Here is a 71,718-nt window from a genome sequence, read left to right as displayed (position 1 = left end):
ATAGACCCAGACATTACTCTTAACAGCGTGTCGATTCCTGTGCACAAGGAACACAAGTTTTTAGGCATTTTATTCGACGAAAAGCTTACATTCATCCCGCATATCAGACAGCTCAAATGCAAATGCTTAAAAACAATGAATATTCTTAAGGTCCTCTCACATCAATCTTATGGGGCCGACAAACAACTCCTGCTGCGCCTTTACACGGCCTTGGTGGGGTCTCGGCTCGACTATGGCAGTGTCGTGTATGGGTCTGCTACAAAAACAGCACTAAAAATGCTCGACCCAGTGCTGCATCTTGGCCTTGGCCTCTCATGTGGCGCATTCCGCACTAGCCCTGTTGAAAGTCTTTATGTCGAGTGCGACAAATGGTGCCTAGGGCATCAGCGGGAGTATGTTGACCTGTTGTATGCATCGAAGATCGTGTCTCTGACCAACCATCCTTTTAATCCCATCATGAACGATACATCAAATTTACAACTCTTTTTAAACAGGCCATCTATTCCCTTACCGTTCTCTCTCAGAGTTAGGGAAGAGGCTTCTGCACTCCATGTCCCCCTTTCAGACACGCACAAGACACCCATTCATAATTTCATCGCACCATGGCATCTTCGTCCTGTAACATGCGACCTGTCATTCATTCGTGTAGAAAAAAATAGGGTACCCAGGAATGCAATTCTGCAGCACTTCCTGTTCCTGCAGGACAAGTACAGGTGCGCAGACTTCTATAGTGACGCGTCCAAAACTAATTCTACTGTCTCTTGTGCAGCGCACGGACCAAATTTTAGAGTTATCAAAACAATGAATTTTCACAGCAGTATTTACACGGCAGAAGCGTATGGCATTTTACTCGTGTCAAATCACATCCTTGAACATCGGATTCCAAAGTCCATCGTCTACACAGATTCTCTAAGCGTTGTGCAGGCATTGTCATCAGGAAGGTCGTCAAAAAACTATGTAATCAATGTTCTTTTAAAGGTCATAATGACTGCATATGCTTCAGATTTAGAAATAACCATATGCTGGGTACCAGGTCACTGTGGGATACCTGGCAATGAGACCGCAGATCAAATGGCTGGTGATGCTGCTCTCATGACCACAGTTGACATAACAACAGTACCTTACACCGACCTAAAGACACACATCAGACGACAGCTTCGTAACACATGGCAACTACACTGGAGTCAACAAACAGACAACAAACTACACGTAATAAAACCACAACTGGGACGCTACATAACTGACTCACACAACAGATACACTGAAGTCGCCCTGGCTAGGCTGCGGATAGGCCACACACATGCGACGCACTCCCACCTGCTCACTGGAACTTCGGGACCCACGTGTAGCAGGTGTGGAAAGGGCCTATCCGTAGTCCGCATACTAATCACATGCAGAGCACTTGACACAACACGACACAGACATTTCCCTGAATTATACAGACGACACATTCCCTTGCACCCATCATATTTTTTAGCCGACGAACCCATGTTTTCTAGTCGGCGTGTTTTTAAGTTTTTAGCTGAGGTGAACTTTCTGCAGCTCTTGTCATATCACGTGTAATCATCCTGGCCCTATACACCAGCCATCTCCATTGTCTTTTGTTTTGCATCACTTTTACTTTTAGTCACATGTTTTAGTATGTACGGTCTCATCACAATTCAGTAACATCTTCTTTGGCGCTCTTTGCCCATAGTCGGCCTTGCGCCAATAAAACCCAACTATCATCATCATCACGCCAAGTGGAACGTGCACATCGCGCGTCACCATAGACGGCACGACGTACCCTGCCGCGTTCGTCATCTTGCCTAACTGCTCCCGCGACGTAATTCTCGGAATGGACTTTTTGACGGACAACGGCGCAATAATTGATCTGCAGACCAAGTCACTTTTTCCTCCGATCACTCCATGACGCCGGAACCGAACCCCGAACACCGTGCAGCTGTAAGGATAGCCGATGATCATGTCACCCTGCCACCCCGCGCAAGTTTGATGATCACCGTCTACTGTGAAGGTGCTGCTCCTGACGTTGACGCTATCGTGGAGAGTGACCAAAGGTTGCTTCTCGACCGCGGTGTGTCTGTCGAAAGAGGCATTGCGCGCTTCAAGGAACACCAATCCCACATTTTGGTTACTAATTTCACCGAGGAGTACCAGCATTTAAACCAGGGCGCGGCAATTGCATTCCTCGAAGAAACGCAAGAAGCAAGTGACGTGATCGCGGTCGCCGACTTTGGACGCACCCCCGTAGAAACCTTCAAGCTCCCGCAGCCCTTCGACGTGAATCCGACGCTACCGCAAGAACAACGGAACAAATTATTGGCTTTGCTGCGTCGCTATAGCGAATGTTTTTCGTCGAGCGCAAAACTACGTCAGACCCCTCTAGCGAAGCACCGAATAATAACCGAAGATGGAGCCCGACCTACCCGACAGTCACCGTATCGCGTCTCTTCACACGAACGGGAAGCCATCCGGACTCAAGTCGACGACATGCTCAGCGACGACATTATACAGCCATCGAAAAGCCCCTGGGCTGCGCCCGTCGTACGCGTAAAGAAAAAAGACGGCACATTAAGGTTTTGTGTTGACTACCGACGACTGAACAAAATCACGAAAAAGGACGTGTACCCCCTCCCCCGAATCGACGACGCCCTGGACCACCTCTGCCACGCGAAGTACTTCTCATCGATGGACCTGAAGACCGGCTACTGGCAAATTGAGGTGGACGAGAGAGACCGAGAGAAGACTGCATTTATAACCCCAGACGGCCTATACGAGTTCAAGGTGATGCCGTTTGGGCTGTGCACAGCACCAGCGACGTTTCAAAGAGTCATGCACACTGTGCTAGCTGGCCTTAAGTGGCACACCTGCCTCGTATACCTCGACGACGTAGTGGTATTCGCCCGGACTTTCGACGAACACCTTGCAAGGTTGGAGTCTGTACTCGAGGCCATTCGTACGTCGGGGTTGACGCTGAAGCCTGAAAAGTGCCGTTTCGCATACGAGGAACTCAAGTTCTTGGGCCACGTCGTCAACGCCGCGGGAGTCCTACCTGACCCGGCAAAAACTTCAGCTATCGCAAACTTCCCTAGGGCGAAAGACAAGAAGGGCGTGCGAAGATTTCTCGGGCTGTGCGCATACTACCGGCGCTTCGCCGCAAACTTCGCACGCATTGCAGAGCCACTCACGCGCTTGACGAAAGACAGCACCCCTTTCAGCTGGGAAAACGACCAAGAAAAAGCATTCGGCGAGCTGCAAAAACGCCTGCAAAGCCCGCCCGTGCTCGCTCATTTCGACGAAAATGCCGAAACGGAAATGCACACGGACGCCAGTGATATAGGCTTGGGTGCCGTCCTTGTCCAAAAGCAAAGCGGCTGCGAAAGGGTAATCGCCTATGCCAGCCGTGGTCTGTCGAAGGAGGACAAAAACTATTCTGCCTCTGAGAAAGAGTGCCTGGCTATTATATGGGCGATTTCAAAATTTCGCCCATACGTGTATGGAAGGCCATTCAAGGTTGTATCAGACCACCATGCGCTGTGTTGGCTCGCCAATTTGAAGGACCCTCTGGCCGTCTTGGGCGGTGGAGCTTGCGCCTGCAGGAGTTCGACGTTACAGTCGTTTATAAATCCGGCAGGAAACACTCCGACGCCGACTGCCTGTCCCGCGCCCCCGTCGACCCACCACCACAAGACTGATGAAGACAGCGCGTTCTTCGGGATCGTGACGGAGAGCGACCTAGCCGCCCAGCAGCGTGCCGACCCCGACTTACGCGTCATAATCGAGTACCTCGAGGGATGCAACGTTGCCGTTCCTAGGACCTTCAAACGCAGCTTACCAGCATTCAGCCTGAGAAACTCCGTCCTCGTGAAGAAGAATTTCAGCCCCGGAACAAGAGCGAATTACCTTCTCGTCATCCCCGCGGACCTTCGTGACGATATTTTGGAAGCGTGCCACGACGACCCGTCTTCCGGACATCTCGGCACAGCCCGCACTATTGGAAAAATCAAGGCGAGGTACTACTGGCCCGGCCTTACCTCTGACGTCACCCACTACGTCCGGAGCTGCCGTGACTGCCAGCGACGAAAAACGCCGCCGACAAGACCCGCCGGACTTCTACAACCGATCGCCGTCCCATCGAGACCATTTCAACAGATTGGAATGGACCTTTTAGGCCCGTTCCCTACGTCACGATCACAGAACAAGTGGACTGTCGTAGCGACAGACTACATGACACGCTACGCAGAGACCGCCGCTCTTCCGAGGGGGACTGCACAAGAAGTGCAAAGTTTTTATAAGCCAAGTTGTGCTGCGACATGGAGCCCCGGAAGTCCTAATCACAGACCACGGAACGGCATCTACTGCGGAGCTGATGCGAGGAGTATTACGCTACAGCAAAACGGATCACCGAAGAACGACGGCGTACCACCCCCAAACGAACGGACTAACAGAACGTCTGAACAAGACAATCGCAGATATGCTGTCAATGTACGTTGACGTTGAACATAAGACTTGGGACGAAGTGCTCCCGTATGTCACGTTTGCGTACAACACGGCTATCCAGGAGACGACGCAGCTGACGCCGTTCGAGCTTGTCTACGGTAGAAGGCCGACTACGATGCTCGACGCCATGCTTCCGCACGTAGAAGACCACGACCTCAACGCCGACGTCCACGGATATCTTCAACGTGCGGAGGAGGCCCGCCAGCTCGCTCGAGTTCGTATAACGGACCAGCAGCTGGTGGATGCGGGCCGCTACAACCTCCGACGCCGAGACGCCGAGTACCAACCAGGGGATCGTGTGTGGGTTTGGACTCCCATCCGACGACGCGGACTCAGTGAGAAGCTCCTGCGACGGTATTTCGGACCCTACCAGATTCTACGACGTGTTGGCCAACTTACCCACGAAGTGATCCCTGATGGTGACTCCGGCACATCACGACAACGCAGGCGGCCTGAAGTCGTCCACGTGATTCGCCTAAAACCTTTCTACGGACGATGACGAACTTTTATTTTCATTTGTTCGGACTGTCGCTTATGTTAGCATCGGGTCGATGCACTCTTAGAGGGGGGGTAATGCCGCGAACCATACATTGGGTTTGTTTATTTGTGTTTTGCTTTTACCGCCCGGCTGCGCCGGTCTGCGTTATCTCTGCGCCAAGGGAAGCGCGTGTTCCATTCTTTCTTTCTGTGCCGCATGTGTTATCTGTTGTGATAGGGAGAGCATTCCGATCTAACGTGAACAGCCCAGAATAATCTTCTTCGATCTACTATGTTCTCGATGCGAATCGACGTTTCGAGAACCACGCGCGCCGAAAGATAAAAAGCCTGCAGTGCGGACGCCGGGGCATTCGATTCGACGACACCCGCCTGTGCAAGTCACCTTGTTGACTGCTGCTTCGCCGCCTCTGTATTCTTTTGAGTTGTTAGGGGAGCACAAGTTCGCTCCAATAAACGTATTTCTTATTCAAGACAACTGCTTCGTCCTTGTCTTCGTGACAATATGATGCGCGCGGCAGGCGTTTTCGCTGGCAGAGCAAATAGTAAGGGACGCTTGTTGAAGGGGCACTGACCTCAGCAGCGAAGCCAAGTGGAGGTTGGTGGGATAGAAGGTGTGGCCTCGGCATTGCCGGTGACGGCGTGGCATTAGGGCGTAGTTACGACGGTCGCCGTCCTGACGACAGGTCAAAGAGGAGGAAGAAAGTTTATTTAAGAGGCGTTTATTGCGAACTCCCCACGGGACGGAGGTGGTTCCCTGTTCACGGGAATCCATATGCTGCTCTCGCCGCCTGGCCCCTCGTGACCAGCCGCAGCTGATCTTCCAGGGCGGGGCTGGTCAGCAAGATCATCCATCTCTCGTTAAAGGGTAGGATGGGGTTGGTGGGGCGAGGCTCATGTAAGAGGGGCGGGTGCTTCGGGCTAAACCTACACACTCCTATCATGTGCTGGAGAGTGCCTAGTTTTTTACAGATTGGGCAAGCTTCTTCGAATTGCTTTGGGAACATCCGGTTGAGTAGACGGAGGTGCGCAAAAGACTGTCTGGATTTGCCGGTATACACTCAAACCCGTTTATAGCGAACTGCAATATGCAGTGCGATTAGTGCATTTAGCGCATTAGCGCAGTGCAATATGCACTGCGATATAGCCAATAGTTCAATATAGCCGAACCCGCTTATAACGAACCTTTTGTTACGAGTTCGCAATCCGCGGGAGCCACCCCCCCCCTCCAAACTCCGCCATACCCGCATGCAGAAACGGACACAGTAAATTAGGCATTACCATACACAAAATAATCCGTTTATTGCAAATAATAAATCTACTTTCCGCCTTAACTGCCTGCTTTGCAAAAAAGCGGTGATTTTTGTTTTCACTTTCGTTTTGGCGGCTTCAACTAGCATAGCATTCTCTACACAAAACATTGTTTGTACCAGTTCGACTTCGCGTCCTCCAAAATCTAAAAAAGCATTGGCAGAGCACATCGACTGCCGAAAGCGCTTCATTGTAAGCGTCAGACGGCTTTCACTCGCGACATCATCGGGAACGCTCTTCCCACAGTTCACCGATGCTGCTGTCTTGGTCTGGACTCGCTGACTGGGCGGGGTCCGTCGTAAGTCCCACGCGTCGGAAATAGTTACGGAAAGTGTCGGCCGTCACGTCGCTCTGTGCAAGGCGCAATGCCCCAGTCGCGGCTCTTGCTCCGTGGTCGCGGCCGATCCACATCTGAATCGCCGCTCCGAGACCATGCATTTCGGCGGCCATTCTAGGCGCGTGGAGTTCGATATATCGGATGTGAACTTCGTTATAAGGAATATGTTTCCCATGTATTTCCGTAACTGATTTTTTTTGTTCGATATATAGCATAATTCGCTCTATCCGGGTTCGTTATAGCCGGGTTTTGCTGTAGTTTGCTGTTCCTTCGTGAGTGCTGCGTGTGGTGCTGGGAGCTTCCTCCTGTCGTGCCTGTAATGAGTGATTTCCCTGTTGGTATGCAATGGTTGTTCTTTTGCCTCTACTGCGGAAGTGGCCCGGTAATTGCTCGGGCCTGCTGGTGGGCAAACTCGTTACCCTCCACCGCAGATTGGGCCGGTACCCACATTAATTCTACTGTTTCCCTCGGAGGTTTTTTCTCCTCAAGCACTCGGAGGGCCAACCGGGACACCCAGCCGTACTGGAAGCTTCTGTAGGCTTGCTGGGAATCCGTGACTACCTTGGTCTTACCTTGGAGTAAGGGCCAGAGCAATCGCCAGCTCCTCTGCCTCTTCAATGCTCTTAACTACAGCGGATGCACACGTCAGCAGCTCTTTCGTAGTTGTAAGAGTTGCTGTTGACCTGTTCGTACCGTCATTAATGGATGCGTCCGTGAAGATAGCCCCTTCTTCTTTTGCCAGAAGCCTGTTGAGAGCACGAGCTCTTGCCTCCCGCCTCCCGCCGTGGTAAACGCTGGGTTCATGTTCTAGGGAATGGGCTTGTCCTTGATGGCTTCCAGCCATTCATCTGGCAGCTGGTCTCTGTCCTCAGATGGCGTCGCCTTCCAGCCGATTTCCTGCAAGATGCGTCTACCCGCTTTTGTTTGGCTCAGCCTTTGTTTCTGATTGGCGAGATGGGCCTCAATGAGCTCGTCAACAGAGTTATGCAAGCCCATTTCCAAGAGTTTGTATGTAGACATGCCCATAGGAACAGTCAAGGGTGTCATTCAGGGAGTTCTTGACTACAGGTCAAGAACGTTGGAGGACTCACCTTAAAACGTGAATTCGCCAGCCAGTCGTCCGCCTTCTAGCATGAATAACCGCCTGCACCATTTTGCCGAGTTACGTCGGCACCGATCCGCCTCACTTAGTTCTATGCCCAAACCCAGAAGGGTGTTAAGCTTTTCGCTGTCAGTATCAAAATAATGGCGAAGCTCCCCAACCACCAAACCTAATTCCTGCTCAGATGTCATTACTTCTTTCTAAACCGGCAATCTTTGAATGTTTATGCAGTGCGAATAGAACCAGCAACGAGGCTCGCATCGGCAGGTGAAAAGGTTTCAACTTTCGCGACGGAAGACGGCGCTGACCCCTCACCGTAGAAATAACAGCGAAACCAACACATCGCGCTGTACGTCAAACTTACATTTATGCATTCAGGAAGCGACAGCACGCAAAGACACGCGAGGGAGGTACGCTGCTGAAAGCAAGTGAGACACGTAAAATACGTGATAACGGACAGGATATATCTTTTTCTAGAAGGTTGTCACGCAGGCGTTTACCCGAATTTGACGCGCCGTCAATACTGCCATTATTGTACGTGACGTGAACAGGGCCGGCGGTTGGTAATGGTGTACCTCGGGTCTACGTTGCGGAGCAACCGTTCACGCTTTGAAGAAGCAGTCTACACCGTGTGCCTAGAAAGGATATTCTAGTCACGATGGCTGCGTTGTGCAAGGCCAACGTCAGGCCTCGTCTGCACAGCGGGCTATTGTGTCGCGGCTCGGGGCTAGACCGGGAGGAACACTTTAGACAAGGCCGTCTTGGGCTTCCAGGAAGAATCCAGACAAAAACTTCAAGAGAGACCGGTCCCGGCTCATGATAGGGTACTGCTCTGGCTATGAGCGCTCTAGAGCCCGGCTGGACCACGCCTGTATTTTCGAAATTCCGAATCTGAACTCGCCCGAGCGTGCCCTTCTCTTGCATCTTAAGACTAGGCACATCTGGCAAGCTTTCCCGCGCCTTCCTGTTTTTTTATCGTTACGCTGGTGTCACGAGTAGGTGAGGAAGTGGTCGACACCACACCGCCACGCAAAGGCCGCAGAATGTCACCACCATAATCCCACCCTCTTTTGAGAAAGTTGCCCCACAACTCTCCAAGTCGAAATCGGATAACAGTCTGGTCCACAAAAGCATGTATAGCGCAGAACCGTAAACTGCGATGTTACGAATAGGCAAATGAAGTAAATGCAGACAGAAATTTGCACTTTAACAACCGGAGGGAGCTTGTACAAGAAAATGGGAACTGTGCCAATATCTTAAGCCATGCTGAGATAGCCGACCCTTATGTTTTTGCTCCAGTTGACACTGAAGTTATATTATTGTAATTACAGTATCTAACAAGAAACTCTAGTATTGGTGGGCTTTGAGGATTGTAAATATTGAAGCGGTTTGGGGTCGCACTGAATGGTTAACTTCCACCTGTAAAGTTAATTATGAAACATTTGCTCGGCCCAGATAAGTGCTGATCAGTCACGCTCCACGGAGGATTAATGAGTCTCGTGGAGAAAGCAACGAGAAGATCAGCGTCCGGCTTCCAAATTGGTGATGGCGCGGGAGGAGGTTCCGGCTTGCGTACGCAACCGCCTACAAAATGTTGTCATCGCCCGCTTGCGGGCGAATTATGCCCAGACAGGTCGGTGCTGGACGCGCCAGAAGTGTAATCGAGTGTCTGGTGTGGTTGGGTGCATGTTGAATCGAAGCCGAAGGTAATTTGCTCTAAAGGGCGCAAAAATCTTCCTCCTGCGTGCCTTTCCAGCTAACAGTGTTCTCACCTTTATGGTTAGATCTGTTAGGGGATGAGCTAATTCGTAGTAGTTCGGCATAAAGCTTTTGAAATATGCACAGAGTCCAAAAATGATAGAACAGAGTTCTTAGCTGTTGTCCTTTTGACCTCTAAGATGTCGCCCCGTGTTTTCAGCATGGGCTTAGGTTAAGATTTCGAATTTGGAGCACTAGGAGCGGCGATTGCCGATTTCAGTCTAGCTTGTTGTACTCTTTGGAGCGCTTGCTGAGAGCCAGCAAGTGTTTTCTGCGTTTAGGTAGCAATTGCGGCATCATCCAAGTAGTGGTACCCGTTGGCCAGGTCCCTGAGAACTGCTCTTAAAAGACGTGCGAACACGGCTTGGGTGGCCTTTATAAAGAAGGGCATACATGAGAGCGGGAACAGGCGCAGATAAAGTTGCAAGAAAGCTTCGGGCCGAAAGAAAGATTTGGTTGCAACATTTTACGTGACGAGAAGCGAATGACAGCGTTACGTTGTGCAACATTGTGGTCGTTCGGTACATTGTAAAATGTGCGCAGTAGTGAATATAATGGTTTTAAATGCGTAGCATTTCTTAGGCTCGCCTTGTCCTGCGTCGTTGATGGCGGCACCGTCCACACGCTCACTGCGCATGCGCAACTTTCCTCCTTCAGGGCCGGATTAAGCAAAATGGGGGCCCTGGGCTACTGCGCTAGTGTCGGCCCTCGACTCCCCCCCCCCGCCCTGCATCCCCTACGCCTTTTTTTACCCGAAATAAAAATATATCTCTTTCTCTCTCTCTCTCTCTCTCTCTCTCTTAAAGCCTCCGTCCCCACCCTCCCCCCACTCCACTACTAAAATGTACCATTTTGTTTTATTTTAGCTAAAAGCAGTTTTTTATTTTAAAAAAGGTATTCCAATTACAAAAGAACAAAGTACGATTAATGGGATTCATGCGATAGTGATGCATCAGATCTGGTTTTGCAACACACAACACAAACGCAGTCACTAACACGACCGTCGGAACTCGCGATACGTGTCCGTTCCGTGGCCGTAAACCACAGAGCGGCCATTGGTACAGTTTGGTCCAGCTCAAGAAAAAAAGAAAAACACCCAGTGAAAACACCAACAGCTATGTTTACTATGTGAATTCGCTTTATCTAGATATGTTTTCTTAAGCGTTTGGTTTTATGTGGGCCCCTAAATCTATAATCTCGTGAGGAGACATGCCGTTGTATCAAGAACAGTGTTTATTGGAATTCAACGGAAGCATCACAGTGCGGAAATTGTTATTCATGTTATGCAATAAGTACATAGTAGATTCGGTATATATTCATTTTAAGAGCTTGCAAGCACAAGAAAATGGACAATATACTTCAGATTAAGTGACAAACTTTAATTATACAGCATTTCTTTGATAATGGCTCAGTTAACAAACGAAGAAAAGAGGACACCAAATACATGTGGTGCGAACGAACGCCATTTGTAATGATTCGAGAGATGAAAACAGACTACTATGGATGATTAAAAGCGGGAGTTACATTGCAAGAACAACAAACAAAGATGAACAAGAAGACGTACCCTTTTTTGGGTTACAGTTCAACGTTTACTCATGCAGGTTGGGAGAAGACACAAGAAAAAATCTCACGGGCACTCATGTATAGCGCTAACAGTGCTCTTTTAAAACGGCATCTTTCGGGCCTTTGCCTTGGCAAAATTCGATATAGTTTGTTCGAAAGATAGGTCTCTTACAAGGTCACGTTCAATGGACATGATAGCAAGCGAGTTCAACTTGTCGTCCAGAAGGTTTGAACGAAGGCGATTTTTTATCAGTGACAACTTGGAAAACGATCGCTCGCTCTCACAGTTCGCCACGGGTATGCTTAGATACATTCTTAATGCAATGGAAAGGTTCGGGAACACGTTAATAAGTTGTATTTCGTGTAGCAACTTTATTATACCCAGGGCACTCGTGTCTTGGCACACAGAGCTTTGCAGAAAGTTCGCAAACTGAACGATTTCAGCCGGAAATACTGGCTTTAAATCGTTTGGGTAGGTCTCCACCAATCTCTCCGCTTGCTGTGCAAGAGAGATCATGCTTCCATTTTCCGTCAGCAATTTTAAGAATCCGAACTTCTCGCAAAGATCAGCGTAGGCAGCCTTTCGCACTCGCAGAGCAGAGCCTAGACAGTCAAGTACTACATTATAGGTCTCTACAAGAAACTTTTTTCTACCACGCAGCGTACTATCGCTTTTCCCGTCCGGGTACTTACTCAAAGCGATGCGTTTGCTTTCATCCTGATAGCACTGACTAGAACTCAGCTTGCGTGCTCTCGCCTCGAAGGTATCAAAAAGAGGTCGCAACGAATCAACAAAGCCTTCCAGGGAGCTCAGAAGGTCTACAGCGGTTGAAATGTCTAAGCCTGGTTTCTGAAGTGCTACGCTCGTCTTGTCAAAACGCTCCAAGATTTCACACCAGAAAATCGCCATGAATGCCGTCTCCAGTTTTGCCATTTTCTTAAGGAGCGAGCACGCTTCACTCCTAGTGTCACCGTTTTCTTCCTCGTTCTTCGCGATGTGTTCAAGGCAACGCAAAATTGCACTGAAATTTTTCATAATAGCCTTGCATGATTCAGCATGTCTTGACCACCTGGTCTGAGAAAGGCTTTTTAGTACAAGGTGTTCCCCAGTGGAATCCATGCTGTCCAGAAGACATTTCCACCGCTTGGGGGAGGCAGCAAAGAACACGTACAGTCTTTGAGTGACACTGAAGAATTTGACGGCCTCAAGGCAACTGTCAACGCTACATGCGCCAACTAAGTTCAGTGAGTGACCAGCGCACGGGACGTATACTGCCAAATTGTTGATCTGTTTGATTTGTGCTTGCAGTCCTTTGTATTTGCCTGACATGTTACTCGCGTTGTCATACGCTTGCCCCCTACAGTTGCCAATTGAGATGCCGTTGGTTGTCAGTAGGGACATCACGGTATCAAAAAGGTACAAGCCAGTGTGGGATTCAATGGGAACAAACCCCAGAAAGCGTTCGTGCACTTTCGCATTTAAACAGTACCGTAAAACCACTGACAGCTGATCAACGTGAGTAAGGTCTGGAGTCGAATCAACAATTAGAGAGAAGTACTTTGCCCTTTTTACTTCGTCAGTGAGCCTGTCCTTGACAGCCTTGGCCATGAGCTCGACGAATTCGTCACAAATTGTTTTTGACAAGTAAGATGGGTGGCCTTTCCCCTTGTTCCCATAGCGTTTGATGTGCTCCTCTAGGAAGGGATCAAACTGGGCAATGGCTTCAAGTACTCCCATATAATTGCCATTTCTCGGGGAGCCAAAAACCTCCTCGCTGCCCCTAAACGCCAGGCCACGCTCAGATAGAAGCTTGATCACTACGACTACGCGCTTCATCACCTCTGTCCAGTAAGCGGTCTGAGTGACCAGGTGTTTAACCAGCTCCTTGTCAATTGTGCTGCTCGAGTTAGAGCGGGTTAGCCATGCTGCCACGCAGTTCCGGTGTTCGACACTGTTTTCATGCGCGGAAACCTTTTCTTCTCCTCTTTTCCAATCAGAAAATCCGTGCGTGGTGAAAGAACTCGGGTTGCTCGAAAAGAGTTTACACATGAAACAGTAAGCACAGCCTTTGGACTTCGAATAAATTAACCAATGTCGCTCGTATGCCTCCCCATTGACATCCTTTCTCGCGAAAAGATGAGGTGACATATAGCGTTTCTGAGTTTTGTATTGTCTTTCGGAAGACGGAAAACTTTCTGCCCGATTTTGAAAATACAACGGCCCCTTCTCAATGCATTCGCCCCGAAAATTATTAGTAATAATGTCCGGCCACTTAGCTGGGTCACTTTGCAGAATCTCGGGGCCTACCTCTTGCTGCTGTGGGTCCTGTAGTTTGTCGCCACAAGACGCCAGCTGATCCGTCCTGTCGAGGCACGCGGGAAGATGATCCGCAGTCGAGCTACCGTGAAAAAAGTCAGCGGGGTCTTTGAGCGTCGTTTGCTGGAGCTCGTCATCAGCGGGCTGATTGGAGAGGTGTGGCGCCAGTTGATCAGAAGCAGTAGAAATCGGGTGGGGCAGAACGCACACGTGGAACTCCATGGCAGGGGTTGCACCGAGTGGCATGGATGTTGCTTGCGTAGGGACAGGACAGGGCTTGCTTGACGTCGGTTGCTCACAGGTAGAAACGGAGGAGGTTGCCGTCCTTTGCGCAGAACCCGGTGAACCAAGGGGAGTGAAGTCTTGCTGCTCACCGGGGAATCGTTGTGATGGAGTCGATAAGTCCTCCACAGAAGCACTCCCGGTACACTCAGGATTTTGAAACGAACTCGTACTGGAGCAATGACACGACCTCACGGAAGCTGCACTCAACAGATATTTCGTCATCTTTGGCAGCTTCTTTTCACGCTCTTCTCTTTCCAACTTTGCCTTTCGTTTGGACGCACCACTTTGATGCTTTCGAGTGGACATCTTCTCTTTTAGCTATTTCCTTTCGTTCACCAAGCTGGTGAAATGAGACTTGGATCGTGCGCCAACGCTAGGCCAAGGAAAACTCGTTGCTTCTATCTGTTGGCATCTTAACGAGACGACAGCGGCGAGGTCATTTATGTTACACCAGAAGTAACGCTATTTCCACTGACTTTACATACTATGTACATGACGTTACAAACACTTTGCAACATAAAAAAGCAATACTGTCCTGTCCAATCGTTATGCGAGGTTTTCCCTCTTCCCTAAAGTCCGATTGGTTGATTTCAAGATGTCCAGCCCCGGTCCAAATGCACCATTCACCTTCTGCGCACCCGTCTCTCCCATAGTGTCCGTTGGTCTGCTTTAACCACGCCTTTCACTACGTGCCTTCTCTCACGTAAGTCCCAGGGTTCGCGATGCCTGGCGCCAACCTGTCGGGGGAATGCGACGCAGGGTCTAAGCTCGCGCCGTCAAAGGGATCCGGCCTTGAAACGAATGGCTTGCCAATAAATAACGCAGCCGTCGCTGCCTTTAAATTGTTTCTCGGTATGAGCAGGGTGTCTATTCATGCCATGTTACTGGTGCCCCAGAGCCGGGGCTCGGGCAGTCCACTGGCGATGTCTATCGTACGTATCGTTCCTGCTTTGTTCCTCTTGCAGGCCGCCTTTTTCGGGATTTCGGGCACAACTGACGCGCCGCCTCGACTCTGGGCTTCTCGAATTTCGAGCAGCGGCGCAGCCGGCGCAAACAACCGTCAGATTTACACAGTCAACGCATCGGAAGCGCACCACTCACAGTGGCTGGCCGCCCGATGGATTCGGTAACGCTGGTCGGCCACCCGCTGCGACTTTAACGGCTTCGCGGCGCCGCGTTATCTTCAGCGCGTCTAGGTTTGTCCAGCCTGGTGAACGGTGTTCCTTCCCTACGACGGACGTTTCAAGTCAAGGCGAATGCGGCTTGCCGATGGCAGCTCAACGCATTGCAGCTGGCGGTGAAACAGAAAACAGACGCCGAGAAAGCAAGCATCCTCTGGAACGATGTACACAGGGTGGGCCGACCCAGCTCGCTGCTTTGGCACTGATAGAGCCCATCCCTTCAGAGGAGCGCTGCGTAATTGGAAGCTACAACAGGAACGTGTGTGCCTCCTATGCTCCGACTCTCGCACGGCGTGATGACAACTGACGAAAGACACGCAGAAGCTGAATTCTGCGAACACTGAGAAGCAGCAGCCGAACACTGCTGCAAATCTTGCTTGCTTAGTTCGGCCCATTGAATTGTCAACTCGGCTGGCTGCGAGTTCGGACTCCACTTCCTGGGAGGCTGAGCCGTTCCCTTCCGCCGTCTACGAAGAAGAGACACACGAAACGGGAGACCCAAGCCCGCGCGCAGCGGCTAACCCATGTTTTTTTTCTTTTTTAATAGCGGACGCCCCGAGACCGAACGATCCCCGCAGGGTTCGAAACAAACTAACAACACGAGACACATGGCGCTTTTGGCAACCTGAACCCCCTCGCTCGGAAACAAGGGGCCGCGTCGAAACTTCGGCGGACAAGCCGCCGCGACCGCCCGCTGCTTTCTTGGGGTTGGCCGAGCGAAGTGGGGCCCCCTTTCCTCGTTCTGCTTTTCTCCCTGTGACGCGTGTCGCTCGAAGTTTCATTATCTGAGGTTCCGTACATTAGGCCAGTTAATGTGGCCCCCTTCCCCTGCCCTTGGAGACGAGGCCCTGGGCTGCAGCCTCCTTAGCCCCCCCCCCCCTTAATCCAGCACTGTCCTCCTTACACCCACAGCTCCGCGATACTACACTATATAAAAAAGAAATAGTTAGCGGCACCCGGTTTCGATCCCACGACTCTCTGGCCGCAACGGGAGGTACGCGGTGCTCTTCCCACTACGCTACCAATCCGGGATAGGAGCAAGTGCTACGAACGCGCCTTATGTCCTTGACTCACTTGCGCCTTATGTCCTTGACTTATTAACCAGTTAGGACCAAAGAGCAAGGGAAAGCTACTGCAAGCCATCAGAACAAGGATAGAAGAAAAGGCAATACCAGCCGCGTGGCAAATGAGCAGGATGAACTTAGTGTACAAGGGCAAAGGAGTCAGGACAAACCCAAGCTCGTATAGGCCAGTAACCGTCACGTCAGTGCTGTACAGGTTAGCAATGCAGGCAGTGAAGTTCGAACTAGAGCAGTGGGTGGAAGAAAATAGGATATTAGGGGAGCTTCAAAATGGGTTTCGAAAGGAGAGAAGACTAGACGACAACTTATTCGTGGTAAGCCAATCATAGAGGTGGCGAAAATGCAAAACCGACCTTTGTGGTTAGCCTTTCTGGACATTAAAGCGGCTTATGATAATGTAGACAGGGAGCGGCTTTGGAGTATCCTGGAGGACGAGGGAGTTGGGGCAGAATTCATTAGCTTACTCAGGGAGCTATACCGGGAGAACCAAGTGCAAATAGTGTGGGAGGGGGTAACATACAATAGGCCTGTATACACCTACAAGGGTCTGAAACAAGGATGTCCTCTCTCTCCGCTGCTGTTCATGATCTACATGACGGGGTTAGAAAGGAAGCTAGAAGTCAGCACGATGGGGTTCGACTTATCCTACATGAAAAACGGGCAGGTGGTGGAACAACGGGTTCCGGGACTAATGTATGCAGACGACATATTGTTGATGGCGGACAACCGGATAAGTATGCAGGGCTTGATGGATATATGCGGTGAAGAAGCGACGCACCTAGGGCTATCCTTTAGCAGAGAAAAATCGGGGATCATGGTCTTTAATGACGGCGAGGAGCACAAAACAGTACCAGTGCAGCAAGTAGAAATACCATTGGTGAAAGAGTATAAATATTTAGGAGTATGGCTGAACAACAGCGAAGATTACACGCAGGCGCATGAGGCCCACCTTAAGACGAAAGGAAGACGGAACGCGGCTATAATGAAGCATAGAGCCCTCTGGGGATACAGCAAATACGAGGTGGTAAGGGGAGTCGGGAAAGGGGTCATGGTACCAGGATTAACTTTCGCTAATTCGGTTCTGTGCATGAAATCAGAGACCCAAGCGGGCCTGGAAGTAAATCAGAGGGCGGTAGGCAGATTGGCCCTAGGGGCCCACAGTAAAACTACAAATGAAGCGGTACAAGGGGATATGGGCTGGTCGTCTTTCGAGGCGAGGGAGGCGCAGATCAAGATAAAGTTTGAGGAGCGACTTCGTGACATGGAGGACGAAAAATGGGCCGCGAGGGTGTTTAAGTACCTGTATTTGAGGAGCGTGGACACCCGGTGGAGACGGAGGACCAGACAGCTGACCAAGCGGTACGGAAAGTCGGTAGGGGAAAGCGGGGTTTACACAACAGTTAAAAAGCAGGTAAAGGCAGCAGAGACGACGAAGTGGGCAGAGAGAATGGAAGCGAAAAAAACCCTGGAGACTTATAGGACAGAGAAGCGGGAAATTAAGAAGGAGGGATTCTATGGCAATACGAGAGGCAGTGCGTTGCTGTTCGAGGCACGGGCAGGGTGCCTGAGAACCCGGGCATACACGGGTAGCTACAGGCAGCAGGATGAAACGTGTACATGTTGCGGCAGTGATCGGGAAACTATAGAACATATTGTCAGGAGCTGCACAGAGATACGGCCACCGTGGGGTGAGGGGGAAACGACGCTGGCAGAGGCTTTGGGATTTGGGGCGAGGGGGAACCTCAACTTCAAGGCCATAGAGGTGACGAAGAGGCGACTGGAGTGGTGGTGGAGGAAAAGCAGGGAAGGGATGGGTACGCAGGTTGAGTAATCATGCGGACCAGAATTTAGAACAGCGAGGGGAGAAAAAAGGGGGGTGGGGGCGAGGAGTTTAAAACAGAAAAGAGGGAGAAATGGGAGGGAGGAAGCAAATCTATAGGTTAACCTGGGAGTAGGGCATGTAAACGTAATAAAACAGGCAAGTCGTTTGCTGACAACCGACGCCCCGATTCAAAGGGAAAGCCAGTAATCATCATCATCATCATCATCATCATCATCATCATTCAAACTACGTCAAGAAGCTACTGATACAACGAAGGCACGCGAAGCTGAACGTCAACGGAAACGACGAACTGAAAACTTTAGAGGGAGATGCTGAATTTCCCGTGGGAAAGCTGTGGCGGGAAGCGCCACGCGCCTTGCAGCTCAACCAGCCCCGTCCGCAGCGCCTCTGATGCTGATTGTGGCAGGATGCCCCTAGGGATTGGCAAACCAAAGAATCCATCACGAGATAGGTTTGCGTTCAACCACCGTCGTCATCTTCCCGTAGGGGAACCGCCGAAGAAGAAGAAGAAGAACGAGAAGACAAAGCTGCGAAGAGGAGGGCATGTACATTGCTCTCAGCCGGTGCACCAATGTCAACAACCTTTACCTCACCAAAGCTGACGGGGACTACCGATTCTACCACAGAGACAACATCGACAAGAACATGATGGACGAGCTTCGGCGCCTCGAGCACCACCGCCTACTCACCGTAACACAACAGCACTTGCTTGCCTTTGCAACCGGTGTGGACCCGGACGCGGAATTCCCTCTGGCGCTAGTAAAAACCAGATCACTCAACATAACGGCAACACAATGGAACCACACGGAACCGCCACGATGCTACGCATCCTCATCAGGGTTCCCCGCAGGAAGATGGTGTAATTTTTTTAAATACTAATAATTTACCCACATTCCTACAAGTCGTAATATGACGTCGTAATCTCGAAGCAGCAGGAAGTTGAACTCTCATTAACCTCCCGACACCCTTGACCGCGCTATTCGTTTAAGATACTGTGAGCGACGCTTGTTTGCGCCCCACGGGGGCGCTCAAGGCTTTACTAGCCCTCCTACCGGGGCCCAGACGTCTTCCCAAAGTTGAGACATCTCGACTTCTTCGGTCACCCCGGCTTGTGCTCCGTGACTTCCGTGATTGAATGAAGAGTTCCTGTCGAGAAATAAGACCGAGAAAGGAGCTTTTTTTTTCTGGCCTGCACATGACTCCTATATCTCCCCCTTCATTCATATCGACGTATAGTGAAACTTCGTTAATTCGAACTCGAAGGAGACTATACAATGCTTGGAATTTAAGCGGAGTTCGAATTATGGGGCAGGCGCTAGAATGATTGGACATCGCGCCACACTGCGCGGGCAGAACCCAAAGAAGCCACCCTCTGGGCTCATTGTCGCGAATTATGCGCTACCATACGCTTGTTGGGCACGCCACGTGATCGCAAACCATGGAGGAAAGAATACTCAGGAGAGGCCCCTAGCATCTTGACGCATTGCGAAAAGTGTGGAGGAAGTGACGTCATTTTTGTTGAGCCCACAGACAGCGTTGCCTAGTTTTGTACGGCTGCGGGGCGAAATCTGGCCAAATGCCACGGACAATTTTTTACGGCGCTTTGACTCTAGCTGGCTCGCTAGGCTTGTAACACAACGCAGTCGCTACGGCAAACGTTTTAAGATTAGGTCAGTTTGAAAACTTCGTCGTTGGAGGCAGCCCCAATTCGTATCACGGCCGCAGCGGCGCTGGCGTCACCGCAAGATCAGCGTAACGAGCAGCCGCCGCCGCCGGCTGCTGCCAGCAAAACTCTCCCCGCTCAGCGTTGGCGAGAGCCACAGTCGGTGCTTTGCTTGCTGTGCGTTTCTTCATTGTGAAGCGAAGCTAAATTCTTCGCAGCTGAGACGTAGCGCACACCGCCGTGCTGTAGAGGCCCAAACACTGCTCCCATCGTCTGCGTTCACTTTCGCGAGCCGCCCGTACGGCGAAGCTTATCAAACCGGAAACAGCAGAGGAGAATGGAGAAGAGCGCTGGGCTCAGTGGGCTCATCGACATGGCGGGTGCGACTTCACAAATGTGACGTGAGAGCCTCTCCTAACGACCAACCCGGAACAGTGACCGCCGCACAACGAAAACCTGCAACGGCATTCCCCTCAGCACTCAGGCCGGCGGCGCGGCGCTAGCTGCGGAAGCGAAATAAGAGGTCTGTCGCAGCAGCGTAGGGCGCGCGCCATGCTGTTGTTTGTCTGTTTCATTCGTTTGCATCTGAAGTAAATTTGATTTGGTTGGGGTTTGCAACACATTGTAATTACTCTGGGCCGGCTTCTTCGGCGAGGAGCGATGGAAACCTCCTCGGGTGCGTGCGTGCGTGCGTGTGTGTGCGTGTGTGTGCGTGTGTGTGTGTGTGTGTGTGTGTGTGTGTGTGTTTGTGTGTGTGTGTTTGCACGAATCAGAATGGCAAATGAGGGGCTCGTTGAATGAAAACAGAAATAAGGGTATGGCCATTCCCGGCTGTGTTATCTGTGTTCAAAGGGGAGCGTTTGTTACAATCCTTTTTGTATGCCGTGCAAGCTATTTTATTTGATAGAAAGAGTCGGCACTAGCCTAGAATGTTCTTCATTGATCACCAGTATTCTCAACCTAAACAAACAGTTCCAGAATGAATTGAAAGGAAAAATAAATGCTCACATGGCAAATGCCACGGCATTCGGTTCGCCAACAGTTGCCTGTGCACGTCACTTTGTTGACTGCTCCTTCACTGCTTGTAGGTTCTTTGAGTTGTTAGCGGAGCACAAGTTTGCTCCAATAAACTTTGTTTTTTGAAGAAACATGTACTATCTTAGGCTACATGACAATATTCATGCAGCACTGCGTGCAGTACGGCAAGGTGGCTATAATCAAAGTTAAATCTGAAGCAATTGCCATCAGTTTCTGTTGGCACTTCGGGCTTGTGCAAGCTAAGACAATGTCTCAGTGATTGTTCAATCATCCGATAAAGCTCTTGTATGAAAGCTGTTTTGTGGGACCCTGAATTTACTAATATTTCACCGCATATTTCTCTCTTTCTGGACCATCAATGTTGAGATCCAATAATTTTGCTTAGCAGTAATTGCTTTTTGCATGTAGTTTTATGAGCCTGAAATGACAATGGTAGTTTGAATGTTTAGTGATAACAGATATCAATAAACTAGCTTTGAAATAGTGGGGAGTATTCATTGATATGTCGCGTTTAAATTGAAAAGGTTTGTGCTTTGACCTCGGAAAGTTTTATTTCTAACTACGGTTTTAGAAAGCTTGTGTTAAATTAGCTTGGTCGACGCTAGTGAAATAAAAATGCCCCTAAATGTTAGCTACATAGGAGTAGTCTTTCTTCAATGAGTAGTGGCTTTACATACCTTGTATTGAATTATTCATAATACGGTCTTGTATAATGAAAATTTCTGGTCTTGGAGCCACAATTGCGGTCTGCAAGCCACAAGCCCATTTTGGGACAGTACAAAACTTTGTCATTTAGGGTGCACAACGGTATAAGTGACTAAAGCCAGGTAATTGAGTTTGCATAGCAACTTGAGCGTACCTGTTGCAGGTGAAATTTAGAACAGAATTGTTTTGGCTTGGGCGTGAGAGATGTAAACTTGCCTTATATTGTCACAAATCTTAAAATTTATTGCTTCCGCCTGGTGCACTAATAACTACTGAGTCAGCTGCAGTTTTGCTTGTTTACCTGTTGCTTGCAGTAAGGAAGACAAATCACTTGTACAAATCTTAGAGTGTAGAAAAAAAAAAACTATCAGCACTTGAAGCCTGCTGCAAAGAAAAAGGTGAGACATAGGCGAAAGTCGACAATAAGCTGTTTTGGAATATCATTTTGTTATCCCAGTGGGAATAGAGTGGCTACTGAGAGGTGGTTTTAAAGGGGGAGAAGACCAATGACTAGATGGGGGTGAAAAATATTTTGGTCGCAGAGAACAGACTCCGACAATGCAGAATAGGAGCAGTTGAAACTCGTTGAAAGAGGCCATCATTCTGCGATGGACGTAAAGTGGGCTAATGACGACGATGGTGAGGTGTGAAAGCACTCACACTATGAATGGGCTGTTTTCATACAAAGAATGTAAGGTGCCTGGTGAGGGTGTAAACTTGCATTAAATGTGATACTGGCCTTCCTCGATTATCAGATCCAAACTGGATCCCCGTGGACTCTCTGAGATGCTGTTCAGTATGCTACCTGTATTCCTATGGGGTTCCCTGCCCAAAGAGTGCCAGCAGACGATCGTACATATAAATTGAGGAGGCCCAGAATTGGCGAAGCTGGTGCTGTCAAATGTTGTAGAATGTAATGCGTATCAGGAGATGGTAGTTTATTCTACGTATAAGACGCAGTAATATTCCCAGCTGGGGTAGACCGCTCTCAACGTGGAAAATTAGGTGTGAGGGAGTAAACAAGAACGAGTATTCGCTGTGATAGTATTTACAACTTACAACATTAGTGAACCGCTTCACAACTAGAGATGTGCTAATATCAAAGTTACGACTGCTAATAAAATACAAATATTAAATACTAACTGCGAATCAAATATTTTCAACCACACATACCTTTGATTTGTATGTATAGAGCTAAATCAAGGCTAAAAAATATCTTGGGCAGTCGGGCCTTAACTCATTTGAGTATCGGCTTGAATGGTACGACTACAAGATAGCAACGCAGTGAAACAAAAATCTGGCATGCATTGCAATGAAGAGACGCGGGTTTGTTCCACAACCGGCTGTGAATACAGGCTGCAGTCCCTCCAGTCATTGGAAAAGGGTCCCTTGTTATGCATGCTAGTGGCTGGTATTACACGACTGCGAGCCAACGAGTAATTCTTGATTCTTCAATTCTCCTACCACATCAACAGTGAAATTCTGCGTATAAATTTTACCCAACTACCGTTGCACCTCCGCAAAAATCCACCAGCGTTAGCATGCTCATGTTTTGTGCAGTGCTAACCATGTTCGGCTTTTTTGCTCAGCTTCAACGTCGCGCAAACAAGCCAACCCACGGGGGCACGGCGTGCAGTGAAGCTTTAATGTTTGTATGTCGTGCAGCAGATTCAACTTTAACAGCTCTAATATTTGTCTATCTTTGTGGAAAGTATACCCAAGATGATCACGCATTCGGGATATGCGGTAAGGAAACAGAAACTATTCAGAACATTTTGTTGGAATGTAATTGCATCTATCTAAATCCAAAAAATAAAATATTCGCCTTCCCGGAGCCCTGGAGTTCTACACACAGAAGGAAAAAAGAAAGGAAGGAACAGTATGCAGGGAGATTTAGCAGGGAAAAGTCTGGTTAATTACCCTACACCGCCAAATTGCACGTAATAAATGCTCAGCGCGCGTTCAGTTCCCGTTGGCTAGCGAGGAGGAGGAGGAACAATTTTATTGAGCATGTTTAAGCGCTAGATGGGGTGGTTCCCTCTTCTCGTGTACCATATGCTTCCAGTGCCTCCTGGCCCCTGGTGATCAGTGCTTGCTGGTCTTCCAAGGCGGGGCTGGACAGCAAGATCTCCCATCGCTCGATAAGGGCATTATTGGGTATGGGGAGGAGCGGGGGGAACGTTTTCGAGAAATTGCACTCTCCTATGACATGTCGGTGTGCCAGGTTGTTTGCAAAAGTTGCATTCCTTTTTGTGTCTCTCTGGGTACATTTTGTTCTGGAGGTATGGATGCGGGAAGGATCCGGCTTGGATCTGTCTATAAATGGCTTGCTGGGTTCTACTAAAGGAGCGGTGTGGTTCGGGGAAGCGTTTTCTGCCGTCCCTGTAATGAGTTAAGATATCTTTGTAGCTCGTGATGGGTTGTTGCTCTGACCCCTCAGCCCGGAGGTTGATTTCTCGGGCCTGTTGGTGGGCAAATTCATTGCCCTCCACCGCTGAGTGTGCCGGTACCCATACTAGCTCTGTCTTATGGTTTGGAGGCGTTTTCTTTTTGAGGATTCTCAGCGCCGCTAGAGACACCCATCCTTTCCTGAAGTTTCTGTAAGCCTTCTGGGAGTCCGTGATTATCTTCTTTGTGCCAGGTTGAGTTAGGGCAATGGCTATCGCTGCTTCTTCGGCCTCCTCGGGGGAGGGTGACGCAATGGATGCACACGTGACTAGTTTGCTTAGTTTCGTGACGGCGATCGTTGCTTTCGTTGAAAACTTGGGCAGCGAGGCGTCCGTATACAAGATCCCGTCTTCTTGTTCCAGAGTTTTGGCTAGGGCTTTCGCTCTGGCCCCTCTTCGTCCCTCGTTGCGGTCCGGTTTCATATTCCGGGGTAGTGGTTTGGTTTCAATTACTTCGGCCCAGTTCTTGGGTATGGGGCCCTTCACTTGGTGACAAGCTTCCTGCCATCCTATCTTGGCTAGGACGGCTCTTCCCGCTTTGCTTTGACTGAGCCTGACTCTTTGATTGGACAGATGGGCTTCCACCAGTTCACTTATTGTGTTGTGCTTACCCATTCCCAGGAGCTTCTCGGTGGATGAGTGGACTGGGATGCCCAAGGCCAGTTTTGTGGCTTTCCTGATGATTGCGTCAAGCTGTTCCCTGTTACTCTTTAGTAGTTGGAGATATGGGGCTGAGTATATACTATCCTTGATGTCACGAAGGCTTGAACTAGCTTGAGGGCATCAACTTCTTTCAGTCCCCTTCTGTTTGATACTCTTCTGATCATGTTCATGATCTGCTCTGATGTGGTCTTGAGTCTGCGTATCGCTGCTCCGGCCTTGCCATTTTCTTGTATGAGCAGGCCTAGGATTCTGACTTGGGGTGTCGGGTTGATATTGGTGTTGTCTATGACGATTCTTATCTCTTTCTTTTCATCCTTTTTCTGTCTTGGCTTTATTATCACTAACTCGGATTTCTGCGGTGAGCAGCTTAGGCCGCATGATCTTGCAAATTCGTGGACCGTTTCTGCTGCTTTTTGGAGAGTCTCCTCTATCCAGCCGTCCGATCCCGCCTTCGATGTCCAGATGGTGATATCATCTGCGTACAGTGCATGGTCTATCCCTTCTATGTTCTCCAGCATGGCCGGAAGGGGGAGAAGGGCCAGGTTAAAAAGCATGGGAGAGAGGACTGACCCTTGCGGGGTGCCCCTGTCTCCTAACGCTAGCGGCTGAGACTTCTCCTCTCCGATTTTGATGATTGCCGTGAGAGAAATCCTTGATATACCTATAGGTCCTTTCTCCGCATCCCGTTTTGCGTAGGTTGCGAAGTATGCTCTCGTGGGTGACATTGTCAAATGTCCCTTTCAAATCGAGTGCTAGTATCGCTCTGGGCGTCTGACTTTTTGCTTTCTTGATGACCAGTTCGCTTAGTTGTATGATAACATCCTGGGTGCTCAGGTGCTCTCGAAACCCGTACATGGTTGTTGGCATCTGGTCGGTGATGTCCAGATGTCTCTGAAGTCTTTTGAGGACCATGCGTTCTACCACCTTCCCCACGCATGATGTGAGGGAAATGGGTCTCATGTTGTTTATGTGCGGCGTCTTCCCTGGTTTTGGTAGGAACCTGATCTCCGCCTCTTTCCATTCCTTGGGTAGCGTTCCTGTCTCCCAGGAACTGTTTATGTGTCCTAGGAGCTCGAGACGTCTTTTGATGCTGAGGTTATTGAGCATCTTGTAGGTTATGGTGTCTATGCCCGGTGCGCTGCCATGGTTGCTTTCGTCGATTGCCGCTGTCAGCTCTTGATCGGTGAAAGGTTCGTCCAAGTCAGCGTTACTCGTTCCTTCGTATTCGGGAAGTGGCGTGGCGTTCTTTTCCGTTTTTAGGTATTTTGTCTTAAGATCTTTGATTAGCTGCTCGCTGCCACCCTTGTAGTTGTTCAACGTACGCGTAAGGCTGCGGTTGCTTGCGCTCTTGCCATTTAGGGGGTCTATCAGGTGTCTGAGGAGGTTCCACGTTTTTCTTGTCGACAGAGTGCCTTGCAGTCCGTCGCACAGCTGCATCCAGTTTTCTCTGCACAGCTGGGTTGCGTATTCCGCAGCCTGCCTGTTACGTTCGTGTATGCGTTTCTGCAACTTCTTGTTGTGTTTTTGCCTTTTCCATCTTCTGGTTAACCCGTGCCTAGCCTCCCATATATGGACTAGTTTGCTGTCCACGTACGGGGTTTGCACTGTGGTAGCTATATTTTGCGTGTACTTGTCTGCCCACTCCAAATGTTTTTTGGCCCACTCCTGGTAGGACCTGGACTCCGTTTCCCCTTGTTCTTCTTCTTCGGTTTCCATTCTCTTCCTGAGGCGATCCCAGTCCGTGATTCTTGCCTGTCCTAGTTTCGCTTTGAAATTGGGTCCTCTTATTGTCAGGCATATAATATCGTGGTCCGATCCTAGATTCGTTCCCTTGTTTCGCCAGGTTAAGTCGAGATCCCCCCTCAACAGGGACAGGTCCGGGGTGGTGTCCCTTGACGTGCTCGTACCCATTCTGGTGGGGGTGTCCGGCTCGTTTATTATGACCAGGTTGTGTTGCTCTATTACGTTAGCTAGTTGTCTGCCCCTTTTTGATTGGAATTTGTATCCCCATTGTGTGTGTGGAGCGTTGAAGTCCCCCAGCATTAGTATCGGTCTTGTATTTGCTTCCTTGATGCAGTCCAGAAGGGTGCCATCGAAGTCGGGATCTTTTCTCGATGGCCGGCAGTAGGCATTGAGTACGAAAATATTCTTCTCGTTGCCTATGCTCCTATTATGGATCTCGATCAGCACGTGCTCGTATCCGCGTTGGGCGGTTACGTGTTGTGTTGCGGCTATGTTACTGCGGACTAGGATGGCCGTGCTCTTTTCGCTCGGGTCCGTGTAGGTAATGTACCCCGCGAGCTTGGGTCTGTCGTTGGTTTCTTGTAGCGCTATGACGTTCGGTTTCTGTTCTAGATTTTTGATGTGTAGGCTGAGCTCCCCTAATTTGTTTTTTATCCCTCTGCAATTCCATTGGTAAATTATCGTCGTGCTATTCTGGTCGTGTTTACTCTTCTTCATCTTGGCTGTGTTCTTCGTTCGCGAGATTATTCCCTAGGTGTGGCCTGCTGTGTAGCGTATCCTTGAGCGATTTCTTCTTGACTAAGGTTGCATGCTTGATCTTTGCGTCGAAGGCCGTCATCCTGGCCGACATTTGATTATACTTGGCCTCGAGGTTGTCAAGCCTCGTCGTACATTCCCCATCTGTTCGGTGAGCCCTCCCACCTGATTGGCTATTTGGGATACATGGCCGTTGGTTTGGGTTAACTGGTTAGTGATTTGTGATAGCATGTCCATGACCGTTTTCATCGTGGGTTCTGTTTGCGGTAGCCTCGGCGGGCTTGGTTCCGTTCTTTCGGCTTCCATGGCCACCACCGGCGGCGATTCCGGATGGGTGTCTTTTTTAGCTATTTTGCGTTTAGCGCTGTCCTCGGTGTTCCCTGATTTATCTAATGCCTCCATGCGTTCTATTAGCGCTTTAATCTGCTGATTTTGCATCTGAATCTGTTGGTTCTGCTTCGCTATCAGCTTTTTGAGTTCTGAGCACTCCTTACAGTCGTTACGGGGAGGGGGAGGGGTGAGTGGGGGGAAGTCTTTGTCGTTACTAAGAGCGACGGGAAACTTGTCTGCCCAACCCACCTGTTTATTGGCGATCCGCTTCGGCGTTCCGCTCCTGGTCTTTGACCTCGAACGTGACTCGCGCCTGCGAGTCTTGGCTGCGACACCCGGCGATGACGCTCTCGAACCCGGTCCCGATGCGCAGCTCTCGCTCCTACACCTGCCTCCCCGGGAGAGAGAGCGGCGGCTCCTGTGCCCTTGGGGAGGAGGCGACGCAGCTGTTTCCTCTCGGTGCGGTGGAGAACCTTCCGCCGTCTCGTCGTTGGCGGCTCTCTGCCGCTCCCATCTCCGCCTCCGCACCACGTACGGAGTCTTGTATCGAGCCTTGCACGTCTTGTCTGCAGTGAGGTGTCCGCCTCCGCAGAGGCTGCACTTGGGTACACACTTGTGGATGTCGTTGGGGTTCTGGACGCCGCAGCCGCGGCAGATCCGGTTCGACGGATTTGGGCATATGTCCATTCGGTGGCCGAGTCGGCCGCACTGGAAACAATTGTCTATCTGCTTTCGGTAGAGTGAGCACTCGACGAGCAGGTTGCCGTACTTGACGTAGTTTGGCACCTTGGGTCAGTTGAACGCGATCACCACCGACATCGTCTTGCCTATACGGTTGGCTTGCAGGGCCGTCGGGTTGTACTCGTGGACTATATAGTCGTTGATTTCTTGGGCCGTGTCCGTGAGGGGCACTCCTCGGATGACCCCCTTCACCGTGCCGTGGGGGGCCGATTCGTACGCGCTGACTTCATGTTCGGCGCCGTAGACAATGAGTCGAGCGACCGCCGCGAAGCAGTCGGCGTTTTCTCTTCTTGGAGTACTAACGATGACTATGTTCTGCTGCTTGTTTGGGCATATCACGTCTTTCCTTGCTTCCTCTCCGCCGATGTTCGCGGCGGCGGCGATGGCTCGGCTGATCTCGAAGCGGGAGACCTCGCTGACGTCGAGACCCCCTCTCGGCCTCATGACGATCTTGATGTCGTCCTTGGGTAACTCGGGCATTCGCGCTGCCTTGAGTAGCTTGCTCTTGAAGCTAGCCGGCCGGCGACCTGCATCCGTGGGCTTCGCTGGCTGGGCGGTAGTCCTTAGGCTTAGCTCCCGCTGCTGCGCTTGGGTCTTCTTCTCGCCTGCGACTCGCCATCCCAGGGCTGTAGTCACTTGCTCGGGTTGAATTTCCACTCCCTCCACTTCTACTCGCATAGCGGCGGCCATGTTGCAATGAGGCTTGGGTAAAAAGTCCGGTCCTAGGGGTCCGCGGCGGCGACGACCTCGGCGTTCGGCCTAGGGGCCGGCGGAGCACGCCTAGGCTTACCGACGACTTCGGCCAGTAGGCCTAGCAGCCGTTAGGCTTAGCTCCAGGTGACTCGGGCGATCACAAAAACGTCCGCAGAATTCGGAAAAATGGTCCCCTACCTCAAAATAGGGTATGCACGTATTCCTTCCGACGTTGCGAATCCCTTGGTGAAACACTTTTCGGGGTGGGCGGTGAATAACCGAAGCAATCATCGAAAATCGGCGGAGCCGATGTGGAACACGTTTGACCGGCTCGGCAGCAGGTGGCGCCCCCCTTGGCTAGCGACGCGTTCCATACCGCGTGCATCACAAAAATCTATAAAGAAACTGGCCGGAAATTGAGATCCTTTTTTTATGAACGTTTATTTTGCCACAAGGCATATATAGGGGTATGAGTTGATGGTTATTAGATGAAAATGAAAATGTTCACTTCGCGGATGAAGCCAAGGAGTGAACGACGATGGCGCCCATGTATGCGGAGGCGTCGTCTACGTGGAGGCCCGTCGCCGCAAGGTAAGCAGTCTCGTCGGCCTCAAGGCGAGGCAGGACCAGTCTTGGGCAGTAACTAGTTACTAGTAACGCGTTACCGGTAACTAGTTACTTTTTTTAGTAGCTTGTAACTGTAACACTGTTACTTTCTTGTAGAGTAACTGTAACGAGAAATATCGTTACAGTTACTTTATTTCTATAAAAAAATTATCCAACAGCAACACTCATTAACGGCCGATGTATAGTTTGCGCGTTTAACTTTTTCGGCCTTTCTTCCGCAGAACCTTCGTCTACTTCATCTATGCCAGCTCACTCCCTTCGCATGGGTGAAAAACATCTGGACAAGAAATGTTTAGGCGTGCACGTGTGCGTGCTGTCTCACGCGGTCTACTAAGGGCTCGAAGTTTCTAAGTCTAAGCTGGAGTATTTTCCTCAGCAGCGCGACATCGCTCTCACCCAGGCCATAAATAACGCTGCGACACCGGTCTAAGCGCACGTGAATGCATGTTGACGCGCCAGAGCCTACAGGCCGACGCGCGGCTGCGCCATTTTCGCCACATCTGGGGTGCAGTAAAAGTGTTTGACACAAAGGCGAACAGGAAAACAAACACCCACAAATGCCGCACAACGCACTGAAACCTTTGCACTTAAGCGGAAGCCTGGAAAACTCCGGTCAGGGCGTCGCTTTCTCATTAGCGACGTGCAGCCCCGTTTGTGGGGTCATAAAACGCTGCGGGGAGACTCTCGGCGGCCTCGCGCTCGTCCAGCCCTGTGCGCACTGTAGAGTGTTCTATTCACAAGTCGCAGTTGCTTGCGACCATTGTGCTCTTTAGAGACGCCTGGCCGTATTTGGGACCACGCGTTTGGGACCCCTGGTCTAGAGGCTTCATCGAGCTGTCAACAGTAGTCGAACGAGGTCGAGGAAGTAATAAATTTCACGCCCCTCCACACATACGACGACCCCAACAATATTGGCCCCCGAGTGCTCTCACACCAGCCAGCATCTTGGCCGGCAGACGTCTGACCACACTGCCACTGAACGAAGAAATGTTCTTGGAAGGCCTCGCGACTTCGTTTCGAGGGCTGTGGCCGAAACGAAAACAGTAGCTACATCTGATTCTGAACGTTTGGTGCAAGAAATACTTGGGCGAGCTTCATTCGGCCTACGCCTTAAAGCAAACGAAGGAAGGGGTTACTGGGCTCTGCGACGTGATTGCTGTGGAAGGCTGGGATTGTGAGGGCAGTGTTTCCCGGTCGAGACGGCGAAATCCAACGTTACTAGTACCGTTGGGCGAAATCCGCCTTTGTGAGGACAGGGGGGAGGAGACGGAGGGGGAAACAGTAAAGCGTTCATTTCAGTTTCTATTCCCTTTGGAAATATTTTGTCTCATTCCGGGGATGGGGGTGGCTGGGGGTTTGGGCGGGAGAACTACGAGGGCCCACAGACAAACGTCGCTTCGGCATTGGCTCAAATTGGTCTCCGTCTCCGACAACAAGCACGAAATGAAAAATTAACGAAGCGCCTTTTTTGAGTATCTTTAAAAATACCTCGACAACCGATGTACTCCCACGACCGTTTCTCTCCATTCCTCCAAGGGCCTTCCGTCGATCCGCCACCATCGCCCCCTTTTTCCCTTACTCTCTCACTACGCGGGGTGGGCAAGCGATGGCATCGTAGGCGAAAATAAATTAAGTTGACATTGAAAGATTGTTTCGGCTGTGTTGTCATCCAGCTCGGTATAGTATAAGTTCGGCCTCTCTGATTCCAATTTTGAAAAACAAGTAATTCGGTGCTCCAATGATGTTTGGAAATTTCTTACAGCAAGAGTGCAGCAAAAAAAAAAAGTTCCTTGTGGTGGATAGCAAAACATCCATAATAAAAATAATGAGGATTACACAACCGTTGTTGGTTTGGGCATGAGTGTGCATCATTTTAGGTTCCCCTCGTGTAGGCTTTACTACGTGTAATTTTTCCTACCTGCATGCCTTCGTACGTTTCTATTAAAGAAGCCAAATTTTTTCAGTAACGGAAAAGTAACGACGTTACTTTTTTGCAGTAACTGTAACTGTAACTAGTTACTTTTGGAAAATTCGTAACTGTAACTCTAACAGAGTTACTTTTTTGGGTTAGGTAACTGTAACTGTAACACTGTTACTTTTTTTCGGTAACGTGCCCATGACTGGGCAGGACTACAGAAGTACTGGAGGTCGGCGATCGCGTCGCTGCGGTGGCAAACTGGGCAACCAGGATTGTAAAGGAATCCCGGTTATCCGATGTCTTGGTAGGCCTTCACCCTAAATGGAGGCAGTGTCCCAGCAGCGTGGATAGGAATTTCGCCACAAGTAGCAGCAGTGAGGCTGATCACGAGGGCTGACGACATCGGTAGAAGACTCCGCGACAAACCTAGCCGAAAACAACGCTTTCGTGCTCTCATACCTCAAGAATACGCTCAGGCTTCTTTTGTGAGTTTTTTGCAACGGGCTTTCGATGGCATAATGTTGCTACACAGTAGCAAGGGACGCGGCCGCACGGAAAAGGCATTTTTTAACGCGGAAGTGTTTTATTTACGGATACACGAATATTGCGCTGACGTCATACCCGTCACGAAGTGACGCCAGTACAAGGAAACAAGCGGCCTGTAAAGGGTGCACCCCTGCACACAGTGTCTTCTTGCGGGGAAGCAATATTTAGTACTAAACAGCACTTTATACTTAGGGTTGTTCGTTTTCGGGTTTTATATTTTAACACGGAGGTGTTTTATGCCGCGATACCCCAAGATTTCACTGAGGTCATATCCGTCGCTGAAATGACGCCAGTACACCTTTGCCAAAGTGAACTGCCAGCAGGACGTCGCTCACCAAGCACGCCCACAAGACAGCCGCCGACACGAAAATTACGCTTTTTACATTTCACTTTCGTGTTTTACTGATTCCTATTACAGAGGAATCAACCACAGCTTTTTCACTAGGTGCCCACTGCTTTGGCATGCGTGCTGTGGCTGAAGGAGATACCCTGGAGATATCTACGGTTCTCGTCTCAGGCACGTGGGGAGAGTGTTCAGTCAAACCTAACTTTGCATTTCTTGTATTTGAAAGCCACCTCGACAGAGCTGTTACCAGCGTGGCTGCATTAACTTGTGAAAAAAAAATGGCCGCAGCTTGCACTAGGGTTTTTTTTTTTGCACTAGGGGTGCAAGGCTGGAGAGAGAGCAGAGCTGGCGGCCCCTTTCCCTTCGTCGGGGCTCCGCTGTTGCATCATCATCACAAGCAGCAGCCCACTAGGTCCACTAGAGGACGAAGGCCTCCCCGACCGACCTCCAACCAGTTCTGTCCCGCACAGCTCGAATGCGTTCTTTGCCTCCGAATTTACTTATTTCTTCCCTCCATCGCTTCCTCTTTTTTAGACCCGTTTCTCGGTGTACACTTTGTCACCCTGGTACTCCACCGATTGCCATTTCGCCTAATTACGTGGCCCGCTCAAGTACGTTTCCTTATTTGTTTGAACTATATCACAGTTTGTTCCCTGATCCAACAAGCTCGTTTCCTGTCCGTAAGTCTTACTCTGATCATTATTCGTTCCATGGCCGGTTGAGCCGAGCCACGTTTACTTTAAAGTTGTTTAGTAAGGCGCCAAATTTCAGCTACAATGCCATCACCTCACATTTATTTCTGAACTCGCCGCTGAAGGTTCTCCATGACTGGCAGGCCCGGATAATTTCGTCCGCAGGTTCTCACAGCTCTCCCAAAATGCATCGCTTTGCGATAGAACCCGCGGCCAAGTCTAAAGCCAACACCTGCACTATGAACCCAAAGGAAATGCTACGCGCCCGAAATGTACCTTGAGCCCCTGTGCATTAGTATTCTCCAAAGCAGTGCCATTCATGGTTTCTCACTAGAAAACTATGAAGTCAAAGTTTTAGCCTATGCAGATGACCTTGCCTTTTTTTGTACGGACCAGAAAAGTGTTTTGAAGGTAATGATGCTGACACAGCGGTTTTGCGATGGAAGTGGTGCTAAGGTGAACCTTGAAAAATCAAGAGGTTTTTGGAAGGGCTGGTGGGGTACGCAGCCATGTCAATATGGAGGCATAACATGGGACTCTGAAACAATACAGTACCTTGGGGTTCCTCTACATCAGATTCGGAACAGTGGACCTCATTGGTCTTCTGCACTACTGTAGTGAAGCGTAAAACGCAGGCATGAATGGGGTGGGAGCTGTCTACATTTGCGCGTGCAGAACTGTGTAATGTATTTCTTGTCTCCAAACTTGTTTATGTTCTGCGCAGGTCCTTAGTTGCGCACGAAAAAACGTTCAAGCATTTCACAGAGTACTGGCTACCTTCGTATGGCGATCCAAGTGGGAGCCCATGCGCCGCGATAACTTCTTCCTCCCGTTAAGGTCTAGTGGTGTTGGATTGGTGCATTTGTTTGTACACCAGCTCGTTTCGCGGTTCTTTTTTATCAAAACGGCTGATCATCCGTTTTTAAAAGTTTTCATTCAGCGAAATTGAGTGCTCATTTGCCTTTTTTATTTGCTCCAACTCACCCCGCGAATCCTACGCCGCTTTGGGGCTTTCTGAAAGAGGTTGCTGACACTTTCAAGTTTCTTATTGTGCGTTTTTCTCTCGAGTATTTGTACGGTCTCTCCAAGAAAGAATTGACGGGCATTTTAATTGTAAGTTTATTTCCAGTGCCCATTTACCGTCAACCATATCTGATGTTTTTAGATGACAGTGTGTTGAAGGGCGTCAAGAAAATGTGCATCCAAGCGGCTGCAAAAACTTTCTTTTTTAAGTTGCACACATCAACGTTGCCTGTTAAAACATGGCTCAATAGTAAAGGTGTATATGTACCTTGATCTGTTAACTGTCGCTTGTGTAACCAGCCGGAGACAATTGATCACTGCTTTGTTTTATGTCGGGATGCTGTGTTTTTTTTGGATGCTCTGCAGCGGACTCTGAAAAAGGACATACACTGTTCCGTGCCATATGACCTTTTTGTGCTGATGGGATTGTTTAGCCTATGAAAGTGTCGCATGATTGACCGCCATGCCGAGCAACCTCGTGGAACTAAGTCAATTTTTCGCGAACAATGTGCGCTTGTGTACAGTGTCTATGCGGCGCAATCGCAGCCGCCGGACTGGTTGCATCTTCTTGAAGCGTGTGTGTGCCTGCCTGACTTTTAAAATGTATTAGTGAATGTGCCGTTATTGTAGCTAGGGTGGGACTTTAAGCTATTCGGGCTAGTTTCCCATGCAATAAAGAAAAATGGATGATAGATCACAATGTTATCGTTGCCTACCGCTGCTAACCAGTACCTCTCGGGCCTTTCGGGTGCCGCAGTGGTTAGGTTGCCGGCTTCACAGCGTTTGTTTATTTATTTATTTATTTATTTATTTATTTATTTATTTGTTTGTTTGTTTGTTTGTTTGTTAGTTTACAGCTACCCTAAGGGCCGAAGAATTATAGAGAGGAGTGGTTTTTAACATTCTTGACCAAGTACACCGGACAGTGCATATCAAGCAATCGTACAAAAAGGAAGAATTGCGCAAGAACACGGCATATATTCTGTACACAAAAGGCATATCTCTACAAGGAGAAGCCAACAATGCTTTTACACAAAATATAAAACCTACATAAGGGGAAATTTAGTATTCCTTCATGGATATCCGAGCGGGTTTCATTGCTAATAACTGATCGCAACTGATAGTGTATGTCTCAGGTTCGATTCCCGGGACCTCCCCAACCACTTTTTCTTGAGGTTTCGGGGTTTTCTGTCTACGCGCAACAATGACACTGGCGCTGCGCACAAAGCTGCCTGTTGGAGCTGCTGTACCCAAACTCAGGCGACTCTGGTAAAATTTTAGCTGTGCATAGACGAACTTCAAGATAAAAAACAAAGCCCACCGACCTAAATTTGAAGCCGACAAAGTTTTTGAATATTTAAATAAACAGGAATGCTCACGAGGATTCCATTCCCCGCCGCGGCGGCCGCTTTTCTGATAAAGGCGAAAAGCAAAAACGCCCGTGTGTTCAAGATTTCGGCGCATGTTAAAGATCCCCAGGTGGTCAAAATTAATCCGGAGCCCCCCACAACGGCGCGGCTCATAGCAGAGGTGCAGCTTGGGCACGTTCAGCCACTCAATCAATCAATCAATCAATCAATCAATAAATCAATCAATCAATCAATCAATCAATCAATCAATCAATCAATCAATCAATCAATCAGTCAGTCAGTCAGTCAATCAGTCAATCAGTCAATCAATCAATCAATCAGCCAATGAATCAATCAATCAAAAATAAAGTGCGCTAGTCGAGCCGGCACATGTGGTACGAGTGTGGTTTACTTGTGTACGTTGAGGTTTGCACAGCTAAGACGCGTGTACGCACAGACAAGGAAGTTCTAGGTGCTGAACGATATTATAGGTACTGATAGATAGTGTCGATGTTGATTGGTGCGACTGCTACGTTTAATGGGAGCAGCTGCGCATCGCACTGCAAGCGAAGCAACGCTGGGAACAGGGAGGATTAAATTTATAGCGCTACCTGACGGAGCGCGGCAATTCCCTACACCGCAATTTTTAGACGCCCTGTCTCCCATAGCAATGGGGGAGGAGACGGAAGACCACTCGGAACAAAAAGACGGCCTGGGCGCTCTCTTAACGGGAAATTGATCGCAGTGGCGAGAGGTGGCGCCTGCTGTTCGTTGCCATATCGGGCTAGCTGCCGTTATCTCAGGTGGCGAAGAATAGAATTTGAGATATAATACTTTAAAGGGACCCTGGAACACTTTGTTAAACTTTTTTTTTGAAATCTTAAATGTTTGCAGAACGTAGTCACCTAACATACCCAGCACTTAGATCAGGGGGTCACAAAGTGCCTCAGCCAAAAATTACTGCTCTATGAAAATCAGATAACTTCTAAACTCGCTCAACAGATTTTTCGTTCTTTTGCGGTGTTGACGTTCTTCAACGGCTCGAATTACGCCACTAAGGCCATGTAGCGGCTGTTGGCCGGTTTCCTTCAGTTGCAGCAATGCAGGCTTTTCGATAGCAATGGAAGGCGTATCTGGCGCGACGAGCAAATCACGAAGTGCCGCTCCGTGCTGGCGATAACTATAGCTTTCGCAGTGGTTCCAGACGCGAACGAAAGAGTGAAAACGCTTATCGAAAGTGCTGCAGGGTCCCTTGAGGTTTAATACCGGATATTCTAAGCGGCATCTCTTTATCAATTCCTGGTTCGCAGCAGTGCTTGGCATTGTTTTTCACGATTATATTTGGTGGTGAGTCTGACGCCCCTATCTACTAAAATCGCCGCACGCGTGCTCCCACCCTGTTTGTCAATGTCATTCGCAACTGTTTCAAGGCACCAGCTGCACTCGCGTCAGTGATGTGAGCACATCGGGGCATATCCGGGAATATCCCGGGCTCTGCCGACCGCGAAAGCCAAACAATCGTCGTCCCGTCCAGACAGATTTTGAAGGAGCCGGGTGCCGCCCTCCGTCTATGCACGCCGTTGAACATGGCTCACAGCAGCCAGGGTTCCGCACTGGTTGGATATTCCGACGACACTGAATTGCGGCCCCTGAAGTTCGCGGAGCCGATTCCTGCTGGACGGATATGTGCTGTGTGCGGCTACATTCCCAGAGCGACGTACTCTCTTCGGTGCGGCCACACCCTTTGCGAGCCTTGCTACGACAGCTGCGTCGACACTTCCCGCTGCGTCTGTCCACTGGACGATGAGGCGTGTGCCACGGAGGACGTCCACCTCAGAACGTTTCCTGCCGAATACCTGCTGACACGAAAGGTGAGGCAGTAGGAATATTCTTCTCTGTTTGTTAGTGGGCATTAAAAGGGGTCCCGAAAGGCTGTTTAAGCACACTAAATGAACCAGCGCAATCGTTAGGTTGGGAGGTCAACGTCATCTGTGCCAGGTATATTTTTACGTGCAGCGGAAAGCTCACAATTGCGTTGCAAAGTTCGTTGCCGCAATCCCACCTTTTTCTGCGTGTTTTCGGGCCCCGCCGTCTTCCCGGAAGTTTGTACAGCATCTTTATGTCCTCCTTGCCGAGAAAACAGGAGGTTGACGTAAGTGATTCTCGAGAGGACGAAAACTTGAAATAATCGGAAGGTATCGGATTCCTTGACGCCTCGCTGCTCGCTGGCCACTCGCATGATCATGTGTATGATTTGATTGATGCTGTGTTTGAGGCGCTGCAAGGATACGTCACTCTCGGCGCTGGCCTGAACATGTAGGCTCATGATCTTGATTCTGGGGCTTGGAGTGATGGCCTGGCCAACAAGAAGTACTTGAATGTGGTCCTTGATGTGTCGTTTGGCGTGAGGGCGGACGACAACGAGCTGTGACTTTTACGTGAACACTGCAGGCTACAGAAATTAGCACATTGGCGTACTTGAAGTGAGATGCCATGCGTTAGTGTGAGCTTCCTTTTGTTTTTGTAACTCCTAGCACACGCGCAAGGCGCGCACAGGGCCGCTAGACGTGCCGTGCACGGAGCACACAGCGGCGCGTGAGGTCGCGTGACGCTATCACGTGGCATTCAGCGAGAACACAGCCAGTAAACCCGTAGATGTGCTTGGTGAGTCCACCACCTGTCTTCCCAGTCTCCGCGTGGGCTCATAGCTAAATCGGTTAAGACAACGGGCTCTCGCTTTGTTACGCTATTAGTTCCAGGTTCGATTTCTGGCGGCGCCAGTGAATTATTTTATTTGTTCGCGGAAGTTTTCTGTTGACACCAACGGTCGCCAAAAAAACCTTGGGGGGGGGGGGGGGTAGAGGTATAAAGCTTTGCTTTAAAAAGAAATTGAATCTGTGTAAGTCCTGCGACGATACCGTCGTATCAGCTGTCGGACGATACCATATCGGTGAAATGACGTAGGCTGCTGCTTTGTAGAAATGCCACCGGGATGGGAGTGCAAACAGTTCGTGGAACAGTGCCCTCCTTTCCCCCTTTGTTTTTCACAGCGCCATCCGCGTATCGCTCAGAGTTCGTTTCTAGGCTGCTTGCCACGCGTTCCTGTTGTCCTTTTCATACTGCCCATAATAGTACGTGCGTACTGTGTTGACCGGGAGCTGTCTGGGCACTTGGCATTCGTCGCGGTAGGGTGGATAATTTCTGCGGGCCGGCCCTCGCCATGTCCATGTCCACGCATTCGTTACGGGGGGGGGGGGGGGGGGGGGGAGGGAGGGGGTCTTCCTCGCATTTTCCTCTCTTCTCCATTTCAACCTACCTTGCTGCTCGTGGACTTCACCTATCGCACGAGAAAAGCGTAGCAATGGCGTTCACACGGAAGCGCATGAATCGGTGCCCAATTCTGTTGAGTAGTCACGCCCTCCCGTACGCCCGGACTCGATGGTATCTTGGCGTAATCATCGACCGAAACCTTTCCTGGTCGCCTTAAAGATTATGTGCCCGCATCTCGGCGACGTCTCAGGTTCTGAAATACTTTACCGGTTCGCGATGAGGCAGCAATTGCGGCTCGACGATACAGACCATAACGAAATGCAGCGCAAAAAAGGACGGGACAAAATAATTAACGACGACACGGCGCTGTGTCGTCGTTAATTCTTCTTGTGTCCCGTCCCTTTTTGCGCTGCATTTCGTTATGGTCACTATCAACCAACTAGCCCAACTTGCCATCCTTCTGCAGTCGATGATGCAGCTTCGAAAAGCTTACGTCGATGGCTTCATACGCTGTAGCCTTCCCGTACTGCACCGTGCAGCGTCTACTAACAAAATGAAGCTAGAAGTGGCACGACGGAACAGCCTTGGAATACCCAGAGGTTCCTCGGGTGCCGGGACCATCGCTGAAGCTCGTTGCTTGCCTCTGTACGCACTCATGTTGCAGGAGTCTATTACCGGCATCTACTTCAACCTACACCCCACTGTCTGAGCGGCATCACTGCGGCCCAGAGTTCCGGGTCGGGAGATGCTATTAGCCTTTGTCCCTTCCCAAAACAACGCAGCCACCGCGAGCAATGGCATCTCAGTTTCCGCCCTGAACATTAGCGTCTACTCGTATAGGTTTACGCACCCCTGGCATGACAACTAACAAGATAACGCACCAGGCTTAACTGCTCCAAGTGGCGTTGGACTACATCCACGGGTTGCATTCCACCAGAGCCCATATTTTCACTGGTGGGTCTTCGTTGCCTTGAAGTTCCTCCCGGGATTATACGTCCCGTCGACCGGTAAACTCTTCTCCTACCGTTTAGACAGACCAACGTCCGCGACATCAGCTGAACTACATTCCCTAAAGAGGCAATCCGCTACGTCCTCTGTCAAGAACACAAACAATGGACCATATTGACCGACTCTAAACCTGCCTTTCAGTGCCTGCTTAAGAGCGGCAAGCACCTAACATATGAACTTGCCGTTCAAGATATTCTCTATCTACTTCACCTTGCAGTAGGCGCTGGGCATAATATTGTTTCAGTGGGTGCCTGGTCACTGTGGGATAACAGGAAACCAAACAGATGATGACGCTGCCTCTGCAGGCCACACCTGCCGAAATATAAGAATATAAAATTCTCTACTTTCTTGACCCTCGGATGTCATAAAGACTTCCTCACCAGCTCTCCCGTCATCTGAGAAACATTATTTCATCGGCTCCGACTTAATGCCGCGTACACCAACAGCTACCGTTTCGGCATTGGACTATCTCCCGATCCCAGGTGCAACAACTGTGCATCGTAAGACACAATTAGGCATGTTTTACTCCACTGTCCTGCCTTCAAGGACTCTACATCAATCTTTTACACAACGTTGCACGCATAGGTTATACGCAAGGACAACTGACCTTAAAACCATTTTAGTGCCCTGGCCTTGTTCGCAGCAACGCCGAGCCCTAAAATTTGTTGTTGTACCTCAGCGATACTGGGTTAATTCAAAAACTTTAGATCTTTTCACTCTGAGGCTTGCCTTTTTTTACCTAAGTTCGTTTTCCCCACTCGAAGCTTGCATCTCTTTTCTGCCCTCCTCTCTCTTGGGCCTTTCTTCCTTTTCCCCCTCCCCTAATAGAGTAGCATGAAGGCGATTTTGTACGCCGGCTAAACACTCCGTTTTCTAGTAAACAGCTTCTCTCCCTCTCTCGCCCTCCCTGCGCGCGCAGGCGCAGTCGGGCCCCGGTAAACTCGGTAACTACGGAACAGACGGATCATACTCTCATACCGATCAGACCGAACATACGGAACTCTCACACCGATCGGACGAACTGTCGTCAGGCCATCATGATTTCAGTTTAGTTTTGGAACAGCGTTGCTCCGCAAACGGCGATGTCAATAACCTACCACTGTGAGCAGCCGAGCGTCTGCAAGCAATAGTAGCCTCAACAGGCAACTGCAAAAGGTAAACGATGCACAGCAGGTGGTTAAGCGACCCGCCTGAGCTTCTAATGCGTTTTTTGTCCACGGATGTTGCTATCGCTAAATCGTGCCCGCGCTTGGTTCGAACCATATCGCCCGCGAAAGATTATGGCGCTTACGGCAGGTGGTTATCCGACCAATTCCGAACTGGGCTGCTCCGGACCTCAGCAATAACTATCGAGACGTGTGACGCAAACCGAGTGTACATTTCACGCAGGTTGGGGTGAGAGAAGAGAACATGAGCTCGACGTGCTCGCCAGACGGCGTGAGATTTAGGCACCCGCCTGAGCGACGCCTAGCCCAGCGTTTATACGTCGGCCTAGCCAGGCAGACTATTTTCGCTCGATATTTGAAACGCAGCTTCGCTAGCGGCTGGTTTCATGGGGTCTGGGTGTCGGTGTAAGGGGACACACCGAGCAATCCGGCCTTCAAGAGTTTCTTGTTCCGTTGGTCCAAGTCAAAGCCAGCCTTTTTGACCGGAGCACGGCGATCAACTGAAAAACGTTCGGGAAATGTTTAAAACCGATCGGCATAACGGAATACTTTAACTGCCTGTGTACGCGCGTACAGGGTGCCACCACAACACGGACAAGCTCGACATTGGCGCTTACGAGCGGCCAATTAAGCAATATATAAACCGACGTCGATTCGGAACGCATGTACGCGCAGCTTTTCCGCCCGTGAGCGGAGTGCAGGATTTATAAGCAAAATTATAAGGAAAATGAAAGGGACACTGAAGTGCTTTGTAAACATTGCGGGATTACTAGCACAAATTGTAGTCCGGAGTCCATAGGCCATGTTTCGACCATTCTGAGCGCGTTTACGCGAATTTATTTAGTGGAAACATCAATTTGAAAATGCTGTCTTCCTGTCTGCATCCTGGCCCATTTTCTGTGGCGCTTTCGTGTGACGTAAGCAGGAGATTACATGGCTTGACCATTGACTGAGCTACTTACTGCACGGCTCGCCGACCTTCCGGCAGAGTCAGGCTGCCCCGCGTTTCGTCCGCCGGCCGCCGACGGGTCGTCGCAATTCATTCGATCAGTTGAAACGAAGCCACGACACGTTTGTGAATGAAAGAATGTGCCTTTCTTCACTTTGTTAGTTTGTACACTGTATCTAGCTCCAAGTCAAGATCGCTCCACAAAAGCGCACATGCGCCGCTTTGCAGACTGGTACGCTAAAATCTAAGGGTACTTGAAGGCGGAGATGTCAGCGAAGTCAATATAGGTACAAAGGAAATAAAATCAACTGATGCTTTTACCGTACAGCGTAAAACTGGGGAGCACGAAGCACTTTTTTTGCGCTGTGAGAACAAGCACAGCGGTCAGCAGCACGACCACACATCTGCGAACGCTTTTCCGTCTAAGAAATGCAATTTCTAGGCGTGAGATATTGTAGAAGTTTGGGGGACGCTTACTGCACGAGCGCTATACAACAAAGTCACCGAAGCTGCTTTAAATGCTAAAAATAAATAAAAGTGAAAACTGGTCATAGGTTATATACCTGATATTTCCAACGCTGGCTGCATTGGCATGTGGCCGAGAAGTCTAGAGTGGAATGTTATTTTGCAAGACACAAGTTCGAATCCGCGAGGGTACATTGCTTTTTTTTTGTAAGTTGACTTTTTCTTTTTCGGCCGATGTTTTCTATACTGAGTTCACCATTTTTGGGCCGTAACGTAAACTGCTCCACGAACTAGTTCACAGAACACGCGCAGGCTGACACTGACGCGCTAGCGAGTTCTCGTTGGCGTGCTGTTGCCATAAGCACCTAGTTCTTGCGGGCAGTGGGCATAGGCCGGAATCAACAGACCCTTGGCGTGGTGCGAACACGCTTTTTACGATACAGGCATGAGTGAGGCAAGCTCCAAATATGGGGGAAAAGCGCATCGCATTTGAGCGTCCGCAGGGACGCGGAGGGCGTTCATCCACTGCGTAGGCCTCTGCTAGTGGTTGCTACGATTCCAAGCCGTCCTGAGAGACTTATCTTAGGCATTTTACATCCGAGAACATAACAGAAGCGCGGTACGACGATTACTGAGATACCGGGAATGCCCATCCAACAATGCTGTCGGATGTCAAGGATGTTGTTTCACAGAACCGAAACCGAAACTTGTTTGGACGATTTCCAAGGTTACCATTCAATCAAGGTGCATCTCCTCCTGTAGTCACAGCCTTTATTTAGTTGGCGCGGCCGCCGCAAACCGCGTATGGTAGTTTTAAAGACGATAGTATTTCTTGGGCTACTTAAACCCAGAAATTTTGGTCTGTCTGTATGTCTGTCTGTCCGTCTGTGTCTGTCTGTCTGTCTGTGACTCGATTCTGCCACCCGGCCAAAGTACAATTGGTATTGCACAATAGTCTTATATACTCACAGCCACATGTATGCGTCTAAGCCCGGTTTATATGTTCATACTTGTCAACTTTGTTGAACAAGAACAAGGCATTACGCAAATATGAGAACGGAAATTAGTACACAAGGAATATTTACAGTGTTCCTTTATTAAAAAATTCATGAATGCTGGGTTTTTCGATAGAAATGATATTCTACATCTACTGCAGAAAACCGCCGCCTCCTGGCGGCATATGAAAAATCACGCGGCCACAGCAACGAAAGGTTCCACTAGCTAGGGTGCACGATCTGCTTGGAACGCACGTGGAGCATGGCCACGTGGCTCTATAAACCTTCTAGTCGGCCGCCTCCATTCACGCGCGTGTCCGCCGTATTGCAGCGCTGGCATCGAGGAACCCGGCCTGCAGCAGTTGAACGCGGTAAATTCAAATCGCTTTGCGCAAACATTTAGTGTGTTTTCCTTGGAATGAGCGCGACGGTACAGGAACAGCATGAGAGGTGAGCGGGAAAGCAAAGGGGGGCATTTCCTTGCAAATGTCTACAAAGACTATCGTTTTTTGACGACATTTGCAACGAAAGGAGCAGATACGCGGCCAATTTTTTGTGCATGCTTTTCCTCGCGCACGTGCACTGCCACTTTATTTCGCTTACTATTGTAAAAGCAAGCCCAACGAGCGTTCCTATCTAAACGAACACGGGTAATTACGTATATTTTGCCTCAGATGTACCTGCAGTTTTCTTTGCACTAAATAACGGGGAGATGTATGACAAGCGCAAGCGTTTCATGAGTTTCGAACACTTACGACTATATAAACCCCTTGGCTTTCGAAGCCTCTGCTGGGTAAGCCGCGACGACAGCCGGTACCGACGGAACGCCGTGTGGCTCTACTTGGGTCTAGCGAGCCAGCTACGACGACAAGGCGAGCCCTTGAAGTGACCTGCACTTGTAAATCGGCCCAAACGGAACGCAGAAAGTCGGACGGCCCGTCCCAAAAGCGACGCTGAGGCGCAGAATAGGGCAGAAGCAGACGACGCGCACAACCGAATGTTCTTGCAGACGTACCTTAAGAGCGATGCATCATGGCAGTCACGCTCGCGCGGTGCGAGGAGATGGGCAAAACGAGGGGAATCGCGGCGCGGGACGTTTTCATTTGCAATAACTCCACTAATACTCATCGCTTCAAGAAAATTCTCGAAAGAGGTGATTACTAGGACTTTCATTTATCTAAAAAAGTCAACACCCATGTATCAGTAAAAACTCTTTCAGGGCCCGTTTAAAAAAAAAACTCCCAAGCATTTCCCCGAGGGTGAACATGGTTAAGTGCGAATGCACGGGGTGATGCTATGAGGGGGAGTAAAGTTAAAATCCGTTGGCATTCGCCCGTGAGCGCGCGCGAGCCGACCCACGGAGGTCTGGCAGTTTATCGCTGCATATATAGGGGGGTACGCCGCGCCGAGCGCGCCGAGCCAGGTGGCTGAGAGAGGAGGCGAGCGCAAGGGGAGAGGGACAGCGGCGCGCGGCAGCTGCAGCCGAGCGAGGGGGAGAGGAGAGAGTGTGACGTCACGGTGGAGAGAGAGGCGCGCGGCAGCTGCTGGGGAGAGGAGGCGCGCTGTGACGTCATACCATGACGTCACGGCACGAGGAGCGGTGCGGGGAGCGGCGCGCACCCGCGCAGCCACGGCGAGGAGGCGGAGCGAGCGCGGTCACGTGGTGAAGTGACGTCACCGCGCCGTTGCTACCGACGCTCCTTCCGCTCCACGCCGTTGCTAGGGAGAGGAGGACTGCGGACGCCGCCGCCGCCGCCGGCGGTGGAAGGTTTGGGGTCGCTTATAAAGTGCATTCGCACTTAAAATTCGCTAAGAGCAGTGCCGTCTCAGCAACGGCGTATAGCTGCTGCTTCGGCGGCGCGCAAGCCTGGATTCTGACGCCGGCGGTGCTGTTTCTCCGCTCAGGCAGCCCTTCCTTCGTCTCAGAAACTAATCGCGTCATTGGCGAAAGCGTCATTGTGTCCGCTACCACGTGTCCGCTACTCTGGCGTTATCTCGCATGCCGTCGCCGCCGCGGAGCGCTTCTCGCGCGGCACCCCGGTCATGCCGCCCTCCCTAGCTCATTGTTTCGCCGTACTTTTCCCCTCCGCTTTCCTCCTTGTTGTATCCTGGGTTTCCTCCTTATTCTCACGGTTACAACGAGGCAGGCCATTAACTTCTAAGCGTTTAAGGCCTGAAGGCTGCCACCGTGACGTCACCAAGCGGAGGCGGCGCTCGGTGTCTGCGGATGGGGGCGTTCAGCAGGCCATGTGAGGTAATAGCCTACTTTCGTTGCTAAAAGGGAAGGAAAGAGCTTGAAATATTTATTGACAAATAAACCTCACGCATTACAATATTTCGTCATGTAAAGCCGCCAAAATAGCGCGCTTGCTGAATGGGAATAGCACCTTTTTTACAGCGAGGTAGTAAGCAGGAACTGAGCCATCTGATGCCGACGCTCATTTTTCTTCATTGATTCTTGCGTATGCATTCAAAACTGTAATTAATACATCAAACACAAGAAAGGGCGAACTCATAATCACAGTCGCATCTCCGAAATAATTATCTACATGTATTCACGAATGTTCAAACTAACAAAAAATAACATAGAAACTCGTTAACGTTCGACGTTTAGCACATACTAAAAGTTGACTCTCTTGGGGCGGTAATGCTTATTTGCCAAACATTTTGCTTCTCGAGTTGCGATTGCCAGGAGTTGGTAAAGTTATGGGCAGGTAGTAAATAAATACTAGCGAAATGTTACATAAATCGCAAGGCATTGAGCAAACTTTATAAACAAATGAGGAGACTGAGATATTTTTCTCAAGTTTATTACAGCGCAAACGAAGGTTCTTTTAAGCTACGTTGTGCGTAAGGTTTGCAACCTTTTACTTTTTAAGTCCGAATGAGCTTTAAAAGTATCGTAATTCATTCGACTGCATAAGTTTTTCAGGGGAATTCTCGTGCTCCACCACAACACGTGCTTCAAAACTAGCTCGATGGTGTGACGTTGCCGCATGTTTTAAAATCTGACGACTCGTCGTTGGTCAGGAACTCCGTGGTGGGGTATGTAAGCGCTTGAAGCTGGTTCGACAGCTTCAAAAATAATTTATCTTCTGATGATTGCTACACGATTGCATAATTGTTCGACAATTGCTTTACGCATAAAGGGCTGTTTGGGGGGGGGTTTACTCCGCATGCGAAACGATGAATCTAGTAGATATAACTGTAGGCTGTGAAATCTCAAGCAAAGGCAAACTTCACGAAAGACTGCATGTGCGCGTAGTATTTGCTTAAGTGTTAAACCTGAGCCGTTTTACTGCAAAGTAAAATTTTACTGAGCGAACGCCGCCTGTATAAACATTGCCTAACGTGTCGCCCGCTTTTCAATGCGAGCGGTAGGGACGCTTAGTTCAGGCACTGATCCGCAATCTGGCGCGCGCCGGCGGACGTCCCGCCTTACGTCACTGCTCGCGAATGGCAAACGATGCACTCACTTCTACGACGTGCGTCTCTCAGTTTGCCTGTCGGGTTTCAAGAGCCGCTTCGCTCACATCTTAGCCGCGACGGGGCGCTAGTTCGGGGGCGCACTGGGGATTTCGTTCAACGGGTCGCTCGCTTCATAGCGGCTGTGTTTTTCGAGAGATGACTGATGGAGGTGGAAGTGAAATAGTGTAAGAACACATTATTGTCGGGTAGACAAATAGCAAATAGAGAAACTATATGGTACAGCCATTAATTTACTGATATTTTTCTCTCTAGAGGATTTAGTGAAGAAAATATAGCGTCAAATCTTTTGTTCAAGTACTCACTTCTACCATTAGTTTCCAGAAAATAAAATATCACGTGCTTGTAAACTTTAGAAGCTTATAGAAAACAAAAGGATAAGCAGCTGAGGGTCCAGAGACGCTGTCTGGTCGCTTCTATAGTAGTTCTCAATTTTAAAACTGCGCACCGGTGCGGAGTGCGAAGAGCGTGGACAAAACAAGGACGAAATGTGGAGGGAACAGAGAGGGATGCCTCACTCAGTTTCGCTGCACGTGATCCAAGTAGGTAAGCGCGCAAAGCCGGCATCAGCCTGCGGCAGCACAATTGGTTTTGCGACCGGCGTGACAAAGGCGGTTTCATCAGCGACGGACCAAGACAGAGGCATGGTGCAAACAAGGCGTAAGAACGCCGCCTAGGGAACACACTAAACTTTTTTACACCCTTTTAGCCAAAAAGGGTGTAGCATAAGTGGAAAGATGGTGTTCGGAGGCCTTTACACCATTTTTCTTGAATCTCAACAGCCTTTTTCTAGCTCTACACCATTTTTGTATGAAAATAGGGTGTTGATCAACATCAACACCCTTGGTTTTTCTTGGGGTGTTTAAAGGCTGTGGAAAAGGTGTTCAGCTGTTCATTGAATAAGGCCATGCTTGGATGCACAATAGCACTGTAAAGAACAAGACATCCCCTCATATACTTGTATACTAGCAAGAAACTTTCAAACGCAAAAAAAAATATTTGCTCGTATCCAATGATCGCTCCATGATCCATATGCGGTGCACCTCATGACCCAAGTTTAGGTTTTGCACGTGAAACACGAATTTGAACCTTCAAAATTAAAAATAATTTAGTCGTGTGGCGGAAAGGGTCTTTACCGACTGCAACACGCTTGGCTTTCTGTAGGTTGTCGAAACGGGGTGAAATAGGTGTTTAATAACACCGGAGCTGGGGGTCGACCTATAGTTTCTTCCAATGTTGCTAAGTTTTGTTATGTTTGATAAGCTTTGCAATGTTCTTACTGAGCTGGATGACCGCTGAGGGGTGAGGCCAAGTTTAACCGGATTTTACATTACAAGGCTGTTCCGGTGTCTCTCCCCCCCACCCCCACCTCACTGCCCAGGGATCCAAGGGGTAAACAAGATAGGTCGGCCCCCCAGCTATGCGGTTTCTCCAGCCTTGCATTACTATTGCAAGCTGCGCCAATTTTTTTGCCTTTTAGAATCCAAAAAAGACTAGTACCTTTGCAATGGTATAATAAGAGGTGCCCATACGCATACGCCCCTTGTGCTCACACCCCAACAAGCTCGAAAGCCGACTTCACTGTTATAATACCCTTTCTGCGGTGGTGCACCCTTTACAGGTGCAGCAGTTCTTTTTTTTGTATTTTTTTTGCTAATGCCACCGAAACTACCTCAAGCCTAAAGAGCTTCACTGGTAATAAATTATGCCAATTCATATTGTTTTAAACATCGGGAGGTACAAAACACCCCCTGCTTGTTGAAAATGTTCAGTCCACCCGTGTAAACAGGTGAAAAATGCCTCCAAAGTTGGTCTCTTCACCTTTTTTCTTAGTTGGCGGTCATTTCTCACACCTTTTTCTTACACCTTTTCTGCTGTACGCCCTTTTTCTTAGTTTCGAACACCATAATTTGTAGCTTTCCACCCTTCTGGTAAAAAGGGTGTTAACTAATGAACATCCTTTTTAAAAGGGTGTTGAGATGGTGGGGAGGATTTGTTTGGTATTTAATAAAATTCTATAAGTTATGGAACACAAAAACTACCTCGTGATTAAAAAAAAGTTTTTGCGAATCCGCGCGTTGATTTGTATATTCTTATAGTAAAATTCATAGTTACAAAATTAGCGCTAAAATGTTTTTTGCGACAAGCCCACCCACTCGATCGGGGGGCTTTCCTCTGCTGGATATAAAAACGAGAACAGCAGATGTATTACTAAGTAAGTATGCACTCGCTGTACCGCTTGAATCCCGTTAGTCTTCTTGCTCAATTCATTTGTGTTCCAACTGTAACTTGTGCGTATTGACTGTTTGTGTTGAGTGCTGCTCTCTCCGCCGATTCACATTGCAACTGCACATGCCATCAGCTTAAAAAAGGTGTGAGGTGTTAGGATGCTCAGCACCCTCTTTTAGGGTGTTGAGCATCCTCAACACCCTTTTTTAGGGGTGTTGAGCTCAATACCCTTTTTTATCCGTACACCTTTTTTTTTTGCCAAAACACCCTTTAAGGGTGTTAGCCATGGGACAAAAAAAAAGTTCCTGCGTTTTTGCAGCGCCCCTTTCCATAGGGGCGATTTCCCGTGCAAACCGGGTGAACTTCCCAAACGTTGTAGTCCCACACAAGGGCCGAGCGCCAGGCCGGGGAGTCGCTTGTACCTATTTTACCGGTAGGTGCCCGGCGCCACCAAGGAAGACGAATTCACATGGTGCCTTTCACAGCCACGATGGACGCTCAACTCGCAACCGCCTGTGGCAGGACATGCCGCCAGACTCTTTCACCCCCGGCAATGGCGCAACGCGGCATGATGGCCGGGGGCCCCGCCAGATGGACAAGGGTCAGGGGCCCCCCGCAAGGGTAAAGGCAGCTTTCCAGACGTGGATTCCCCTTTCAAAGGTCCGCACTCGACCAGGGACGCCTGTACCATAAAAGAAACCGGTGGGTGCCCGGCGGCACCAGGATTCGAACCCAGTACCTTCCGCATACGAGGCGAGTGCTGTACCTCTGAGCCACCGCTGAGCCATCCTGCCACAGGCGGTTGCGAGTTGAGCGTCCATCGTGGCTGTGGAAGGCACCATGTGAATTCGTATTCCTTGGTGGCGCCGGGCACCTACCGGTAAAATAGGTACAAGCGACTCCCCGGTCTGGCGCTCTGCCCTTGTGTGGGACTACAGCGCTTGGGAGTTTCACCCGGCTTGCACGGGAAATCGCCCTTGTGGAATGGGGCGGCTGCAAAAACGCAGGAACTTTTTTTTTTCGGCAAAGAAGGGTGTAAAAAAGTTTAGTGTGAACGCTAAGCAAACTGTCAACTATTTTGCAGTTTCCGAGAAGCGGCGCTTGCTGGTGGATGTGAAAGTACGAGAAAGGCTACGGAGCGGGAAAGCGTACGAGAGAGCAAGAGGAGAGTGGCTGTTTGACCATTTTTCACTTACGCGTTAGGCAATGATTATACAGGTGGAGTTGACTGAGGCAGCCGCGTAACCACCTGTTTTCATTCCGGTGAAGCTCCTTCGGCGCCGCTCCGGGGTCCTCCTTACAACTGCCGCACCCTCTTTCACCACTGGCGTTCCCCTCGCAACCACCGATGCCTCTTTCACAAGTTGCGCGATCGTCTGACAGCCGCAGAAGCGCCGTTATCAGATGATCGCAAGGAATCAACAGAAAGACTAATGGGCGTGAAAACGACTGAAAGCCGCCGCCGAGCCCGTAGCCGCCGCTATTGCCGCCTCAAACATCACCACGCTGAGTAGCTGCGAATCCCTTCCAGTTGAAGAGCAACTTTACCGGTCGGAAAGCCGCCGTAAGCCTAGGATTCTTCAGCTTGAAAGGCTTTCCGCGGGGCATTTTCACCGGTGTAGTTCATGCTTAATTATGCGCCCATCACCGGCTGCCGGTTCATTCGCGCAGGAGTTGGGATGGAAGGAGGCGGGCGAGCACGCACAGCTTTGCTTCACGCCGATGCCGATAAAATGCCCGTTGTGCTGATAGGTTTAAACGTGGAAGTCTCATGGCTCAATGCACGCTGTCAGCTTTCCTCCGCAATCGTGTGGTTCGGCTTTGGATTGGTGTGGTACACAAACAGTAAGATGCCTAGGAAGGGGGAGGGAGACTGACAGGCACATGTTTGTCAACTAGAATAAATTTCGAGGCCTTCCAGCTTTCTTTTCGCTATGCTCGCTATGGGACGGGCGCATGTCGTTCGCTTGGAGGAAGAAGAGCGGGAATTGAAGAACCGTCGGCCCGAACAGAAGCGGGAAAGGGCGCGGAAGCAACGGAAAGCCTCTGCCACCGCCGTTGCCGCCTCGAGTTCCAGCTCGCTGAGCTGCGAATCCTCCTGGATGGATAGCAACACGTCTGCTTGGATCGTCGAAGTGATCCAATGTTACTTCTTCAGCTGTCAGGTCTTTCAGAGTGACATTTCCGACGGTGTCTCTCACTTCTAAGCACGCGCACATAATTGGTTCCCGGTTTATGCATGCGCGCGCAGCGTGACGCACGTGGACGGCCCAGTGCGACTTGTCCGGTCTCCTCGGTGGTCGAGCGGATTCGGTTGGTGTGTTATACAAACATTAAGATCTCCACAACGCGGGATTGAAACACAGCTCTATGTTCGTCCGCTTGAATAAAGCTCAGGTCCTTTAAAGTTTCATCAGCCAATTTGCCATAGGAGGTATACTGAATCGCACATTACAAACCATCGTGTGTTATTTCGTGCACTCAGTGGACTGCGTCTAGTCCTTTTTACTCAGTGGAAGGGCACTGATTTTTTTTTCACATGCTTTTAGTAACCCTAATTGAAAAACTAATAAAGCTTTACTGAAAGGGTATCTCGATTTCAGTGCCTGCCGTAGGTCCCAGACCCAGCTCCCAGGCCAACCTCTGCCCCGAAGTTGGAAATATATGCACGCCACATCGCTATGCCATATGAGGATGTGGCTCACATGTATTTGACGGCGCCTGACGGGTGGCTGCAGGCTTACGAAACGTTTCCGAGAATTACTGCCACAGAGGTACTGGAAAGAACGTTGTAGCTCGAAAGCGGCGGATTCAGCGGTGGCACCCTTAGCGTATAGTGAACTAGAATACTTATACTTTGGTAGTGGAAAAAGCGGCCGCCTCCAAGTGAGGCACTCAGTGTCAACCCCACGAGGTGGCGCTGGCGTGCCCCGCCCGAGCGCTTTTTCGCCTCGGGAAGCGGCGGGCAGGCGTGCGTTGGGCAGTCTCCGAAGAGCTGCAGTTCTTTTTTCTTGTCAAAATAGTAGAGAATGCTATTAATGTACCAATGTTTTTATGGGAAAGGTACATACGTTGTGTATTTACTGTTTGCTTCTTTTTTCATCACATATGGTCAACCCAGCAGACCGCGCACGCCGTGCTCAATATAGGCTAGCGTGCGGATACTTTTTCCTTCATTGTTTGATGGTTTTTCTATCGTGTTGTGTCAACTGAGGAATGAGCTGGGTGCTTAAGGCTTTCTGCTTTTTTTCTTCATTTTTTTGCTGAATTTTCTATGAAGTTCTGCATACCGAGCAAACAGCGTCGTGCGTGCGCAAACATTTACGTTGTTTTTTTCCAAATTGTACCCACGAAGCACACATGACAGATGTCTTAAAACTTCAGTAAAGTCAACGGAAAGCGTGAAAATACAGGATTCGCGACCGCAATTCTCAGAAAAGCAACAAGCCACACAGCATCATTTTACTGCGCGATCATTTTAAAACTGCATACTGTTTCGCACACTGTACACCGATAAACATAAAATATTTACACCTTGGTTACAGTTAATTATTTACATCCACGTTACAAACAATTCAAAAAAGAAACAAGAACATTTAAAAAAGTGTGGTTCCTGCTAGGCTCCTTTTACAATTTCCCAAACCATTCATACGGGAGCTCTCTAGACCTTTCCTTGGCTTCAACTCGTTTGGCTGGCCGTCTACGCTGGTTCACTGATATTGAAACTCACGGCAGCGACCATATTCCCACATACTTCAAGATTATGGGATTCCATCAGTCTTTCTCGCCCACTGAAACCGCTTATATTGACTGGCCTAAATTCCAATCCACGATGGAGGACGCCTGCCGAGATGGGCTTTCAACAAGCCTCGAGGTTGCTATCAGTAAGGCAACGCTATCATCCAGGAGATATACCTCGTTATCTGCAAGAGTCACGGATTTTGATATCGAACTCGAACGACTGCGAGCAATTCGACGGCGCGCCGAGCGACGGTACAGGCGTACAAAATCCGTGCACGACTTAAGGGCTGCCAGACGCACACAGAAGCAAATACAGCGGCGCATCGCGCAGGTCCAGGCACACAGGTGGAAATCATTTTGTGAGTCTCTCGACCCTCGGAAGCCTCTGTCCTCTATATGGAGAACAGTGCGTGGACTGGCAATGCCTGTGCAGCAGCGATGCCCGTTCAAGGCATTGGCACTCCATGAAAACCGTAGGGAGTTGGAAGTTGCGGAGGATTTCTGCGTGAGGGTTGCTGCAACAACCGATAACATTGGATCTGCGAGGAACAGCCAAGCTCCTCGTTCCCGTGAAGAACGCATGGATGTTCTCTTTTCAATGGAAGAATTAGAGGCAGCCCTGGCATCCTGCAGGCGTCGTTCTTCACCGGGTCATGATAGAGTAACATACTCTACCTTATGCCACCTAGGCCCTGGCGCTCGACAAGCGCTTCTGGACCTATTTAACCAGACATGGACAGATGGTATCGTACCCCCACAGTGGAAAACAAGCCGTCTCGTTCCATTGCTAAAGCCTGGCAAAACTCCCCTTGATCTGGCATCGTACCGTCCTATTGCCCTGGCAAGCTGCCTTGGCAAAGTCATGGAAAGAATGATCCTCACGCGGCTACAGTGGTTCCTCGAATACCACAACGCATATCCGGAGGCTATGGCCGGTTTTCGACGAGGGCGTTCTTCTATTGACTGTGTGGTAGATCTAGTCACGTTTGTACAGCAAGAAAAAAGACGCAAACGGCTCTCAGCAGCCCTCTTTCTCGACGTCAAGGGGGCCTATGATAACGTGCTTCACGAGTCAGTACTAGACGCCCTTCAGCACTTTGGACTCGGTGGCAGAATTTACAAATGGATACACAGCTTCTTGTCCGAAAGATCATTTTTTGTAATGACAGAAGACGGCCCAACATCGCAGCACATCATCAAACGTGGTGTTCCTCAAGGTGGGGTGCTAAGCCCAACCCTCTTCAACCTAGCGATAATCGGGCTTGTCCACGCTCTACCGAAGACTGTCCGTATATCCATTTACGCCGATGACATCTGCCTCTGGGCTTCGGCTGTTAATCGACCTCAGCTGCGAGCACGGCTTCAAAAAGCGGCCAATGTGACGAGGGCATACCTCCGAAAGCAAGGACTCAGTATTTCTAGTGAAAAGTGCGCGGTCGTTGCGTTTACCCGCAAACCCATGTCCCGATATCCCATAACCATCAATGGAAAGTCCATACCTTACTCCAGAAATCACAAATTTCTTGGCGTGATCATCGACAGGGACCTGTCATGGAGCGCACATGTGTCTTTCTTAAAGAAGAAACTCACCGCCATCGCCCACGTTTTCAAATTTCTCGCTGGAAAGACGTGGGGCACATCGGTCAGAGGAATGCTGCAACTGTACCAGGCACTCTTCTTGGGAGTTTTGCGCTACAGCTTGCCAGCGATATCCGGTACATGATCCTCTAACCTTCGGGTGATCCAAAGCATCGAAGCGCAGGCTCTCCGCACGTGTCTTGATTTGCCGCGATGTGCTTCAACAGTCGGCACATTATACATTGCCCAAGACTATCCTACAGCAACTTATTTGACCACTGAGACGCTACGCCTACACATCAGGCTCCTCACGAGGCTACCAAGTCACCACCTTGCGCAGCTTCCTCAGAGTCGACCACGCTCTTCCTTTGCAGCCATTGTCGCAGCGCACAGGGCTGAGGTACCGTCAGACTACACGCCTGCGGTCACACCGTCCTCCCCGTTGTGGAGCCTGGAAACACCGGACATTCGTCTGCATGTTCCGGGCATTGGAAAAAAGGCCGACTTACCACCACTGGCTCTCAGACAGTTTTCTATGCAGCTACTGTACGAACAACACAATGACCGGAAGCATGTATACACAGACGGTTCTGTGACGTCCTCGAGTTCGGCAGGTGCGGTGGTTATACCATCAGAATCAACCAAGATTCGATTCCGTGTCGCCCATGTGACGAGCTCGACGGCTACTGAACTTGCAGCCATCCGTGAAGCTCTTCAATACATCATGGAAGCTTCTCCCCAAAAATGGTCCATTTTCACCGACTCCAAAGGCGCCCTGCAAAGCTTCCGAGCAGCCCTGCGCTACGGTCCTTTGCACCAACTAGTGACAGAAATTCGGGAATTATTTCACCAGGCTGTCATAAAGGGCCATAATATTGTATTTCAGTGGCTGCCAAGTCATTGTGGAATCACCGGCAATGTCTCGGCTGATGCAGCCGCCCGGATAGGCCATGACAGTGAAAGGACCATCTTGCTTCCGCTTGCAAGGACTGATGCCGCTAGGCTGCTTCGTCAGTTCGCGCGGAGGACCTCCATCACTCAATGGAATACACCGGACTTTGTGCACCCGCGCCTCCACAACCAGGACCCTCTACTCCAGCGTCGTCTTCCGTGTGGGCTGACTCGATCACAGTCTACTTTACTTTGTAGGCTGTGGTTGGGAGTGGCCTTCACGAAAGCCTACTCCTTCCCCATCGGGATGGCCAGTAGTGCTCACTGCGACGCCTGCGAGGTTGAAGAGACAATTGACCATGTGCTTTGTTGTTGCCCCGAGTATTCATCGGAAAGACGCGTTTTGGCAGCCGAGCTCAGAAGATTGGACAATCAACAGTTCAAGCTAGAGACTATTCTAGGACAAAGACCCCTGCAATCGACTTCGCAGAAGGCAACAAAAGCCCTTCTGCGTTTTATGAAGGACACAGGTTTAGCTGAGAGACCCTAGTGCCCACGAAGGGACTGAAGCGTGTGCGCGACCCCGCTCCTATCTGCCCTTTTTCGCCTGCCATCTCTTTTATCCCCTGAACACCCCTTCCCCAGTGCCGAGTAGCAATCCGGGCTCTAAGCCTGGATAACCTCTCGGCCTTTCCTTTCGCTTTTCTCCTCCTCCTCCTCCTCCAAACCAAGATCATGTGCAGCGGCTAGCTGGTGTTGGTTTCCTATATGGATCATGTGCACCGACTCAATAGTGGGGAGATAATGTCATTGTGCCATCTGTTTATTGTTCGCTTTCTATGCTGTAAATATTTACCACATGTGTGGTAATTGTACCACGAACGTGTGTCCCACGAACGTGTGGAGCGCTCAACTATAGCAGACTATAGGAACACGAAGGGAAAAGCAAAAACGAAACCACATGTAAGTCGAAATGCAAGTGCGAAATAGAAGCTCGGTGCGCTTGAAGCAAGAACAGGTACGAATCAGTAACACACAAAAGCGTCAATTCGCCGGAGCACGCCAGCAACGCCAAACGAGTCCCGGTAATGCGCGCAAACGCAGCGTGTGTGAGAAAACACAAAACAACGAAGAACGGAAGCAAACAAATAACGCAACCTGCAGCGTTTATTTTTGACTGTATTCGAGGGTCATCAGTTCTGTTACAGTGTAAATTCATCTCTGGTGTGGCGAATGCGCGTTGCAATAGCTTTGAGAATGCTATTAGTAAGGTAGCAAGGTTCTTATGGGAAATGTACAGCTATGTCGTGCGCATGTACTATTTGTTGGTTTTTTCAACCCATTTGGCCAACCAAGCATACCGAGTGTGTCCTGCTTTAGTGATCGAGGCTAGTGTGTGGATACTGTTTCTTCATTGTTTGCTAATGTTTCTGTCGCATTTTGTCAGCCGCGGAAACAGCATGGTGCGTTAGGCAGGCTGACTTACGCACATTTCCGTTTTTTGTTTTTAAATTTGATCACGCTAGAGCACTGCGCAAGCCACAATTCCCAGGCCCGGCCGGACCCGAAAAATTTTTAAATATAAGCCCGAGCCCCGCCCGTACCCGGCAAAATTTAATAAAATAAACCTCAGCCCATCGGACTGTCTTGAAATATCAGCCCGTGTTCGAAAGACTATAAACCTGAGTCCGAAAAAAATTGTCCTTTTCAACCTGAAAACGTAACCATAGAGCGAGTATATTGGACTTAAAATGTTTAAACTTGGACCGAGCTTTGTAAATATATATCCGGACACAGAAAAAGGAATTTTGAAGAATATCGACGAAGTATATTTTTAAGAGCTCCCTTCGCGCTTCGATTTTTTTTCATTTAACCTAATTCAATGAGCTAACTTTTTGGTACCAACAATCAGCAATTTGCGGCGCATGACTTCCGGGCTTCAGACACTGCATGCATGCGCCCGGGCCAGCACGGTACGAAAAAAAAAATTGTCGAAGGCCGAGCTCCGCTCGGTCCCGATAACATGCGTCCCACCTTTCCCGGGCCATTTCAGTGCATTAATCCACACAATACACACGATATGCTTTTAATACCTTCACTCAAGGCAGCCAAAACGATCAACATTCAAAACTGCAATTCTCAGAAAAGCACCATATGGCGCACTTTATAACGGGATCATTTTAAAACTGCACAGTTCAGTGGTGCGCTGGCCATTCATTAACATAAAAGAATTACCATATTTCGAGTGAACAAGTTCATTAAAAGTGCTGCCCACGTCTTGCAGATGCAAGATATCATGAAACAGTCAGGAATTCAACAAATAAAAGCAGTGTAAAACAAATCGCAAATATAAAATCTTTGTAGCAATCACATAAATTTATTAGGGGTATAATCCCACAACACGCAATTGCACTATTCTTTGAAACCGCATGGGCCATGGCCCTTCGGAAATAAGAGACCGCCGCAAGCATATGTCCTTTCTAAATTAGAAACAAAAAAAGAACCAAGGACCAAGAACCAAAAAAAGAACCAAGATCAGCGTAGTGCAAGCTAGGCTGCTCTTGCAATTACACACACAAAAATAACATGTGCAGCGGCTTAAGAAACATAAAAACCGAGCGTGTACCACTCAACAGCAGCATAGCGGCAAGGCTCGCCGCCTCGGGATCTCCTCGGGCGGGGCACACCAGCGCCACGCGCGGCGGTTAACATGGTCGGCTTCAAGGGCGCTATGGAGAGAAGGTGGCGCTTTTTCCACTACCCAAGTATTCTAGTTCACTATACTTAGCGTAACGCTGAAACTTAACCACGTCACTTGTGGCGTCTAGGGCAGCGCGAACGACGACGCCTGAACCAGCGTTGACGCCGCACACGGCTTAGAAAGCAGAAAAAACTTGGTTCCTGGTTTGTTTCTGAACATGCTGTTGCAGCCCCGCACACATCAATTAGCGCTGTCGTTCGCTATTCCCAAAAGGCGGAAGTTTAGCAGGAAGCAATCTACAAACAAGCGCGCGAACCGAAACCGCACCGATCGTATCCGGCGGAGTACGCCTTCGCCGCCGTCTATTGGCGCATTACGAGGCTCGGGAACCACGTTTGTTACAAGCATTTTTAATAGCGCATCTTACTGTGCACATAGAACGGTTTAGGAGTTAATTTGAATGCGCAGCGCTTAGGCGTCCGCTGCAGTGGTTTGGCGGCGGCGACGGCGCCGTAAGAGAGCACGCGATGGGAACACCGAAAAGCTGCGGAGGGGAGTGTTGCGAAATTGTGAGGGGGAGGGCAGCATTGCGGGCCCGTGCCATACACGCGTGAAAGCTGCCCTCGGCATCAAGTGCCACCTAAGGAGGGAAACTCAAAATCGGTCATCGATGAAAGCAAGCGTCCTGTTCTTTCAAGTTCACAAAAAAACACAGAAGCACAGAACGCGCTGCGTGCTGCACGTTCATCGGTGTTTCGTCGTAGTCCTCGTTGCGTGGTTCGTCCGAACCACGTGATAAATGCGCGGGAGGTTCAAACACAAGTTACTTTATGATCGGTGGCGCCAACGTGCTGCGAGATAACGGCAGAGTAGTGCGCGCCGCCTTGCGTTTGCTGATCACGCGATCACTTCCTGAGGCACATCAGCTATGCGCCTTGACCAAGGAGACTCCACTTCGCGCTGCGCACAAATTTCGTATGAGGAAGTATCGTAATCGTCAACCATTTTTTTAGCGCGCAGCACTTCGGCGGGCGCTACTGTGGCTTTGCGGCGGCGACGGCATCTTAACCGAGCGAGCGAGAACAGAAAGAAAACGTCGGCGGAAAGTGTAGCGAAAGTGTAAGGGGGCGGACAGTATGCTGAGCCCGCACGAGAGAGAGAGAGAGAGAGAGAGAGAGAGAGAGAGAGAGAGAGAGAGAAGCACTTTATTAAAGAAGACCTCTAAGTGAGGGAGGTGGCCAGCAGCCGGAGCTGTGCGGCGACCTTCGTAGCCCGGGCTATGCTGATATTCTGTCTCTCCGGGTCAGAGCAGCTCAGCGCTGCCTCCCAGAGCTCCGAGGAATTGATTTCAGGGAGGGGATCATATGGACAGGCCCACATGTGATGTTGCACCGTGGCCTTGTCTCCGCATAGTGGGCAAAAGGGAGAGGGATAAACTGAGGGGTGTATGTGATAGAGGAGGGCCCTATTGGGAAGGGATTCGGTCTGTGCGAGCCTCCATAGTCGTTGTTCCGTGTACGTCAGTGAGGTGTGGGCCGGTGGGTATTTGAGGCGAGAGAGGCGGTAATGAGCAGTTATATCGTTGTAGCTCAATAGGCTATCTCGGGCTGATCTGGCTCCGTGAGAGGCTACGGAGGTGGCGCACGCCCGGGAGGTGAGTGCTCGGGCTGTCGTGTGTGCCACCTCGTTACCCCCAAGCCCAGTGTGGGCAGGAGTCCAAATCAGCTCAACTTGGGTAGTAGGCGGGTTTTGGAGGAGAAGTTTTAGGGCCTGGGGTGAGATGGTACCCGCAGCATAATTTCTAATGGCCGTTTTCGAATCAGAAAATATGATTGAGGGTGGTGGCCGACTTGCAAGGGCTACTGCGATTGCCGCCTCTTCCGCCGTGACCAGTTCTGCCGTGCGGATCGTGAGAGAAGTGAGTAGTGGATTGTTTGGGGAGTTGATGACTGCTATAGCGAATGCATTGCGGTGCCGATATTCAGCTGCATCGACATACACTGTGTCTGGGCGTATCGGGTACTTTTCTGCAAGCTTTTTGGCCCTGTGCATCCTGCGGCCCCGGTGTGCATCAGGGTGCATATTTCGAGGGAGAGGGCGGATTCTGATGTCAGCATGAATTTCCAGTGGGATAGAAGACTTGGAAGCTGTGATGATGGGCGCTTTGAGTTGGAGGCGTTGAAGCAGATGCTGTCCGGGAAGTGTTTTGGTTAGTCGATTCAGTTGTCCAATACGGTGCGCTTCTATGAGCTCCTGTGCCATGTTGTAGGTACCGGTGGCCTCAAGCCTGGCATCAGTTGGGAGGAGGTACGGGAGCGAGTAAGTAATACGGCTGATGATAAATGTTTGGATTAAACGTAGTCGATCAGCTTCTTTAACGCCGTTATTTCGGGTAGCAATGCGTTTAATTAACCCGATGGTTTGGGTGACGTGAGAAGAAAGTTGTTTTATAAAGTCCGTAGTAGTTCTGGAGCGATTTATAGTGAGACCGAGAATTTTGATTTCTGAGACAATCGGTAAGGGGTTGACGCAATGTAAACATGGATATTTGGATTCCAATGTTGTCTTTTCCTTGGGGGTAGAAGCAATATCTCAGATTTCGTGGGGGAGCATTGGAGGCCAGCGAGGGTAGCGCCCTCTACTACAGCTATCGCACCAGCTTGGAGAATTTCTTCTATTTCGGCGTCATTGCCCCCCTTCGTCCAGAGTGTAATATCGTCCGCATAGAGATAATGGTGAAGATTTGGTATTTTGTTCAGTGCTTCCGGGATTTGAAGTAGGGCTAAGTTGAAGAGTAGCGGTGAAAGCACTGCTCCTTGCGGTGTTCCTATTGATGGTAAGCTAAATTCTTCCGTTTCTAGAGGGCCAAGGCGGAGCGTCGCTGTTCGTGAGGTGAGGAAGGCTTTAATGTAGTGGTATGTTTTTAGGCCGGGGGAGATAGTAGAAAGGCCCTGTAATATTGCCTGATGCGTGACTCTATCAAAGGCCTTTGTAAGGTCTAATGCTAGAATTGCAGCTGTGTGGGCCCGCGGTGGTGTGGCTAGGATGTCATTATGAAGTTGAAGATAAATGTCGTTAGTTGAGAGCCCAGCAGGGAAGCCAAACATTGTGGATGGGAGAGAGTTCCTTTGATTTATGAGTTTGAGGAGGCGAGAATGTATATGCTCAAGAAGTTTCCCTATGCAAGATGTGAGTGATATTGGTCAAAGGTGATCAATGCTCAAGGGTTTGCCAGGCTTTGGAATTAGAGACATTTGCGTGAGTCCATGTTTCAGGCAGGGTACCTGCATTCCAATGTTGGTTAAAGAAGTAAGTTAATGTGGTAACAGAGTTGTCGTCTAGAGTATGTAACATTTTGTTGGTTACCCCATCTTTACCCGGGGCTGAGTCAGTTTTGAGATTAACAAGTGCTGCCCTAACTTCCGCCTCCGTAATGTCTTCATCTAGGTGCTCATTAGGAACTCCCCGATAGTCAGGAAGGGGGCGTTGTTCACCACTGGGAATGTATTTTTCTTTGAGAGTTGTAAGGAGCTGTTGTTGTGTACCAGGGTAGCTGTGTATTAACTGTGTCATGCGATTAGTTTGTGCTGTTTTCGACTGAGACGGGTCCAGTAGGTGCCTAAGCAGGGACCATGTGCGTTTCATACTGAGTGTTCCCCTTAATTGATCGCAAATTTCTCCCCATCTACGGGTTCCTAGCTCAGTCGCATATTTTTCTGTCTTGTGTGCAAGTTCAGCTATTTTCTTTCTTAGTCGTTTATTGTGTTTAGTGGCTTTCCACCTTTCTCGAAGGCTACGTAGGGCTGCCCACATGCTATGTAGGCGCGAGTCAACCATGTCTGCCTGAATTTCTGGATCAAGTAGCTGATCATGCGCTTTCTTATTACTAATCAGTTCCGCAACCCACGTGTCTACGGTTGGTTGTTCGGAGGACTGTTCATAGCATTGGTTGCGGGTTATCCTGAAGGCATGCCGATCCGTTATACATTTTTGTTTGCGCTCAGGTTGAGGGGTGACGCTGGATGGGATGGTAAGCTGTATGATATAATGGTCGCTGCCTAAATGGTTATCCGTATTGTTCCAACAGGCATTTTTTATGTTGTGAGTGAATGCAAGATCCGGAGTGATATCTCTCTGTGCGCTATTTCCTATTCTTGTTGGTATGTCCGGTGGTGTTTCGAGAGTGAGCCTGTGCGAGTGTGTATGCTCCCACAGTAAGCGTCCTTTTTTGGTGATTGTAGAATAGCCCCATGCAGTGTGTGGGGCATTAAAATCTCCGACTATTAGGAGAGGATGATTCTTCGCTTCTTGTTTGGCTAAGGAAAACAGGGTTCTGAAAGTGTGTTTACGCTCTTTTGGGCCGCTGTATACGTTAAGTACATACAGACGAGAAGACGGACATTTTGGATACATGGTAATCATGTCGTGCGGTATGGACACGCTGTCGAAGCGTTTATGGGTTGCCGAAATGTTGCGATGTATGGGTTGTTGGGGTCTTGGAATGATTGGTATCCACTTAATCTGACCCTGGTCCTTGTATTGCTATGACGGAGGGGGGTTTAGCAACCGTGCTTATTAACATTTCCAGAAGAGAACGTTTTCGGAAAAAAAACCTCGGCAATTCCACTGCCAGATACAGATTTCTTTAGGGGTTGGCTTCATCCGTGATGTCAAAGTCCTGGGGTAGAGGCGCATTATATGGAGTAACGAATTGACTGAGACAGCCATGCAGTTCCGCCCTCATCGCCTCTATCGATGCTTGCATGGCCGCTTGGGCACTAAGCAGTGATTGATAGAACTGTGTGTATTCGGCTTTCTGTTCTATGAGGGTACATTCAAGCTTTTCGAAGCGTGTTTCTGTTTGCGAGGCCGACCGTTCGGGAGGTTCATTCTGCGGTTCCTCGGAGGGTGAATTCGAGGGGGCTTTGCGCTTAGGAGGAGGCGACGTGGGGTTTCTTCTAGGGGGAGGGTGATGTTTGAGCATGTAGTTTCCTCGTTTGAGAGCTGCATTTTCTTCCTTAAGGGCGGCGATTTCGGTTCGGATGGTTTGTAATTCTCGTAATACATCAGCTAGGGGATTGTTAATTGGGGGGATGACAGGAGGGGGATGGAGCTGTGAGCTGGGAGGCGCACGTGAGCCGCTCACCTGTTGCCGCTCTATTCCAGGTGGTGTCTTGGTAATCAGGTGTTCAGAGTTGCTGAAGTGTCGCTCGTGGCTGGCCGTTTTGGATGACGACTTCTTGTGGTCCGTATTTTGTAGCGGTGGGAAGGAGTCAAGTGTTGGAGGGCTTTGTTGTCCCACGACTTGCGCATAGGAAAGCGGTCTGGGCCTCGGTCTCTAGCGTCGCGGGCAGTCCGCTGAACCCGTGAGGTGGCTTCCTCCGCATACTATGCACTGCGGAGTGCAGGGATGATTTTCGGGGGCGTCGGTGATGCCACATCGGGGACAGCGGGGTGCAGTTTGTCTGTTCGGGGACACATCCTGGCGGTGGCCCGACTGCCAGCACCGGGCGCGGGCTTCGGTCTTCCGGCGTAGAGGCTTGCATCTGTATGTAGCCGCTCTGTACCGAATCCAGTATGGAACGTGTGGCCCGTCGAAAAGTATCTGCGCCATGTTCGAGGTGTTGAGGCGGCGAACATCCAGGATCTTAAGGTGAGGATTGTAGTTGTAGATACTCTGTTCTATTTGATCAGGACTGTCCGTTTTGGGGATATTAAAGATGATACCCAGAGCCGTGTTTGCTGGCGCTGGTACATGAGTTGCTACCTCGTAACGTTGCTCATCGATTAGGATGGATGATAGTGCTGCGTATTTCAGTGCTCGGTCTTCGGAAGGAGTGCTGACCACAATAAAATTGGATCTTGCCTAAATGCGGATCTGATCTTCACAGTTGGGAGTTACTTGAGCATGCGCTTGGATTGTGTCCGCGAGAGCCGCTACCGGAAGTGTGGCTAAGGCTAGTCCGCCTCGTGGACGCAGGACAATCTTAACGTCGTTCGGGGGGAACGGCTCAATCGGAGCGATTCGCGGTGTGGGTCTTCTCTGGCCTCGCGGCGTCGAGTGGGTATGCTGTGCACAGACACTTGCCTGTTGCGGCGGAGATTCTACGTTGCGGATGGCTTTCTGCTTGCGGCGAATGTGCGCCCAACCCGGCGCGGCTAGTTCAGCCGGAGCGATGAGCTCACCCATGACTTCGTTTTCCATGGCGTAGGGGTAAGCGAAGGGCGGCGATGCGCAGCTGCCAGCGTGGCGAGCAAACGTGGAACAAGGCTGTGGTGGTAGGCCTGGTTAGGCCTAGCTTTGCGAGCGGCGTGGTCCAGTCTTTCGGTGGCTTGTAGCGAAGACAAAGTTGGAAGGATGCCCAGAAGGATGATACCCTAGGGGTGCAGCTGTCTTCCGGTGAAACCACAGCAAGCTGTGGAGACGACAATCAACGCTTTTTCCAATTAAAACGATTAATCTGCAGAGCCGACGGGAGAGCGGGCACTCAGTGTGGCCCCCTGGCGGCCTTTCATCGCCCGCACGAGACGCTCGTCGGCGGCGACGCTTGGCGAAAGTGCGACGGGGAGGCAGTGAGACATGCTCCGCGTTGCCTGGCTTATATATCCGAACCACGTGACACTGAGCCCAATAGGCCGGCGTTGATTTATTAGGTCTAATAGGCTGTGCTTATGTGACGGCGGGTAATACGAGCCACTTGTTGGACAGAGACGAGCCACTGAACTCCGAAGGTGCCGGAGGAACGCGTCCCAGTTGTGCCTAATTCTAGGGGAGCTGGGGCGCGCTCCAGTCTGCTTGCTGACTCAATGCGCGCCGTAAGAAAAAGAGGCGACAGCGAAGAGACGCAAGCATAGCCTCACAGAAAAGAAGTAGTTGAAGTAATTGGCGTCAAAAGACAAAAAAAAAAAAAAAACGGTGGTTGATTCGTCTGCCATAGAAATCGGTAAAACACGAAGTGAAATGTCCAGCGAAATCTGCAACTGAGCATGATTTGCGGGTCGGCGGCTGTCTTGTGGTGGACTTGGCGGGCGACGTCCTGCTGGGGGGTCCCTTCAGCAAAGATGTACTGGCGTCATTTACGTGACGCATGTGACGTCAATGAAATCTTGGTGTATCCCGGCATAAAACACTTTTGTCTTAAAATATAAACCCAGAAAACGAACAACCCTAAGTATAACGTATTCTTTTCTTCTAAAGGTTGCTTCCTCGCAAGAAGACCCTGTGTGTAGGGGTGCACCGTTTACAGGCCGCTTGCTTCGTTGTACTGGGGTCACTTCCATGACGGGTATGACGTCACTCAAATGTTTGTGTATCCGGGAATAAAACAATTTCGTGTTAAAAAAAGAAATCGAAGAAAGAGATGCAATTATGATCTGGGAGAAAGCAAGCTGTTAATAAGTATTGCCACGTTTTCGCCTTCAAAGCAGGTAAGCAGATGTAAGTGCGCCAAGAAATTGTTCTGGAACACTTTTTTACTGCATAGAAAATGGGTACCAGTACCTAGCGCCCGGCCACTGTACATCACGCACGCTTCTAGGCTTGCTCAACACTCTCTGTTGGTAAAATTTAGCTGACCCGGCCATAAATTCCCGGGACCTGTGAAAGAAGTAATGTTGCGGAAAAGCAGCACACTTGTCAATCAAATCGCCCTATCGTGGATTACCACTGTACCTAAGCGTGCAAAGCTGAGGAATGAGAGAAAATTTCATTAAAGTGGGCGCCGTGTAGTAAAATGCTCTGTGTGTCTGCACGCTTCAGTTTAACACAGTTTATTGGAAATCGGAGACGAAAGGGCAGCGTGATGCAGCTTTTGTTCACAGATATTTCGATTTACACGGCGCTGTGCCGTGAGCACGGGCGCCGGACAAGCCTCGGCCTTAAAGGGAAGGTGAAGCGGTTTTAGAATTAAAAAAAAAGTTGACTAGCAGCAAGTACACATTGAATAGTTCATGTGTACGAAATATTTTCGCAATACATGCAATAGAAGCGGCGCAATGAGCAAACAAAAGTGGCCCGATGCCCCGCCCCCATCTCGCCGCGCGATGCCGGAAGACCGAAGAGCGCGGGCGAAAACCTGCTGAAAAACGTCATACCTGGACTTCCGGCCGGATCGGCCGCCTCGGCCATGCTCTTTTCGCCGCGTTTCCTTGTGAATGATATTTGTTGTTGTTGTGGTTGATAGCACTCATTTGTACAATTTTCGTGTTCAAAAAGTATGCACTAACGCCAAACGAGGCATACGTTATCATGCCGTATTCCTAAGCAGAATAATGCCACGCCGGGATGCTTGATAACATACGGAAGCGACAGCCGAGGTGGCTGTGCTTGATGATAGAGAATATACTACACTACGTTAAATACTTTGTAAACCGCCCCAATGCGTTTTTTTTTTTTTTTTGATGCGACGGACGTGAATGTTCACATTAGATCCTACATTTAGGAAGGATGGGGAATACTGCTGTACTTTGGCTGGGGATGTTTCGTTCCATTCCAGAAACCAAGTCACATTTGTTCAGGAAATACTTGTTTCCTTAAACGCGTCGGTTTTCTTTCCCTATGGGCTCAGGACAGTGTTCAAAAAATTTTTTTGGCGAAACTAAAACAAGGGGCCAATCCTGATAGAAGTTCTCTCCCGGCTAAGAGGTAAACAGTATTCCTACAAAGTAAAAGAACCAAGACAACCAGATTACTTATTTTGCAAGTATACATGTCACGATAAGGTGATGCTTGTCTGGAATTAAAAAAAAAAACACCACTCCGAGCCACCACCGTGCCATAATTTGTGTTGACTGCGGGGGCCTAAGTTTTTGCCCAAGATTCCGTGTGGCTGCATATTATAACCCGGCAAGCACTTGTTGTCACTGAACCTCAAGTGTGCTCCAGTGATAGTCGGTGATATATATAATGATGATAATAAAAAAATTAGGAGCGAAGAGTAAATATACGGCCTCTGCCCGACTAGCGCGGTAAATGCTTAAATCTAGAAATGCTGAAACAGGCCAACGATTAATTTGGTGATTTGGTTTGGTGATTGTTTGGTGATTTGGTGATTTGGTAACGTAACTACAACGTAACTGCTTTGTCCGACTGGTCTGTTAATTATAACGAGGTGGACGTAATATTGTAGCAGAATGCGCAACGCACAAGCGAAAGTCAAGCCCTACTACAGCCAATAATGCTGAGCAGGCTCTAGTATGCTGCAGTGTTTTCAGAATAAATGCATGTGAAGCAGTAAGACGCCACTCATCGAAGTGCAGCTAGCAATCGCGGAGGCGCCGTAGAGCCGCTGCCGAAATGGCGCGCGCGTGTGGGTCTGTGTGCAGGGATGAGTAACGGGGCTGGGGTGGGCGACAACGAACAAAGGAAATGCGGAAGCAGAGTCTGCTTGTTGGTTTATGCGTGTACCGGCAAGATGTGTCTCGCATATACGTTTACAGCGCATGAACGCTATTTTTTCGCGCAGTGCACGTACGTGCTTTTCGCTGGTAGATTGTTTATAAAACGCCCATTAATCTTCGGCATAAATGGTTTTGTGTATAATAAGAAACAGTTAAGGCAGTACGTAATACTAACATAAGGTATAAAATCCCACTATGCCGGTTGCCTAATTCAAAAATATTTTGATGGAACCCACTAGTCGACGTCACAGCCACTGCTTTGGGGTTCTCTGTCGTGTAAAGCAAATTTAAGCTCCAAGTTAATTGAACCAACAGCACGGGAAATTATAAAACAAACTTTCAGTCATGTGCGAAAATTAAACTGCAAGCTAAATTGCCGCAAAGGCAACTGTGCGATCGTTCGCAATGCTTCCGACAACCCGCGCGGCCGAAGGGTGTCCTCCTTTGACGTCATGACGGGCGCAACCAATCAGGGGCGTCAAAAGACGAAAAGCGCCCGTATTTCAAACGGGGCCGCGCTTTTTGCAAGATAAATGCCACTTGGATTCATGTACGATAAATTTGAATGTGATATTCGGAATCAGCGCGCAAGAAACTATGTAACTGTTAATCTAACTCAATTTTTTTGGAAAGCGCTTCAGCTTCCCTTTAAGGTGCTTCGCCCCTTAAAGTGCGAATATTCCGCTTCCTTCTTATCTCAGGGCTTTGTTTTGTCTCCCTCCCAGGTACACTGCTGGAACGAAGCCAACGGCTGCCATGTCGTCCTCGCAGCGTCGCAAGTCGCGGAGCATTTTCGCCATGAATGCCAGCACCACGTGTCCTTCTGCCCCACCTGCTCGGCCCCGGTACTACGGCGCGACGTGTGCGCGCACCTGAAATCCCGATGCACAGCGCTTGTATTGAGTGCGGCTTCTGATACACATACGGGGACAGACGACGACCTGAGGACGCATTTGGCAGCGTTGGAACAAAAGGTAGAAAGGCGGGTAGGCGAAGTAGATGCTAAGCTCGCTCAACTGACCTTGGAGACTGGCGCACAGAGCGACAAACTCACTGAACTTTGCCACAGCAACAGTGATCTGAAGGAAGCACTCAAAGGTCAACTTGAAGCATCCGCTGCCTTGCAAAGCGGTAAACTTGTTGAACTGTGCCAAAACATCAATAGCTTGAAGGAGCAACTGAAAGATCAACGCGATGCAGCTTCTGTCTCCCATAACAACAAACATGAAGAACTTTGCCAGACAATTAATAATGTGCAAGAAACACTAAAAGCCCAACTTGATGGAGTGTCAGCTAAATCTTTGGAATATTTGAATCGAAAAGCCATAGAGTTGAAACATCTTTGCACGGGAAAAAGCAACTCCTTACAGACCACCATAGGTGCTATCATGCAGTCGGTTCAAATCGATGTGAACACTAATCAGCGCATTCTGACAGGATATGATGCACTGAAGCAAAAGGCACTTGAGGCAGGGTTTTCTCAGAGCTTGGGCGAGAAGGTTTACCTACGTCGGTACCTCATGTCTTGGGGAATTCATTTCAAGAAAGACGGTGACGGGGTGCTACTTCATTTGCTACTGAAATTGCACAGGGGTAGAAAAGACGAGTTTCTTGTGTGGCCATTCAAGAAAGAATTGAAGCTCCACTTTATTCATCCTGAGACGCGAGAAGAACGCCGGGTTAAAGGTAGGCCAGATGCGACGCTTGAAAATTTTGCCAGGCCATCAGGGTTCGGCAATCAAGGCGTATTTTTTACTAACACCGCTCTTGAGTCAAGCGACATAGAACGCGATGGTTATCTTCAGAACAACCAGCTGATTTTGCGATTAGAGGTGTTTTTGTAAGAGGTGCTTTTGTACATCTATTTTCTTATCAACTCGTAACAGGACAAAACCGGTTGGTGTCGGAGTATTTGTGTGTTAATAACAAATTTAACATGGCTGAATGTTTGTATTCCTTCATTGCGTACAATACAGTGCTTACTGAAACGACAAAGGATCCTGTCATTCATAGTATACTTATTTTGATAGAAAAAATACTAGGTGATATTGTGTACCTGTGGTTGTAGTAAACTTTTTGACATTTTAGTGCATTAGGAATCTAAACAAGACAAGCGAAAATTACAAGATTACTTGTTTTCTGGGGCTAGATATTATGTGAAAGCTGAAGGGCGCATTTCAGGACGGAAGGGTGACGATTCATAAATCGTTTTTTTTTCTCGGGCCAGTTTTTAAACAGTCAGCTCCTTCGTGTTCTGGTGGGTATATTTTGGCGTGTCCTGGCGGGTTTGCCAACGAAATAATGAAAATTTCTAGGCTGGTTAGAAATGCCCGCAGCGTCTGATTCATGAGGGGGGGGGGTGCTTTAGAAATCCAGCCATGCACGGCTGAAGGTGTTTTCACGGATGAGAAAGTGTTAGTCACATGTGAACTGGAAATTTTTCCGAGTAACGATGCGTTGAGGTTGTGTCAACATACATAGCGATGGTTGTTGTGCTAACTATTACACGGTTAGACGGCCCGGAGCAAATCGTGCTATAAATGTATCCATGTATCGTGCGCGATCACTCAACTTCGAAAAAAACTGTAGACATTCATGCCATGCAGTGAAGCAAGCGTGCTAGTAATGCCGCGCTGGCGTGGGTTAGGGAAACAAGCTAAATGAATAAATTAGGTATATTCCTACGTGCTTAGATTTCTAGCTTGGACAACTTTGTACTTGCCTGTCAGACGTGGTGGGTCTCCTCAGTGAAGGGGACTTCTGTCGTTGGCTGCGGTCCTTGTTCGGTAATCGTCTTTTCTGTCTCGCCAAATCTCCGTCGACGAGCAGTGCCACCCATTTTTCAGGGCTGTCGTGTTTGTTCCCTTCATTTTCTTTTGACAATGGTTCTTCTGCTAGAGTAGAGGGGTTATTTTGTGGTGCGAAAGACAACGAGAAAAAACCAGTGCCCTTCTATTCTGTGCACAATCATGTCCAGCGAAGCGAAGTGCACTGTAAGGAGTGCAGGAAAAAAAAGTGTGTTTGTAATTTGCGATTCAGCATACTTCCTAGTTAATTAGCTGAATGAATACATTTTGCTGGCGAAAACAACGTGAGGACGATGACCGCAGCGCAGAGGACGCTCGTAGACTTCGACTGAAAATTTTACTTTAGACACGGGGAACATGATATAATAAAAAAAGCGCGCACCAAAAAAGGAACGGGTTTCCCGTCACAGCTACGCACAAGCCAAAACACGTGATGTTTCTCGCGCATGCGCCCTCGTAAAAATTTACACCATCTTCCCGCGAGGGGAACCATGGGGTAGATTCGACGCATCGGGAGTTTCCGTTGCGTTTCCGTTATGTTGGCGTGTCCATTGTTGTTGTGTGTCCATATTTTACGCAGCATGTTCACCCCCGATGCGTCGCATCTACCCCATGGTTCCCCTCGCGGGAAGATGGTGTAAATTTTATCGGGGTGGCCGGTGCTTGTTACGGTTGCGCCGACCATCGCGATAGCAGGCCTGTTAGTCTCCATTCAAATCATCGGTGGTCATCGGAGGATGTCATCCGCGGAGCGGAGGCGGAACGACTCAGCGGAGCGGCGCAGTTACCGCGTTTACATGCAGCGGAATGAGAGAGAGCAGCGCATAGCAGCGCATGCGCATGTGTTAACCAAGCGCAAGCTGCGCGCTAACCCGCACCCACGCACAACTGGCACGGCGACGGAGCGAGCGCCGGCTAGCGCTAACACGCAGATGGCGCTGCGGTGAGAGCAGCGCTAGCGCGCAGCTGGTGCGGCGAGGAAAATGGGGGAGGGATGCGGACTACGCCGGACGACGCCGGAGGGACAAGGCGAGTGAAAGAGATGCGTCGCATCTAAAAGAGTCTGCACCCCTGCGTCTAACGACGACGATGGTTGAACGCGAAGCTTTCTGATGGTCGATTCTTTGGTTGGTCGATCCCGCCGTGCGAGCATGTGCTACTCTGGAGTTGCGCACCACTTTATTAGAATACTCACAGTAAACTCTCGGGCGTGCACTCGGTAGACAACGTTTGGGTTTGGGGTGTACGGCGCGAATCGGTACCTGCTGCTTGGCGTTCGCTTCGACCATGTCGGGGACCTTCCCCACCAACTGCGCGTCGCCAGTGACCTTGCACTCGTGGTCGTCGTCCCACGTAGGCCGCCTGTCTGTTTGAGGTGCCGCAACGCCGGTCGTGTTCGTCGAGAGTGCCCTGTGCCGCGCTGTTCCCGTTGCCGTCGGTGCGGACACAAGTGTGCACGTGTGAAAACATAAGCGGGTGTCGCCGGTCCCGTTGGCAGCAACGATATTTCGGAACATCTCATGGACGAGGTGGGTGCCGAAGAAGCCGCTAACGGTGGGGCCGAGGAGGCGGTAGCCGCGGCGGCTGATGTGACGGGCAACTGCGGATGGTGCCCCCATAAAAAAACGTCTGAGGTGCACGGACAGGAGACTGCAAACAGCCGGGGAGTCTGAGCCCAACAGTGTTGCGCAGGGAAAACCTGCCGTCCAACCCGATGAGCAGGCAACGCGCAGCGGTGCTTGTGCGGGTATAAAAGTGCAACCTGTGGCCTCGGCCCCTCTTCTGAGGAAGGGAAAGCGGGAGACATGGACAGCGCCAGCACGCTACCGAGCAGGCAGATAACTTTTTGCTGGGCTAGTTGAAGGGTTGCCATGATTGAAATCGCAACGGAAAAACACGGACGGTGAATACAGAGCACACAAGACAGGCGCTACAGATATATAGTGCCTGTCTTATCGCGCTTCCAATCATGGCAGTCG

At 49.7% G+C, this 71,718-nt stretch overlaps 1 protein-coding gene and 1 pseudogene across 1 annotated transcript; both read left to right on the top strand.

The window, feature by feature from the left end:
• Positions 1-33,099: 33,099 nt before the first annotated feature.
• On the top strand, positions 33,100-34,305 carry LOC144164848 (uncharacterized; annotated as a pseudogene).
• A 1,985-nt stretch (positions 34,306-36,290) lies between these two features.
• Positions 36,291-69,805, top strand: LOC144165249 (uncharacterized). Its single transcript, XM_077695376.1, has 2 exons — positions 36,291-36,925; positions 67,658-69,805. The coding sequence occupies exons 1-2, from the start codon at positions 36,641-36,643 to the stop codon at positions 68,774-68,776; spliced, it is 1,404 nt and encodes a 467-aa protein (XP_077551502.1). The 5' UTR covers positions 36,291-36,640; the 3' UTR covers positions 68,777-69,805.
• The last annotated feature ends 1,913 nt before the right edge of the window (positions 69,806-71,718 follow it).

The sequence above is a fragment of the Haemaphysalis longicornis genome, unplaced genomic scaffold, assembly GCF_048455015.1.
Source record: "Haemaphysalis longicornis isolate Haplotype H1 unplaced genomic scaffold, Haemaphysalis longicornis Haplotype H1 scaffold_14, whole genome shotgun sequence".
NCBI lineage: Eukaryota > Metazoa > Arthropoda > Arachnida > Ixodida > Ixodidae > Haemaphysalis > Haemaphysalis longicornis.
This window is presented reverse-complemented; position numbering and strand designations above follow the sequence as displayed.

Coding starts and splice junctions, on each gene's coding strand:
- LOC144165249 (XM_077695376.1), top strand. CDS start 36,641: ATGGCTCACAGCAGCCAGGGTTCCGCACTGGTTGGATATTCCGACGAC. Junction 36,926..67,657: donor AATACCTGCTGACACGAAAG/GTGAGGCAGTAG, acceptor TCTCCCTCCCAG/GTACACTGCTGGAACGAAGC.